This window comes from Rattus norvegicus, chromosome 14 (genome assembly GCF_036323735.1).
Source record: "Rattus norvegicus strain BN/NHsdMcwi chromosome 14, GRCr8, whole genome shotgun sequence".
In the NCBI taxonomy this organism is placed as follows: domain Eukaryota; kingdom Metazoa; phylum Chordata; class Mammalia; order Rodentia; family Muridae; genus Rattus; species Rattus norvegicus.
Window position 1 is genome coordinate 26,041,202 of NC_086032.1, and position 72,089 is coordinate 26,113,290.

At 36.4% G+C, this 72,089-nt stretch overlaps 1 protein-coding gene and 1 pseudogene across 1 annotated transcript; both read right to left on the minus strand.

Moving 5' to 3' along the window:
- Positions 1 to 13,146: 13,146 nt before the first annotated feature.
- Positions 13,147 to 30,137, minus strand: Zfp936l1 (zinc finger protein 936 like 1). Its single transcript, XM_017599437.3, has 3 exons — positions 30,042 to 30,137; positions 15,501 to 15,639; positions 13,147 to 14,543 (listed from the first exon to the last, which is right to left on the minus strand). Exons 1-3 carry the CDS (start codon positions 30,135 to 30,137, stop codon positions 13,321 to 13,323), a joined length of 1,458 nt encoding a protein of 485 aa, XP_017454926.2. The 3' UTR covers positions 13,147 to 13,320.
- Positions 30,138 to 42,502: 12,365 nt separating this feature from the next.
- On the minus strand, positions 42,503 to 43,182 carry Acer3-ps1 (alkaline ceramidase 3, pseudogene 1; annotated as a pseudogene).
- Positions 43,183 to 72,089: the final 28,907 nt, after the last annotated feature.

The following is a 72,089-nucleotide window of genomic DNA, read 5'->3' on the forward strand; positions in this document are numbered from 1 at the left end:
TATTGAGTCTTAATATGGTTAGAAAGGGTAGTAATGATAATTGTCATTCAAATTAAAGGGAAAGAAAAGCCAGTCTCTCAGTTTCTCCACTTTTGATGACATAAAGAGGTGACATCTTCAGCAGTAGAGCCTTACCATCCAGTAGCATAGATTAACCAATGCCATTGACAATAGTCTGTAATTTCAAAGGGCCTGTGGAACCCCATTGATGGTACTGGGGGTTCGTATTGATTGACTATCATCTCAGTTGTGGGCATTGTCTCTCCCATTATATGCTAATTCCACTAAAATTACATTTACACGTGATTGCATCAGGAAGCTTCTGAGGTAGTGGATGTCTATATAGCTTTTCCAAAGGCCCTTACTACTAGTAGTCTTACCCATATTCCCTTCTCTACCTTTATTTCTTGTTGCCTGTCCATGTAATATTCCTATTCTGATTCATCCTTATCCTATCAGTACATGCTACTCTGATTCCCCTTGTAGGAAGATACCCCCTTCCTAGTTCCCTGCTAGCTACATAAACTCAGTGGATATTCTAAACTAAACACACAATGACATAAACATGGAAATTTTGTCTTTAAGTGTTATGTCACCCAGGTGTTTTCTTTTCAACCAATTACATGAAATTTTCATAAGTCTCTCTAAATTATGGGTCTTTTTTGGATCTAGGAATGGTTTCTACTAGATTCTCCACCTTTTTAAATTTCTCATCTACATAGATCTTCTAAGCTCAGCAGGTGGGAATTAGACTCAGATGTGACCAATAATAAGATTTCGTCTTTGCAATATACTTAGATTATTGATGTCATTTTGCTTCTATGGGAACAGTCACTATTTTCCCCATACTCCTGCTACTAAAAAAAAAATACAATGATATAAAGTCTATTCTTTTGTTGTTGCTGTTGTTATTGTTGTTGTTGTTGTTCTCATTAATTTAAAAACAGTTGCTACCTAAGGCTTAGGTGTAGAGTTATCATTGTGTCTATTGTCTGACAGCACCTTCTGCACATGAAAGGGATGTGGTTCCCATGAAATCTCAGCAGTATGGTTGGCTAAGCCAGCCCTGAATAGTGAGACCACCAGTTGACATGTAGGCCTTGGAAATAGTAATTTCACAAATATCCATCCCTTGTGAAGACATAAAGTCAATTGATGGCAGCTGTGAGAGGAAAATTGAGTCTTCTCTAGTAACAAGCTCTTCATATCTCCATAGATAGGTTATATTATCCAAAGTACTCATCTGTAAACGAATGGACAAAAAAAGCAATACTAGATATACTCAATATTATTGATGACGGTGATGGTGATGTTGGTGGTGATGATGATGATGATGGTGACAAAATGATGCTGATTGCGTATGTAGTGATAATAATTATGGAAGAAGGAAGAAAAGGAAGTTATAAATTTGACAGCATGGGAGAAAACAAGGATGGGATTGGAAAGGAGAAGTAGAAATGATTCACCCATGTATTCATAAATATTTTCATGTATATATTTACGTATAAAATTTGTAAAGCGATCCTAATATTTTAGATGGTAAAGAAAAATATTTTCATCATACTTACATATTGTACTAAGGATGGAAGCCAGCCTACATATGATAGCCAAGTCATCAGTTACATGAGGAATGGTGAAAGAGAAGCATTTACTCATCCTAGTATGAAATGAACAAGCCCTAATTGAAAGAGGACTCTTTGAAATCCACAAATACATTTTGAACTACATCCATGTGTGGTATTAGTTTGTATACTTTCTCAAAAAAGCACGAGTTTATAAATCATTCTCTTAGCTGACAGTTATAAGAGGCAGGATTGTAAGGATTGTAATTTAGGAGTGATATGATATTGGAAACATTTTAGAAAAAGTATATGAGATTTTTATTTATTTTGAATACTTGTCATGTTTTGCAACAGCTGATCCACATTGGCTATGATCCAATATATAAATGAAAATAATCACATTTCATATTGCTGTGCTAAAACTCTACTACTAGGAGAGGAAGAAATAATACATATTTCTGAGAAAAAAATCACTTAATGAATACATATTTTTATGTTATATTATTTTTTAAGGAAATGTTTGAGCTTTTGTTTTAAAATCAATGCCATATGAAACCTAAGTTCTGTCATTCTAATGTACTCTTTGATTCCTTGCCATTAGTAATATCCAACGCATTTCTACACACCAAAAATGAGGGGAAAATGCTTAGTTTCTTCTGTATCTGCCCCTCTTCACTTTTGTGAAGAAAGCAGTCTTCTTCAAATTCAGTCATCACAGACACAATATGAAACCACAGAGTGTGACTTCCCATTTTCAAGAAAGCAGTTCAGGAGTGGAGGTACAATCACTGACAGCCTGAAACACCGAGTGTAGTTAACTTCTTAACACAGAAGATTAGTTTAAGAGTTAAGGTATTCACTACCATCTACTAATTGTGTGGAGGTGGAAATTTATGGCTATGTTAATAAATAAAGAAACCCATCTTATGTAACTTGAGGTGGTTTTATGTTCAGGCAAACTCTCGCAGATGCATGCAGCTGGAGTGTATTCTATGCAGAATATTTCACATGTTTTTTGAAACAATTGCATGAATGCTACCTGCATTATATTTACAAACATACAGGTTAGAATTTGGAAAATGAACACTTGATACGAAGCTTATGTGAAGAATTAATATCAAAATCTACCATTCCAAATTATTCTCACAGGAAAGGAAGGAAATCATGAGTTTTGTGTTATAAGCAGAGAGCAGGATGCTAAATCATTATTAAACAAGCCCACCTAACTGTGTATGCCAAATAATTTTCTCTGGCTATTTATTTTCTTCTAGGCTCGAATGATCCTATTAGTTCTTTTTAATTATTTTCACTATATCATACATCTCAAAGTATTAATTACAGGGGTTTGGCTTTGAATTTGAAAGTACTAATTTTACTTAGTAGCCAGTGTTTTCAAGGCTTTATCCATTATTTCTTTCGAAAGTATTGCTACTTCATTTGTTAAACTGAGAATATTTTAAATCTAACACATTCGGTCTTGCCTAGAATATTCACTGATATATTTTCTTTTTCCAATGAATTTTCCTAACAGAAGATATTAATCCTGTTGCATCTTTGTCTCAATCTTTTAGTCGAAATCCCAGCAGGGGAGAGTCTTTGTATTGAGTATAATGTTTCCTTTTTTATGCTGTTAAACTTCCTTGAGATCAGTGTCTTTACCTCTGATATGAATGTGGCTGAATCATTTTATACTGAATTCTATTTAAGCCACAAATGAATAAATCATTCATGATGAATACAATTTTCCATGATGAATAAAATCGTTAATGAAAGAAGGTATTATTCCCCGCCTTCAGTTCCTGATTATTCTTATTTAATTAAAAATTGGCTTCAATCTGTGCCGCTCTTGTGCATGCTGCCACATTCTCTGTGAGTTCTATTAGCATATGTCCTGTTATATCTGAAAGGAACTGTTTCATTGGAATCATGTATCACCTATGGCTATTACAATATTTCCAACTCTTTCACATTAACCCCAGAGGCTTGAGGTGGGGCTTAGATGAAGTCATCTCATTTAAAGCTAAGATTATTTGCCATTAATACTTGCAGTACAGGGAGAATCCACTTTCTCCAATGGAATATCTATGAGTATATCAATGCCATTCCAGCAAAGGCCCATGCCCAAGGGAAGTTGATCAACGCAAAATGAACTCCACAATGAGCTTGGTTTTATTTTTTTGGTTTGTTTGTATGTTTGTTTGTTTGTCTTGTTTATTTGCTTGTTTGTTTTGTTATTTTGTTTTTTTGTGGACCTTGTGTTTGGTCGAGTATTGGTTTATTGGTTCTGTCTTTTTGTTCTATTACATGTTTATTTTTTATTTTTATTTTATATTTGTACTTTGTTTTTCTCTTTTATTTTATGAAAGGAAGAGAGAAAGAGCATGAAGTTGGATGAGAGCATGTGGGGAACAATCTGGGAGGAGTTGAGGGAAAACTATGGTCAAATTATACCAAATAAAACAAATTTAATTAAAAAATAAAAAATCGAATATGCCAATATGAGGATTAGTTATTACTGAATTAATAGTCCTTGCTCTTGAAATTAAATTTTTTACAGTTCTACTTATTTTGTCCAGGATACATAAACATTAAAGGTTTCCACATACATTGCCTGCAGTAATGTTCTGAGGCTGTATTTAAAGCAGGCTAATTGTTCCAAAGTGCTAATAATTCAAAGCGGGATATGAGGATAAGGAACAGTGTATCAGAACTACAGAGTGGCTTGATCATTTGAGCACATACATTTAAGCATCAAATAAAATTATTCTTGTACATTACCTTGCTCCAGGTTCTTTCTTACACAATTAAATGTTTCCCTTCTTCTCTACGATCTTTTATAAGGTCTTAGTGTCTAATTTTACATAACTGCTGTGACACACGGAGAATATAATCTTTTAGGTGATATGGCTAAAGCCACTAAAAGCAGACATCTGCACAGAATGTCCACTTATGACTCATGTCTATGAATAACCTGAATGAAAAGTAGCAGGGACAGTTGATTGCTGACCTAAATGGGTTGGAATTATTTGCATATTGGCACTTTTGATTGTGTAGGTAATATGTCATTGATTCAGCTGCCAAGTGACTACATTTTACTTAGTTATAATTTAACTGTTATCAGAATTGAGTAAAATGCTATGATTCAGTGCACAGAGAAATTAAAATCATATGATAAAACAACCTGTACAAGTGAATCAGAAATAAACACTTAAAAAATAATTTCAACTCATTTTAAAAAGGCGTCTTGAATATTTTTCTTTTGTAACACTCATCTTGTTATAGGAAGACAAGTGAAAGTAATTGAGGAAATAATCTAGTATTGTTGCTGATAATTATGTTGTATGATAATTAGGTTTTTACACAGTAACTGTTTCTATTAAAATAAACCATTTAGTAGCTCAAAATAAAAAGGAATATAAAAATGTGTTAACAACCTATCTGTATGCTTTGTGTAATTGGAACATAACTAAGATATTTATTGCCTTTGGATTGGTATTAGATTTTGATATCATTACCTATAAAATTTATGGAATCATTTAGTAATATCTTGGGGACTTTTGTTCATTATAGTGCATATTTACCGAATGCATATTTACTGTACTGACATTTTATCAATACAGAGAAATACGAATATATTCTACATTCTTTCTTGCTAACCAATCTACATGTGCAATCTCTGGAATTTTCTTTTCCTCCCATTCATGTAAGTAATTTCTGACCTTCATCACATCATTATGTATTAGGTGAAATACATCACCTAATCTTAACTGTGTGACAACAAACATATTGAAAACTCATTTTACACATAAGAATATTCAGGCTAAGAGAAACAAACAAACAAGCAAAAAGCCAGATAAATTCAGGTGTGAACCCGAGACCTATGTTCTTGATCAGTAAATCCTTGTGTCTTTTTCATAGCATTTCTTATAAACGCTTATAAATAAACCTCTGTGGGTTTCCTCTACTTTATGGTATAAGATCATGTATCTATTAATTTCTAGTTATTTGATATTTTCAGAGATGGCAAAATGGTAAATGAGGAAAGGAAAAAGATGAGAAATCTACACCCCAGTTACACACCTTATTGAATACACCCACTTCTGAGCTGTTAGTCCCATAGAATAGATGAACTAGGCTTGTATATTTCCCATAATGTATTTGGAGAAAAAAGTTATATGTTTAGTTGGTTTATACTATTCATTTTCTTTCTGTTGTCAAGAAAAATTATGGTGTGTTCATAGATATACTGTTCATTGATTCTAGAGTCTAATATAGTCAATCATCATTATTGTCATCATTATTGTTTATTCTAGACACTCCATAGCACAGTCCAATCATTCATCTCTTTATTTCCACATGCATCTCAATAATATTTTACACCATTTATTCAATATCAAAGCAATATTTCCTTGGTAAAATAGTAATTAGAATTTAGGTCAGTCTAAGTATGTATTTATTGACTCAAATAATAATACAATAATAAATACAAACAAAACACATATTTGCACATACGTGTATATTCAGTAGTCACAGGGAATTTTTTCCAAGACTCATTTGTCCGTCAAAAGCTGAGGATGCTCAAGTTTTCCATAGTAAATACCTTTAGGTTTGAGTCACAGTCATTCCATCTACAGAAATGTTTTTTTGCAGAAGATAAAGAATAAAAATAGCTTCATAAATTTCCTAAGACTAACCAGATTCACTGGGAGGCTCCCTGTCTGAGAAAGGAGGCTGAGCTGCAAACAGAGTCCATTGAGAAATGCTACAAAGAAAACCAGAATAGGTGCCTGAAAGAACTAGAAACCAACCAAGCCACTCGTAAGAGATTTAGATGACCTAAGGCACCTGTAAGGGACACTCTCCAACTAGTGGACCTGCTTGAAGGCTTTTAAGTTTCTTCCAGGTTCTTTGCTTGTGAGCTGTCTGTCACCTATATTTCTGCAGGGGTGGCCTTTGGTGATGCAGCTGTCTTTGAATTATTTTCTCTCTTTGATGTAACCCTTTACCTAGATTCTTGTGAGTAACCCTAATAAAACTCATTGGTTCACCCAAACGAACGAACTTTGGTGGTAACTACTTTGGTGCATCATGAGTTCCTCATCGGGGGTAAGTAGACATGTATATTACCTTTTCAAGGAAACATTTCATTGCACAACTCCATGTATAAGATAAATCATGATTAGATTTTTTCAAATACACAATTCAATGTAGATGCAATTTAAATAATATTATGTCATATCTTCTACAACAATAATGGAATTAATTTGGAATGTGTCGAGGAATAATGAAATGAAAATAGTTACCATAATATATTTAAAACAAGCACTTAAGGTTTAAAATTATTTTCAATATGTACCTAGTTAAATTTATAGTTCAGCAATTACAGAAGTGGAGTGCCTTGTTTCCACATGTAATATCATACTCAGGAATATTTGTTGTCTAAATTCTAGATAGTAACTCAACTAGCAATAGTTCTTTACAGTGTCTACTCAGGTGTTCAGAACATTTCTGTTTAGCATGACAATAAGCTAAGGTTTTTTCTTACTAAGGCAATGTAAATAAAACGTTTATTTCAGCATTGTTATGTATGCATGTTAAATATTATTCACTGTTTTTATTAATCTATACATTCAAATGTTTTAAAAATAGCAACTTGATGCCACAGCACATATTTTATAATACTGATGCATACTATGAATACATTTTTATCTTATGTGCCCACTTTTACAACTTACATCAAAGGCATTATCACATCAAATATTGGGGAGATATAATTAAAGATGAAAAATATTAAAATATTACTTCAAATGATATATTTGAGGTGATGGCCAAGAAAAGAGATGATAATATTTCAGACTCTCTTTATATTCAAAATTTTGAACTACCACCACCATGCTTCTTATTAAATCATAAACTCAATTCTGCAGAATGTTGACTTAGGTATTCCAAAGTGTTGACACTGCTCATAATGAATTTCAAAATCCTAGAGAGAGGAAGATAGTGCTTCATCGACTTTTGGAAATCTGGCTGTTTTGTCCCCCCCCACCAGCCCCCCTCCAAGAAAAGTGAAAGTAACAGGTGTGGACTGATTGTTTCAAGCTGATATCACATTTGCTCTCCCACCTTTTAGCCTGAGAATTCTCTCATCATTAGAACTCAACCCAGAATACTGTAAGCCCAGCAGACTTTCTAATTAACTGCCCATGGGAATAGTTATATAAATTCCCATATATTTATGCTGAGTTTGAATAAGCCCAAGGCATTTACCCTTATTTTCTTGAGCTAGACACAATGTTAGTTACATTCCTTTTCTAGAATCTACTACCAACAAGCATTTGCTGAGATAACATCCTACACAATTACTGATAATGAAATCTTTATCTCAATTTGTGTTTTTACAGAGATTTAAGACAGTATAACAAATTCAGATGTAAACTAGCTAATAGGTTAATAGACTTATTTATTTCACTTTGAGAACACCATACCTGAATACTGCATTTAAACCCCTCCTGCACCTTCAACCCCAACATGTCTCATGCCCCTCCTAATTGTGTGATCACTTCTTTAATTATCATTGTTTTAAATACACATGTATGCATATCCACATGCACACAAATAAATTGCAGTTCAAGCCAACTTTGTACATGTGTCAGGAGTTGGACATTTTAGCTTAGAAAACTTGTTGCTCCTTATTCCTGGAGGACACTGCATTTAACTGATGCAAAGTGTCATTGGTTACCTGTGGGTCTTCATCTTGCCTGGAAATTCCTTTGATGGAAGTTTGCATTGTCATTGCACTAGTCTTGCTTAGGCAACCATATTCTTGAGATCTATGAATATATTTTCCCTCCTGAGTTGACACATCTACAATGCAAGCCATGTATTGCAGGCTCTAGAAAAATCATGCAAAAGGGCAAGACAACTGGAAGAACCAGATCATGGCACCTACAGAGTTGCTGTTGATACTCAGTACTCTTTCTATTTTCAAATGGAGGACCTTAGTGAATAAACAGAATTATATATGGAATCAGCAATCTAATATATTATTTTTCTTTCATTCTTTCTGCCTTTCTCTTAACTTTTTCTTCTTTTCATTCTTTCTTTTCATTACTTTGATGGGATGACTTTTACTTATTGACATTTATTGTAATGTGCAGTCCTAAAAATTATGGGTCTCCAGACATTCTAATTATCTCAAATATATTAAATTGTACAGGAAGAACCATCATAATAATTGGAGGGACAATCTCTGGAAAGGGCATCCTGGATAATATAAGATGAGGAGAGCACATTGTGCACTAGAGAGCTTGCAGGCATCATTGTTTCTTGAGTGTGGGGACTGTAGAACCAACTACTTCAAGGTTCCACCCTGTGCTACATTGTTGGCCAGGATGTTATTGGGAAATATAAAGAATGTGTAGTTTTGGTTCTTTCTCTTTATTTTCTTTTCTTTTCTTTTTTTTATGATTTTCATTTGTAAATACAATTTATAATTTAAGTTGGCCTGATTTTCTCCCTCTTTAGATTCCAATGTGTTTATGATCTAAAGACAATAATTTACTGATATAATATTTCAACTTATATGAGCATCAGTGAGATGGCTAAGCAGGAAACATCCATGGAGTGCAAAACTGACAGCCTGATTGTGATTATCATATAATGATGAACAAAAGTAGACATCACAAAGCTGTCTTCCAGTCTACGCAAACACAAACACACACACACACACACACACACACACACACACACACACACAGAAAGAGAGAACAAAATTTTAAAGACATATTGTTCCTGTTACATAGTCTAGCACTTCTAAGTAATTCTCTTAAAATGCAGTAGTTCATGATGGAGTGTTCAATGATAACTAATGGGGACATGAAGAAGCATGGAAGGCCAAATAATATATGCTTATCTATAGCATATCAAGCTATGATGTGAGATACACATTGGATTATGGATTATTCTAGTTTATTACAACTCTACTAGATAAGTGAAAATACTACTTTGGATACACACATTATGACATTATGTATTTCTCTTATTCTCTAACACTACGTATTTTAACTTTAAACTGTTAGTAAGGTTGGTAAGGCTAGTAAGGCTAGTTAGCAGGCTAGTAAGAAAAAGAGGCATAGCAGTAATTTTTCTGGTAATTGAATGTGATGTCACAATCTTTACCAAATTCTTTGCAGGAATGGGATTTTTCTCATGAATGAATGTTTTTCTTATTACCTCATGTCAATATGATAGATAAATGCTTTCAAATATTTAAAGGACTAGAGGCATGACCAAACATTTAAGTTTATGTCTAGGACCTCGGGTCACATTGTCATTCTCTAATTCCTACTCCAAAACTACCCAAGGGCTTCTTCAGAGCCAGCATGTGTGTACACAAAGCCATATAAAAATACAATGACAGCACATACTTAAAAATAAACAAATTATTAAACAAATAAATTTGTACTCATGTTTTTCTTGTATAAGCATTCACTCCTATAACAACTGTGTTGAGGCATCTACAGGCTTCCTTATTGTGGTTTGATTCATATAAAAGAAAACAAGAATGTGTGTTTGTAGTCAGAGAAATCCATCCTTCTAAGTTGATTGTATCATTTGGGAAGATTTAAGTAACGCTGCCCTAGTAGAGGAAATACGTCACTTGAGAGTTTACATCCACATGCCATTTCTAGTTCCCACTCCCTGCTCCATGCTGCAGGTTGAAGTTGTGAGCTCTGAGCATCCTCCTGTAGCTGCCATGTCTCAGAACTAATGTAATGATAATTTGATGGTGTGGAACCATAAGGCAAATTAAAAGGTTTTACAGGTTGCCTTAGACATTACGTTTTATAACAGCAAACAGAAAAGACAGCAATACACACTCAAAAAGATATATACCTAGATGAGTTATTTGTGTAATTAAAGAGAAGAGTAAAATCTAAGAGGCTTATTTCCTTTTCATTTAAATCCAGTGGTTTTGTGCAGATGAGTTCGCAGGTGCATTTAAAATAAAAAGGAACATTGTGCTTGAATAAGCGTTTGACACTTATCTATTTTTCTCCAGAACATTCTTGTGTAGCTGAACATGGAAGTGATCTTACCAAATCCTTTATAGTTGATTCCCTTCATTAATAGTTCGTTCATATCCTCAAATACTGTGATATGCAAGAGTTTTAAGAGATTGGTCACACTCCAAAGGCTGTACTCTTGTGAAGATGACAGTGAAATGTAAAAGATTAACATATGTAACTACATTTATATATTCTGAGACACATATATTTTATGTTTATATATTTGACACACACACACAAATTACATTTTATTACATTGATTACATTCAGGGGTTCTATCAAGAATGTGTTCTTTTTAGGGGTTGGGGATTTAGCTCAGTGGTAGGGCGCTTGCCTAGCAAGCGCAAGGCCCTGGGTTCGGTCCCCACCCCGAAAAAAAGAAAAAGAAAGAATGTGTTCTTTTATGTACAGTACTGTGATGAGTAAAGTCTTTAGTACTGTGAGTCCATTCATAAGGTTTCTCTACAGTATGTGTACTTATGTGCATTCGGTGATAAAAGGATTTGCCATTTGCTTGCATTCCCTAGGCTTCTGTCTAGTATGAATACTGTCATGATAATTATGGAAATGTGCAAATTCTTCACAATATTAGGTATATTCCTAAGGTTTCTCCCCAGAATGATTTTTTTTCATGCCTTTGAAGATGACTGTGATGTGAAATGGCTTTATCACATTGCTTACAGTAATATGGATTCTCTCCAGTATGTGTTCTTGTACACACTTGGGGATGACTCTGATAGGCAAAGGCTTTACCATATTGAGTCCATTTACAAGGTTTCTTTCCAATATGTTTTCTGCATTTGGTGGTAACTGTGATGTTCAAAGTGTTTACCATATTGCTTGCATTCACGGGGCTTCTCTCCAGTATGAATACTGTCATGATGATGATTACAGAAATGTCCAAAGGCTTTACAATATTAAATACATTTTAAGTTTTCTCTCTAGGATGATTCTTTGATTCTTTGTATGTTTTTGAAGATGACTGAGATTTTAAAAAAAACCAACCATAGTACAATCTGTGTGATAAGTTCCATAGACTGAAGTGAAATCTTCAAAAGAAGGAGGCCTCCTGGAACTCGTTGTGTACTCTTGTACAGAACAACATATTGAGCCGAGGTTCTCTTGGCAATTTGTCTGTTGTATCGTCTTCTTCTTCTTCTTTTTTTTTTCTTATTTAAAAGATGTTCCTGATAGCCTAGACTGGGACTTTATAACCTTACCTCTGGGGAAGTAGGTGCTTTACTTCACAAATCATTTACAAAATAACATAATAGTGGTAAGACAGACAAAAACCCTTTTCAACAATAAATGATAATATAGCCATGCGTGTGTCATCAGAAGTGGGTCCTGGCATATTGTTAAAGAAAACATTACATTAAGAGAAGAACTGAGGGGTTGGGGATTTAGCTCAGTGGTAGAGCACTTGCCTAGGAAGCGCAAGGCCCTGGGTTTGGTCCCCAGCTCCAAAAAAAAAAAAGAATCAAAAAAAAAAAAAGAAGAGAGAGAAATAGTTACAAATTATACTTTGCAGATTTATAAAAAGATAGGAACTCAACGTTTGATAATTATTGCCCATAAATATTGATTAACTTATATAGGAATTAGATATTACTAATACGTGCCCATAAAAAATTTATGAACCTGGTCTAGGAAGGATGCTCTTACCTTTTAATGATTTTCGTGCTTTTTTGTGTCAAATGATAATGATGTTACCTTTTCCATCCATGATTGCTTCACTGAACACACTTCATAGAAGATAAAAAACATGTATGATTTTGTATTTTCTTGTGCCAAATGAGTATGATGACATTTCTTCTATTTGACTGCTCAACTGACAGATCTTTTCAGAATTATAGTAATTGTTTCTTTGTGCATAAAAACCCGTGCCTCACACTGCCTCTTTGTTTTTTCTGTTTGACATCACTGAATACTTACCATGCTGGCTGGGGTGGTCTGTGACAAGCCTTTATCACACTGATTGCAGTTGGACAGGTTTGCACCAGTATATATTCTTTTACATATTTGACATTAACTTTAACATGAAAAGTCTTCACCATGTTGCTTACACTCACAGGGTTTCTCTTTCATACATGTTGATTTGTTTTAAGATAACTGTATTGTGAAAATGGTTTATCATACCAATCATATTTCTAGGGTTTGTCTCCAGCAATATTTTTTTTTCTATCTGGAGACTACAGTGACATGCAAGGACTTCACCATGCTGAATCACTTCATAGTGTTTCTCTCCAGTATGAATGGTTTCAAGTCTTTACCACACGGCTGACATTCATAGTTTCTTTCTAGGATGTGTTCTTTTATTCCAAGAAGACCATACTACTTGATGGGTTTACCACATTGATTACATTCTCAGCAATGTATTTTCTTTAATGTATTCAGAGAAAACTGTGTTGTAAAAAGGCTTTGTCACTTCTATTATACTTGTGGCATTTCTCTTATATCTGTTCTTTTCTACGTTAAGAGATAACTGTGCATTGCAAAAAGCACATTTCTTGTGTTTATATGGTTTCTCTTTAGTATAAATTCTTTCATGATGGTGAAGACTACACACATGTCCAAAGACGTGACTATGTCAAATACCTTTATGAGTTCGTCTCCCTATAATGATGATTCTGCTTATGTTTTTAGAAACTATTGTATGTTTTTAAAGACTTCAACCACAGTGAATACATTCATACGGTTTCTTCAGTATGATTCCTTTTATGGTATCGGAGAGCACTGCTATATGCAAAAACTTTACCACATTGTGTACATTCATAGGGTTTCTCTCCAGTGTGTGTTCTTAGATGAATTTGGAGAGTACTACTTTGTGAAAAACCTTTATCACATTGATTGCATTTGTAGGGTCTCTCTCCAGTATGTACTCTTTTATGCGCTTGGAGACTAGGGTGTTGTGAAAAGGTTTTATCACATTGATTACACTTGTAAGGTTTCTCTCCAGTATGTGTTCTTTCATGAGTCTGAAGATGACTGAGACATACAAATGATTTACTGCACTGATTGCATTTATAAGGTTTCTCTCCAGTATGTGTTCTTTCATGTATTCGGAGATGACTTTGTTGTGTAAAGGCTTTATCACACTGATTACATTTGTAGGGCTTCTCTCCAGTATGTACTACTCTATGTGTTCGGAGATGACTTCTTTGTGCAAAGGCTTTACCACATTGATTACATTCATAAGGTTTCTCTCCAGCATGTGTTCTTTTATACACCACCAAAGTAAGCTGATGTGCAAAGCTTTTGCCACATTGATTACATTCATAAGGTTTCTCTCCAGTATGTGTTCTTTTATGCAACACCAAAGTATTCTGATGTGCAAAGGTTCTGCCACATTGATTACATTCATAAGGTTTCTCTCCAGTATGTGTTCTTCTATGCAAAATCAAAGTATTCTTATGTGCAAAGGCTTTATCACACTGATTACATTCATAGGGTTTCTCTCCAGTATGTGTTCTTTCATGTATTCGAACACAGCTCTGTCGTGAAAAGGCTTTTTCACATTGATTACATTTGTAGAGTCTGTCAACAGTATCTGTTCTTTTACGTTTTTGTAGACTACTACGTCCTTCAGAGGATTTCTCTCCAGTTTGAATTCGTTTGCGCTTTTGAAGATGACTGTGACATGTGAAGGCTTTATCACATTGTGTATATTCATATGATTTCTCTCCAGCATGACTTCTTACATGCCTTCCATGTCTTCTGTCACTTTGAAAATGTTCTTCAATATTATGGTCTTCCCAATTGTATCCTATAGCAGTGAGGTTCCTGTAGGTCTCCACCATCACATCTTTGTAAAGTCTCTTCTGAGATGAATCCAGCAAGGACCACTCTTCCCAAGTGAAGTTTATGTGTAAATCATCACAGGTCAGTGCATCCTCCAAGGGGTCTTCGGAGTCTGGGGTGGTCGCGCAGATCCCGGACGAGCCGCCATTATGAAAGATCCCACGCAGAGAGACCCTTACTCAAGTCTTGGGAAATTGTGGACCCCAGACACAGAGAGACCATTTTGGATGTAATAAGCAAAGGCGAGGTTATTACGGAGACCTATTACAGAGATCTCCGGGCCGACACGTATCCCGCGCAGGAGACACAGGTGTCGACCACGAAACTCAAAAGTCAGAGGGTTATATAGAGAAGGCTAGGGGGTTTGGTGTGGTTACATATAATTGGCTCATTCAAACATAGCAGTGAGAACAAAGCAGAAAGAGTACGTGTTAGAAGTCAGGGGCTTATCAGGGTCTGGAGGATGGCCCTGAGTGAGCTGGGGGGAGATGTCTTCCTGCCAGACGTCCCATAAATCAGTCCCATTAACTCAGGCTTCTCTTTATTTTCTTATCAAGATTTATTTTCTGTCAGTGGATGTCCTTTACTCTACTTCTGATATTTATTTATGTATTTATTTATTTATGTATTTATTTATTTATTTATTTATTTATTTATTTATTATTTATTTATTTACTTTACATCCCGATAGCAGTTTCTGCTTCCTCCTCTCCTTCCAGTTCCTCCCTATTACCTTCCCTCCCTCTTCATCTACTCCTTCTTCCTTCTCGGCATGAAAGGAGAGGCTTCTCATGCATATCATGTTGCAGTGAACCTATGTACATCTTCTATTGAAGGTAGACAAGATGGTCAAGTTAGGAGGAAGGTATCCAAAGACAGACAATGTAGTCAGATAGCCCCTGATGCCACTTTAAGAGTCCCAGATGAAGACCTAGCTGCACAACTGTTACACATGTGGAGAGGACCTAGATTCATCCCATTCATGCCTTCTGGTTGTCAGTTCAGGCTCTGTAAACCCCGATGGGCCTAGGTTAGTTGATTTTATATTTTCTTGTGGTTTACTTGATACCTCTGGCTCTATTAATCTTTCCTCTCATCTTCCACTGGCTTCCCCAAACTCCACTTAATCTTTGGCTTCTGATCTTTGTGTCAGTTTTCGTCCATTGCTGGATGAAGCCTCTCTGATGACGGTTATGCAAGGCTGCTGTCTGCACATTTGGAAGAGTATCATTAATGGTGTCATGGGTGGGATTTCTCTCAGGACATGGATCTCAAATTGGATCAGTTTAATAAGATTTATTAATGAGAGTCACAAGGAAGAGAAACTCTACGCAAAATTAATGATTAAGGGGAAAGTTTAATGCAAAAGTGATATTTCTCAAAAGTGGTTGTAGTAAAGGAAATAGAGAAATGGGAATGGATGTGTACATGGACGAGAAAGGACAGGAAAGTCTGACTTGCCAACCTGATCACAGAGTCAGAGAATTTAAGGCATTGCTGATTAAGTCCACTTTGTTCATGAAGTCAATATGTGTTCTTTTTCTTTCTGTTTGTTGGTTTTCACTTTTTGCTTTTATTTTTATGGATATTCTTATTTATGTTTAAAATGTTATTACCTTTGTTATTTTCCAGTTTCCTGTCCATAAACCCCCTCTCCCCTCCCCCTCCTTCTTCTATGAGGGTATTCCCCCTTCCCAACTACCCACCCTTTCACATTTCCCTGCCCTGACATTCCCCTACACTGGGGGGTCCAGCCACAGCAGGACCAAGGGCTTCTCCTTCCATTGGTGCCCAACCAGTCCATCTTCTACTACATATGCAGCTGGAGCCATGGGTCTGTCAGGAATGGTGATTCAGAGTCTGCCGTATCTGGGGAATGTGTATATATATATATATATATATATATATATATATATATATATGTATGTATCTCCACCAAACATAGACAATATTGATGAAGCCAAGAAGTACAAGTTGACAGGGGCCTGATTTTTGCTTTTTTGTTTGTTTGTTTTTTGTTTTGTTTTGTTTTTTGTCTTGCTATATAGCCATGCTTGACTAGACCTCATTCTGATAGACTAGGGTGGCCTTTAACTCACAGATTTTCTACTTGCCTTTATCTCTTGAGTACTGGAATTAAAGCACAAGCCACCATACCTGACTTGACAATATGTGTTTTTCAACACACCCTGTTCAGGATATTAACTGACCTATGCCTAAGACCAAAGTGATATAAGTCTAGAATTTTTAACACTTTTCTGTATACCTAAACCTATGCCCTAGCCCTCATGAATTCCCTTAACATATTTGTCTACAGAAGAAAATCTTTACTACTTTCTAACCTTTTTAAACTTCTAAACAATGTTAAAGAAGAAAGGGGTTGCTTAGCTATCATGAAGTTATCACGATTGTCACCATCACCTGTCATAAGGGTCAAGAAAGTCCTTTGCATATTGACTCTAAGGAAATTTAATCATTGCTTTCCCTTAAGAAGCCAGACATGGATGTCAGGTAGGCTTCTACTTCCCCCACCCTCTCTCTCCCTTTGTAAAATGTCTTGTGCTTAAATCTCTGTTAATATATTTCCAACTTGGCTTCACAGTAGATCAACTTGGAATTTTGTTTTTCTAGTTTTGATTGCATGTATGTCCCTAAGGAATAGCACTCCAGTACAGAATGAAGCCATGTCTGTCCCCCTGTTTCTTGTAAGAATTATAGAATCATTAAAGAGCATATATTGTTATTACCGCTGGAAATGCTACATAGGGGAACATGGCCATATGTTGATGCAGACAGCATGACATCTTAAGACAAAAGAACATTTATAGCTCTGGTTAGTCAAACTAATACACTAGAATAGCTTAAGACAAAAGGAATGGAAGACATAATCATTTATCCATCAATTCTGTGACCAGTCACCCACGTCTTGAGTTACATTAACTAAGTACAGAAAAATTTTAAGTTGTTCTTGGTAAGGTCCATATAGTTAGTGCTGATGATAGGGTAACAAAGTAAATGGGAAATAACTCCACAAGGGTAAATCCAAGAATTTTAATGCACAAGAAAGGGCCACAGTTTTCACCACTGCAGAATTTAGCACACACCGTATAGTATTACATTAGGTAACCTCATTAAACTAACGGCAATAAAAGCAACTGCTCCTACTTGTAAAGTTCATTCATAAAAACGAAGGGGCACTATGTATACAAAAGTGAATAACTGTATATGTTCACATGAGAAAGTATGGTATTTTTATACTATGAAATTTGTAATTTTCAGATTTAAGAGAAAAGGACATGTTTGGAACACTGTCACTGGTGCTCCGGTTGCTCTTAAGCTTGTAATGTTGTGCCTTAAGCTACTACGTATTTACAAAACCGAACAAAACTGACTAAGGTGAAATTATGGATTTTCCTACATTAGAAACATTTGCTATTCCTAAAAAATAGCAAACAAACAAACAAATAAATAAACTTAAATGTGACAAGACCCTGAGGACAGATTTAAGAGAACCCTCAGATCTCTCTGCTTTCCAGTGTAACACATTTAATAAATCTCCTTTCTCTGCTTTTAAATAAATAAATGAATAAATAAATAAATAAATAATAAATAAAGCTGCACAACAAATCCATAACCAAAGTCCAAATTCAAATCTGTTTTTCTTAATACTTTGACAATTGTTTTCATTTATCTATTGCTATATAGTGAATAATCCAAAATTGTAGCATTTTTACTATTTTTTAACAATAGCACATAATTACTTTGTCATGTGTCAAGTGTCTGAGTATAGAACCCAAAATAGCTGATACACAAAAAGTCACACATAAATTGTAATAAATATGAATATAAATTTGTTGCATTTTAATTAAAAGATAAAATAAGGAGTAGTCAGAAAATTGCTTCTTTTTGTTGCATATAATTTACTCACTTTGAATAGCAATGAGAAATAGCTACTTTATAGTATTCACTAACATTCATTGATATAAATTAATACAAAAATACAAACATAAAATACACATATCATTTACCAAATGTATACATGCATATATACATATATATTAGTAAATTTAAAAGCTTAAGGGTTTTAAAATAAAGTTTATACTCTTCAAGGGTATATGTAATGAATACGACGAATCAATATATGAATGAAATCAAACAGTTTATAGTTTCAATATAAAAATTTAGCCAAATAAATTGGTTTTACATTGTTAACTAGAAAAGAAAAACAATTCTCAAACAAAAATTGCAGATATTAATATATTTTCACATTCATTACAAATAAAGAGAACAGAAAAGCAGCATATAAAAGCCATACCTATAAAAGATTCTTACGGAAAATATTTTATTCCTGAGTATTTTTTTACATTAAAGCACTGTTTCTCTTTTTTTGAACACTACAAAAACTTTTGCCTAACATTAGAAAGATACACTAACAACCCACAGGAAATTTTAAAAATACATCAAATTCCATAGTATGAAAAGCCTGAAAAGACTTACTGTAGCATATGGCTATAATTCATAATGTATTACATGGTTCAAAATTCTTGAGAATTAATTCCAAATATTTCCCCAAAATACATACTAAATACACAAAGTAAAGTTTTTTTTATTCAGCTTTATTTAATTATTCCATGTGTGGACATTTTTAAAAATGTCGATTAAAAAGGAATCTTCTCATTCACATTTTATATATCCTCCTTTAAATATTAATGCATCTTTTTTAAAAATTTCTTTGTGTCTTTTTCCATTCTGTTTTTCAGGTAACTTTCATCTCTCTTCTACATGTACTTAAGGTTCTCATCTTTCTTACCTATCATCTTAACTCCCTCTTGCCCTGGTTCTCAGGTCATAGCCTGAGGTCCCTGACCATACCAACCACACCATATATACCATATAATTCCATAACGTGTTTTATCTAGGTCCAATTTTTCTGACATAAATTATATTTCTTTGCCAAGTCATTCCAAGTCACACTTTTCCTCTCAGAAAAATATTTTTAAAATTATGTTTATGAAAAGTTTAATACTCTAAGTGACTCATCTTTCAATTCTGTGTCTGATATTACCCATACTCTGTACTATTTGATATTCCAAGGAAAAGATTTGCAAAAGAATTTTGATTATTGTTTGTCAAAAATGTAGTAAAATTAACTAGAGAATCTCATGAAGTTAAAAAATACTCATGAGATTTTTCTAAATATTGAATTCTAATACCATTTTTATGACTATATGATAAAAGTAATTTTAAAAATAGATTGCTTGAAAATAGCATTATTGAATTTATATTTTATTCATGTTAATCCTACATTAAAAAAACAAATAGCCACAGAATACTGAACAGACAGTATTGTTAAAATTCTGCTTGACAGGTTCCTTCTGGCTATGGTTGGCTAGGATAGCCTTATTTAGGTAAGAGTGTGTCCCTTTAGAACTTAAAATATGTAAATAAAGAATGGCAGTATCTGGCAATGGTACTACAGATCAGCTCTGAGGTTCAAATCAAAATTTCCGTTCAACCAAGTACATGTCAAGTTCTTAAGTATAGCTGCAAGCAGTAAACCCCACTGCCACAGATTTGAAGGCTGCCAGAACAGCTGAGAGCAGATCTGTCCACTCAGTGTTGTGATGACCAATTACCACTTCTTGTGGTTTGTGTGGTCTGAGGCTACCACTGCTGCCTCTCTGAGCATATATGTTGAATTTAGCATAAAGAAATGGAAACACAAAAGTACAGGAGACATCAATCAGTGAGTAAGAGAGATTTTTCCTTCCATCATATTTTTATTTATTTTTATAACCCTTCTGAGAAAACCTCTTACAGTTCCATTTTCTTTCTTTCCACACCCATTCTAGAATACTTTTTATGTTTTCAGTTTACAATTTTCCATTATTTTATTTCCCCTCCTCCCCTTAAATTGCCATGTGCCATTGGACAGATGCTGCTAGAACTGTCAGGATCCAAAGGTAGTCTGTATAGATGGGAGAAGCGAAAGATAGCCTTTAAAAGGACTTTAGGTCTTCAAAAAAAATATCATTTGCTCAGGGGAATCACAGAATTCATACTTTATACATAACAAAACAAATGTGTTGGTAGCATGTGGTGGTTTGAATGAAAGTGACACCAATAGGCCCACATATTTAGATTTGACTCCCAGTTAGGAGAAAGTTTATAAAGGATTAGGAGGTGGATCTTTGTTGGAGGAGTTGTAATATTTGGGGTGTGGGCTTTGAGGTTTCAAAATCCCACAGCTAGACTAATACCATCCTCTCTCTGCTCCTGCCAATAGATCAGAAAGAAAGAAAGCTCTCAGCTACTGCTCCAGCACCATGTACCCTGCCTTGATGACCATGCACTAACCCTCTTGAACTTTAAGCAAGCTCCTAATTAAATGCTTCATTCTTTAAGTTGTCTTGATCATGGTGTTTCACCGCAGGACTACAAAAGTAACTAAGACATAACTCACTTAAGATAGCTTGAAAGTGTTAATAACATAACATAATTAATTTGAGATTATGAGCCACAACCATAATAGTGCATGCCCAATTATGGAATGCAGTAAGTGTGATTAGGAGAGTCATTTTCTCACTATGATGCACTCACATGGGAACAGCAAACATCCATGAGCAACTTACATGTGAACTCAAGCTGTTATTGAGTGGTAGAAAGCATGGCTCTTGTCTTGCAATATGCCTGAATTCATACAGATAGGCTATGATTCAGACACCCACCCTACATGAAGAATGTGTCTCAGTAACAGATTATGCTCTATTTAAATAAACATAATCATTTTATTTTACATGCTTTGTTTTTGTCTTCATGGCAAAATGTGTATCGCATTCATGACTGTATGAGTATCACAAGCATGACTCCTGCCTCAAGGAGAACGTGACAGATTTCAAATACATGAAGTTACAGATGGTCACAAGCACATGTGGGTAAGGGATACAAAACCCAGGCCCTGGTTAAGGGGATCAAGTGCTCTTAATCAAAGAGCCTTCTCTCCAGCTTCCACAATTTTTGAGACAGGGTCTCTCTATGCAGTCCTTATCGTCCTAGAGGTCTTTATATGCATCATGTTGACCTCAAACTTATAGAGACCCTACATCTTCTTTAAGGGTTGAGCTTAAAGAAATTTGCCACACTATTCAGTCTATGTCCTTGTCTTCTGGGATTAGGTGCTAATTATCAGCGATATTTTTTATCTGAAACGCATTAAGTGAATTGTTTTTCTTTCTCTATACTTAGGAACTCATTTACCAAGACTCTAAGACCCTCTTAGTTTATCATATCAATGATTAGATCAATGTCACCTCTTTAATAGTCCATTATAAACTGGGTGAAGATAATTTATTTCTAACTCTCAGGACAATTGCTGTACTTTCTGGGAGACGTCTGTAACAGGATTCGCCCACTTTGCTTTGGGAATTGCCATGTCAGAAAATGTGATGCACTCACAAAAAGTCTGTGTTTCAGTTTTCTGCAATGCTGTCCTTGGCATCAGATGAAAATATAGCGTAGGAGATATATACGAATGTTATATGAAGATGACTGGTGTCTTCCTAGATCTGGAAGCACCTCAGACAGACGGACAGTCCTAGCCTGTCTTCTCATACAGTTCTGACAAATTGCTCTTTTAAGAAATGGATTTTGGAGGGGTGTATTTGATGTATTATGGAATCACACATTAAATTGGTTTTCTGTTTATTGTGCAAAAATTTCTGATGAAAGCAACTTTCACAGAGAAGCAATTATTTTAGATGATAACTCCAAGAAATGCATGGTGCAGGAGCAAGAGGCGTCTGACCACATTGCTCCCACTCCGAGAAATAGTGATAGGTGCTTGGGAATATCTCACTTTCTCCTTTGTAGACATCTCAGACCCCTGGTTGGTTATTATGTACCAACTTCTATTTTGTGAAATATTTTACATTGAATAGACATGCTTTAAAAATCAAGAAGGTGGCAGGCGTTGGGAGCTGGCTCTGCACCAAGTCCCACAAAACCCAGAAGAAACCCGATTCCCAGGACTCCCAGGTGCTCTGAAACCAGGACCATAGGATCACAGGATCACAGTGGAAGCTCGACTCCCAGGAGACACACAGGAGCAATAGAGCGCTGACACACTCAAGATCTAGGCCACAACATCTTTCCCAACACTTAGCATAACTTGGACCCCCACAGGAACCAGGGAAAACTAAACCCTGGCAGCCGGAGGCACCGGTTCCTTACATCTTATACCTGTGCCCGGAGCAAACTCAGGGCTCCAGCTCCCTACCCACGCCTGCAAAACCCAGAGAAGCTTGACTTCCAGCAGCTCTGACAAAGCAGGATCTTGGGCGCTTGGTCACACCAGGATTTCAGGATCCCAGAGGCAGCTTGACACCCAGGAGCTCTGACACACACAGGATCTCAGGATCATAGGATCATAGGATCATAGAATCACAGAATCACAGAGACAGCTGGACTCTGTGGAGTTCTGACACAACAAGGATCACAGGAGGGACTGACTCCAGTCAGAGACAGCAAGAGCAGGTAGCACTAGAGATAACTAGATGGCGAGAGGAAGTTCAAAAACATAAGCAATGGAAACCAAGGCTACTTGTCAGCATCAGAATCCAGTTCTCCCACTACAGCTAGTCCTGGATACCACATCACAGTGGAAAAGCAAGATTGGGATATAAAATCTTATCTCAAGATGATGATAGAGGACTTTAGGAAGGACATAATAACTCCCTTAAAGAAATACAGGAGAACATAGATAAACAGGTGGAAGTACTTAAAGAGGAAACAAAAAATCCCTGTAAGAATTACAGGAAAACACAACAGGTAAAGGAATTGAACAAAACTATCCAGAATCTAAAGATAGAAATAGAAACAATAAGGAAATCACAAAGGGAGACAACTGTGGAGATAGAATACCTAAGGAAGAGACAAGGAGTCATAGACACAAGCATCACCAACAGATAGAAGAGAGAATCTCAGGGACAGAATATACCATAGAAAACTTTGACACAACAGTCAAAAAAATGTAAAGCGCTAAAAGCTCCTAACCCAAAACATCCAGGAATTTCAGAAGACAATGAGAAGACCAAACCTGAGGATAACAGGTATAGAAGAGGGCAAAGATTCCCAATGTAAAGAGCCAGGAAATAGCTTCAACAAAATTATAGAAGAAAACTTCCCTAACCTAAAGAAAGAGATGCCCAAGAACATACAAGAAGCCTACAGTACTCCAAATAGACTGGACCAGAAAAGAAACTCCTTCCAGCACATAATAATCAAAACATCAAATGCACAAAACCAAGAAAGAACAGTAAAACTATAAGGGAAAATATAAAGTAACATATAAAGGCAGACTTATAAGAATTACATCAGACTTCTCACCAGAGATTCTAAAAGCCAGAAGATCTTGGACAGATGTCATACAGACTCTAAGACAACACAAATGACAACCCAAGCTACTTTACCCAACAAAACTCTCAATTAACATAGATGAAGAAACCAAGACATTCCATGACAAAACAAAATTTACACAATATCTTTCCACAAATCCAGCCCTACAAAGGATAAAAGTCCAACACAAGGAGGGAAACTACACCCTAGCAAAAACAAGAAGTATTTTTCTTTCAACAAACCCAAAAGAAGAGAGCCACACAAACATAATTCCACCTCTAACAGCAAAAATAACAGGAAGCATCAATCACTTTTCCTTAATATCTCTTAACATCAATGGACTCAATTCCCCAATAAAAAAAAGACATAGACTAACAGACTGGATATGTAAAGAGGACCCAGCATTTGCTGCATACAGGAAATGCAACTCAGTGACAAAGAGCAAGGAATTATGACAAAGACATATATTACCAGTGACAAAGACAGATACTACCTAAGAGTAAAAGGTTGAAAAAAATTTTTCCAAGCAAAAGGTCCCAAAAAACAAGATGGAGTAGACACTCTAATATTGAATAAAATCTACATTCAACCAAAAGTTATCAAAAAGATAAAGAAGGACACTTCATATGCATCAAAGAAAAAAATCTACCAAGATGAACTCTCAATTCTGAACATCTGTGCGCCACATGCAAGGGCACCCACATTCATAGAAGAAACTTTACTAAAGCTCAAAACACACAATGCACTTCACACAATTAATAGTGGGAGACTTCAATATCGCTGTCTCAACAAGGACAGATCATGGAAACAGAAACTAAAGAGAGACACAGTGAAACTAAAGAAGTTGTGAACCAAATGGATTTAAAAACTATCTATAGAACATTTCATCCTAAAACAAAGAGGTATAACTTCTTCTCTGTACCTCACGATACCTTCTCCTAAATTGACCATATAACTGATCACAAAACAGGCCTCAAGAGATACAAGAAGATTTAAAAAAAAATGCATCCTATCAGATCACCACGGACTAAGACTGGTCCTTGATAACAACAAAAATGACAGAAAGCGGGGTTGGGGATTTAGCTCAGTGGTAGAGCGTTTGCCTAGCAAGCGCAAGGCCCTGGGTTCAGTCCCCATCTCCGAAAAAAAAAATGACAGAAAGCCCACATAAACATGGAAGCTGAAAAATGCTCTACCCAATGATAACTTGTTCAAGGAAGAAATAACGGAAAAATTAAAGACTCTTTGGAATTTAATGAAAATGAAGGGAAAATATACTAAAACTTATGGGACATATTGAAAGCAGCGCTAGGACGAAAACTCATAGCTCTGACTGTCTCCAAAAGGAACTGGAGAGAGCATATATTAGCAGCTTGACAGCACATCTAGAAGCTCTAGAACAAAAAGAAGCAAATCCACCCAAGGAAAGTAGAAGGAAGGAAATGATCAAACCATTTTACTGAGAACATGGTCACCAATGGAGGAACTGGAGGAAGAACTGAGGGAGCTGAGGTCATTTGCAACCCCACAGGAAGAACAACCATATCAACCAACCAGACACCCCAGAGCTCCCAGGGACTAAACCACCAACCAAAGAGCAAACCATGGCTCCAGCTGCCTATGTAGCAAAGGATGACCTTTTAGGGCATCAATGGGTTGAGAGTTCCTTGGTTGTGTGAAGGCTTGATGCCCCAGTGTAGGGGAATGCCAGGGTTGGGAGGTGGGAGGGAATGGGTGAATAGATGGGAGAGCACCCTCATGGAGGCTGGTGGAGGGGGCATTGGGATAGGGGTTTTCCAGAGGGGAAATGAGAAAGAAGGATAACATTTGAAATGTAAATAAAGAAAACACTCAATAAAAAACATGAAAAAAATTACACCACTCTGGGAGATTACTGTCAATAAATTGAAATTATCAATGAATTGAAAGTTCTCATTTGTAAACGTTGTATAAATCTCAATAATAAATAAAATTTCCATACTTTCTCAAAAAAACTCAGAAAGACATGTTAAGACTCAGAGAATTAAAAAAATTAAAACATAAACAGTAACAAAAAAGTCACATATTTCACAAAGTTCCTTAATTGACCAGATATGCATGGCCAAGCCCTTCCACACATTATTTTAGAAATAAGCACTGCTGACATCCCACCGAGATGACTCAGAAGACGAGAGTCTACCTTTCCAGCAGCCTGCAAATGCTAGAGAGCTTCAGGATTCTAGCTTTTCTGAGTAGTCACTCATGAGAATGCTTTGGATTCGTGAGATGCAGGCTGACCTTAAGTTATCAATATTTCTGTAATTGTCCCCTCCTCAAGAATCCTATAATTAACCCATAAAATCTCATTGGTTCAACAGTTTGGACTTTATTATTACTTTGGTCTATTATCAAGTTTTCTGTCTGAAATAAGTAATGTTTATCCACATGTACTTAGAAGAAACAGTGGCAGTCAATCAATGTCAACACCTATTTTCTACACATGTTTTCTGATCTCAATTAACCTAATCTATTTGTCACTAGCAGACATACCAATTTGTTTACGTGATGGCTCGAAATTTTGTCACATTTCCAGTCAAGATAGACCACATGCATGCACCTTTGTGGTTTGAATATTTGTTTATTTTCATATGTTAAACTTTCACTCCATGGCAATCTACGTGAAAGTCTGGCCTTTTAGTAGTTGGTACCTAGGCCAAGAATACAAATCTGTCAATGCTAGAATTAGCATTCTAAGACTATCAATCGAAATTTCTTGTCTTCATGTCACATGATTTCACAGAAAAAAAAATCGAGCATCCTAGAGTAACAGGTGCACCTAGCCAGACACAGAATTCATCAGGGTATTGATATTGTGTGTTTCCAGAAGAACTGTGGGAAGTAAATCCCTGTGGTTAATCTATCAAATGGTTTATGAAATTTTAGTATCCCAAGAGAATTCACACACAAACACACACACACACACACACACACACACACACACACACACACACACACCTCATACATATAAAAAGATTTGGAAATACCCTGTATCTCCAATAACAATGTCAATGTTAAGGTGTTTGGGAAGTTAATTTCTCATTAACAGCGATCATCTGCAGTGTGTAGGAAGGAGCAAGAGTTTCGTATTCATCTACAGCTATAAAACGCATTCTCCATGAGACTTACTATTTTATATTTCATTAAAAATCAAAATCAAATTACACCCCCTTCTGCTAGACTATTTGAAAAGACTAAGTTTAGAAAATATTTTGTTGCCTGGGTTGAGTCTAGAGATTAGAAGAATGCCATTCCACAAGTGTTAAGTGCTAGTGTGTTTATGATCTTCTCTCCTCCCTGATCGTCCCCATCTGCCCTTGTGCTGGTCGGTTTAACTTTATAGACTATCCTGGAAACTAATGATTCCTAAAGGTTAAGGTTTTTCAATGAATATAAAGTAATGAATATTAGTTTTCTCCTTTATAGTTTCATGGGCTAGAATATATTCCAGTTAAGCATTTTTCCCTACTAAATAACAAGGAAGGTTAAAGAGTATCCATATATCTATATCTTGTCAAGGCCTTGTCAATAAAATCATAGTGAATAATTGAGATGTATCTAAGGTTAGAAATATACCGATAATGACCACATGAGGGCATTTTCTGTTGAAACTTTATATAAAGTATCAAAAGTCCACTTACAAAGGATCACAGTTGTGAAATGGTGTCATATATGTGTTCTATCATTCCTATAGCACAAGATTGGATTACTGGGCATACAGTAAGCATCTGCTAACTAAGTTGCTCTTTTAATTGGATAGTTTTATTGCATGCGTTCATATAATTAAATGGATTTTGAACATCTATATTTGCAAAGTAAAAAATATTATGGATGGATGTTCTTTTCTTGTTGACTCTTAATATCTGTGTATAATAGTAGCAGGTAGATTTCACTTGACCTTTATTAAGGAAAATTAATTATACCTAGGTATTTTGAAGTGATGATGAAATTAATTGGGAATTAATAATGGTATATAATGTTATAATGTATCTCTTTAATCCATATATAATAATATATTGTAAAACTAGGTGCATTTCTATAATTAGTTTTGATACCTAAATCTGTGAATATTTTATACTGATGCAGAGTTAATTATTAAACTATGTATTTCAGATTTTCAGATCTCAATGAAGCTATTATGAGAAATTGATTAAAAAGTGTAATATCTAAAAATGGCTAGATATCTTCAAAGACATCTCACATCCTGCATTCCCTCTTTAGAATTAATATAAAGGAAATCAGTAAGAATTGAAATTAACCATTATTTCAGTTGATTCCTAGTTATATGTACTAAAGCAAGTCATTTAACTTCTCTACTAGTTGTATCTGCTGTTTGGGAATTCAGAAGATACAAGTTTCAGGATTCCTATTACTGTTTGGTAAATGGCTGCTTATTATTGCTTTATGCTGTGAGCATATTGGCTTATTTCATAGCACATTACATCAAGCTCAGGTGGAGATCTCCAGTATAATGTTTGAAGCTAACTAAAACTTGGTAAATAAGTTTCTTCTGAAGATCTCATTTTCCCAAACTTTTCTGTGTCTCTTACTTAAGAAATTTAGCTATTTCAAATATAGAAGACTCAATGCACCTGCCTCAGTAACAATAACAGGACTGTTCTAAGCTTGGGGACGCATATTAAGACATTAATATTTAGCACTGAAAACATGTGCTACAAATCACAGTTGATGTTAGACGTAACACACAGTCAACCCGGGTGTTTAATACACTTGAAAACTAATGAGAATGTCAGCTTGGTCATTAGTCTTCCTACTGTCTATGTCCTATTGACAGATAGGTCCTCTCTCTGGCACTATTACCACAATTTAAACAACCCCTCAAATAAACGATTGAAGCTCCCATCTCTATTTTCATCAAAATAATATCTATCCTTTTGTCTCATACTGCTTGCATTTTGGGAAATATTGCTTACTGGACATTGAAGTCCTGCCTTCTCTTGTGGTCATCTCAACTTTACATATCTTATTCTATGCTTTACGTTTTAATTAAGATTGATGCTTGACGTTTTGACCTTGACTTTAGTTATATGATGGTCATATTTTAAACCATCTCTTCTCAAAATCCTAGTCTCCCATTATTGTTGAAGAAAATACTTTTCCATCGTAAGAAATACTGTGAATATGGCCATCATGAAAGCACAGTGGAGAAGGGTGTTTGCTTCCAAGCCTGATGTCTGGGTTAAATCTCTGTGAAGTACATAGATGAAGGAGTAAATCAATTTCTATAAGTTGACCTTAGATTTCTACAAATGTGCCATAGCCAAATCATGCTCATGCCGACAATAAGTAAACAAATAAATGTTTTTTAAAAACATGAAGTTTCAAAATTTTAAGGCAGACCATAAGAATATACCTAATGATTATGGAAATTAAAACATATGATTATCTCTTCCAGAGAAATGTATTTCCATGACCAGAAAAAATGTACAAAAATTGCACAGGATATTTAAGTCCTATACAATTTATATATTTTAAGGATGATACAATATAGGCTTAAGTATATAAATATGAAATATTTTAAATGGGCATTGTATTTTAAAAATTTCAAAACAAGGTAAATATGCTTTCTTTCAATTAATACAGAAACAAAAAATACAATAAAAGATCAATTAAACAGAATGCTGGCAATTGAACTTGGAAGGATAAGAGTCGCTCAGCATCACGTATAGCCTTGGCTGCCTGTAGAACAAAACGTCTCTGGGCTAACATTCAGGAAGCACTTTTCAGATTTCACCTCCATTTTTCTGGTTTCTTAACCACCACCAATCTTTCAGCTCTAGCTAATCACATTAGTTGTCCCGGTAAATCAACAATTTTACTTCAGTTGCGCCCACCTTTGGACAATCACAGCTTCACTTGACTGCGCTGAGCTCAACGTTCCTATCCTCCATGCTTGGATAGAATAGCCCATTGAGTTCTCAATATTCAACGGCTACTGTAGCCCCAAATCCTGCCACAATCCTCTCTAAAACGTGGTCATGTCTCTCACAGCCATGCCCCTCCATCCGTTCCAACTTGTTTTAGTGGGGATAACTATCCCTGTGAGGAAACACAATGGTACAGCTGATTTAAGCTCCATCACTGAGGGAAGTCCGAGCATCAATTTAAGTTGGGCTGGAACCTAGAGGGAGGAGTTGATGCAAGGGCTGTGGAGAAGTACCGCTAACTGGGATCTTCTCTGTGGCTTGTTCAGCCCGCTCACTTCACGCAGGACCACTAGTGCAGGCATGGCACAATGAGCTGGGTCTTCCTCCATTATTCACTAAACAAGGAAATGCCCTACAGACTGATCATACAAAGGTATTTTTTCAATTGACTTTCCTTGCCAATATACAACTCTAGCTTGTGTTAAATTGGCAAAAAACCCTCTGAATACATTTAACTTGGGTAGTTTTAGGTACTCCTAACAGTGCGAGTGTATTTTGGGGGCCGGGTACCTCTGTCTACATTTTCTGCTGGTGCAACCCTTTTCCTCCTAATGAGTTGCCTTGCCCAGCTTTGATACAAAAATGTGTGCCTGCTCTTATTGCACTGCTTATGCTGTGTTAATTAATGTGACTTGGGAGCCTGCCCATTTAATTTTCTTTTTTCTTTCATATTTCTTTCTTTTTTTAGTATTCTTTTAAAAATGTATTGTTTACAAGTTTCACACCATGCACCCCAGTCCCACTCATCTCCCTGTCCCTTTATATCTGCCTTTAAAATCCTTCCCCCCAAAAACTCAACGAATAAAAAATAAAACAAACAAAGCAAAATGAAACATAGAAAACATCTTGTCTTGGAAACTGGAGTGTATCACAGTGTGTCCCAGAGTAGACCATTTTGTCCATAACTCTTTTCTTGCAAATGTTCATTACAGGAAGTCATTGGTCTGATTAGAGGCCTGTGGCTTCTGCTTCACCATCAATATTATAACCTCACTGGGGTGTTCTGTTATCCTGTTGTTGCAAGGTGTCATGGAAACCTTGCAGCTTTGAATCAGCATTACCGGCCCCTTCACATGCTCTGACAGTTCATAGATGAGTTATATTTTGGGGTAGGCTAACAGAGAGATAGCCAACTTAAACAGAAAAAAAAATGTAGTTGTATAAAAACTCTGCCAGAATCACAAATCCAAGTTTTTATATAAACATCAATCAATCCTTTTTATTTTAAATCCTCCCAGTGCATAGATACTCATTATTAAAAAAAATTAAATCATGTCAGTAAGCTGAATGGAAAAATGGGTACAAGAAACTAATGACCAGTTTGGTCACCAGTTCACTTTTAGCAAGAGGGAACATCAACCAGGACAAGTAAGGCTACCATTGTTCTTGGCCCACGACATCAAAAATATCTCAACACAATTTTCAAATATGCCTTTCTGAACTTTAAATTGTTCCCCAAGATGTTTTATGCCATAACCACTAAAAAAATGTTAAACTAAGTACACTAACACTCTACATCTCTATATTCTTTCTAAACGTGGTGATTATTACAGACAACCTATATCTCTAAGTTCTTGTGAGGATGGTGGTTGAATCATTAATCTGCTCCAGCAGGAATGCTTGTCAATATCATTATTATTTGAAGAGCCAATAACATTGATCATTATTATTTGAAGAGCCAATTACATTGTCCAGGGGGTGACTGGAGACCCACTTATAGTTTTCATACAACTCATAGATTAGGAGGGACCTGACGACTGTGAGGGCAACAAGCAGACGTAATAGCATGAAGTCCGCAGGGCGCACAGTCCTCAGGCCACTGCATGTCTGAGGCAAACCCATCATGATTGCTAAGAGGTGGGACACGCTCCTGAATGCTAACAGCTGTTTGCTTTTCCTCTTGCATGGTGGTAGCCGAGTTGGTTAGCCCGGCCGTTTTCCCACATGCGCACCATCGGGGCAAGCCCTTCAGCACTTCACCAGCACGCTCACCCAAAGTTTCTCTGGGACATGTATATGTTCTCACGGAGCAGTTCAAACTGCATGGTCTCTAACGGTAATCTGACCCACTTCTGCTGCATGGTCACAGGCTCAGTGGTGGCACAGGGTGTGACTTCATGTGGCGGGGGTTGGCTATTCCTCTTCATCATCGCACCTCCCATTCCATGTCTCTTCATAATGGTCAAACTGTTCGGCTTCTCTTTCCCATCTGCCTACCACACGCTTGGCACAATGTAGGAGCATCTGACGATGGAGGGCCATGTGGCCGGCAGACCTTTAGGTGTCCTCCCCTGCCATCATGGTTGGTGTGGTGGCCAATGGCTTTTTGGTGTCATGGCTAGAGTTGACAGAGAGAGAGAGAGAGAGAGAGGGAGGGAGGGAGAGAGAGAGAGAGAGAGAGAGAGAGAGAGAGAGAGAGAGAGAGGAGAGATTATGCATTTAATTGCCTTTCTCATCACTGAGATTGCTGTGTGAGAATAACGGAAGCATTTGCTTTGTCTCACAGCTCCAGCATAGTGAGAAAGCTTGCCGGCAGCAGAGTTTGATTTGTCACAGTCTTGAGGAAACCAGTGTTCAGTTGACTTTCTCTTTCTTTCCTCTTGAGTAATTCAGTCTGTATACTGGCTAGTTTTATGTCAACTAGACACAAGCTAGGGTCGTCAGAGACGAGGAAGTCCAATGAGAGAATATCTCCATAAGATCCTGGTGTAGGCAAGCCTGTCTGGCATTTTCTTAATTCATAGTTGAAGTAGGAGGGCCAAAGCCGCCGTGTGGGTTTCCATCCATAGGTTGGTAGTCTTTGCTTCTACAAGAAAGCAGGTTGTGCAATCTATGACAGCAAACCAGTAAACAGCTTCATGGCCTCTACCTGTTCGAGTTCTTGTCCTGACTTTCTTTGATGATGAAGAGTGATGTTGAAGAATAAGTTGAATAAGCCCTTTCTTCCTCAAGTTGCTTTCGGTCATTGTATTCATACCAGCAATAGTAACCCTATGACAGGCTGAGACTTTAGCCTTTAGGAAGGTACTGTAAACATTCAAGTTGTGTATTCTCTCCTGTGTTGAAATTCTCTGAAGTTGCCATTATAAACACATTCACTGGAAGTTCCCACCTTTTAAGACTTCTTTCATTCTCTCTGGTGAAACTCTCAAGGAACACCCTTCAGACACATTCAAAGTTCAGCCTCTGCTCTGTGTTGCCTGTCTCAAGATCTTTCTGGAACCTTGATATGAGATTCCTTAGCCCCAAAACTCTCAAACATTTTTGCACTTGGGAAGTTAGTACCATGCATACGATGACTAATTCTGCTGCAGGGCCATCTGTGCCAGTTGTAATAGCCTGTAGGCACAGTAGGAATTGAGCCAGGAAAACACCTGTTTCAACTAGAGGCCACATTAAGAAGCATTAACCATTCAGCTCCTGTCTTTTCAAAGATATCTGTGTTTCAACAAATTGGAGTTTTACTTCATTAGCATCATGCTATCCAACCACCTTTTCTATTGTCCCAGTGGAAAGAGAGAGGTTTCCCTTAATTGTTTTATCTTCTTAACAATATAGATGTTTTGTCTTCACCTACATTGTTCCAAGCTTCAGACTTTGCTCTCACTTCTTTCTTCACAGAGCTGTCTATTTAGTTTCTGTCTGCTCTGCTGATTGATTTCTCTCTCACTGTAAATCTAAATATGAGCAGTCAGAAGTTACTCTGCCTTACCCTATAGCATATGATGTTTCATGACTTCTTCTGCCAAACATGTTTGACAGTTGTTATTCAACTCAGTTTCCTTCAAGTTCTCTGGACATGGGCAAAAGAATGTAGCATAAACCCCTTCATTTCACTTCCCAATAGGGTCTCCCGTCCTATCTGATATCTAGTAACACTGTAACATTGTTGGACTCTACACCCCTCTCCTAACATCTTGGACTTCCACATTTCAATTCTGAGTTCTTTTTGAAGCAGCATGTGGTTTCTCTAACTGTATGGCCACATTCTTGCACATTTCTTCCATAAAACTGTTTCAAAAGATACATACATGTTTTAATCAGAAACATCACTAACTATACAGTATGAAACAATAGTGATCAAATAAAAAAATTGTGTATGGTTATTTAACAAATGGGACATGATTATGATGTTTTACCAGTAAGACTATTACTTCAAGGCAGGTCCACTTACTTTTCTAGTGACATATAGTTAAGAGGAATAGCTTAGTCTTAGATGCAGGTCCCTGTCTCCACTTTACAGCTAATACAGAACTTTCTTATTATGTCACTTTAAATATGTCACTTTAAATATGTCTACATAAATTGGTAATTAATAATAATTATTATAACAGAAGTAGGATATTGTTGACAGAAACTTTAAAACTAATACATACTCAGTGTTTTCACCTGAGAAAGGAAGATTTATGTCGGTTCAAAGCTTGAGGGTATAGTCCATCACGATAAATAAACGTTTACCACAGGAGTTTAAGGTGACTTGTCACATAGCCTTGGCAGTCAGGAAGCAGAGAGAAATGGATGCTGGTTCTCACTATAATGTATGGCTTCCTTTTGGTTTTCATTTAAAATATCTCTATTTAGTTCATCATTCGTGGAATTTTCTGTGTAATTCTGTATAATTACGGAATAGAAATACTTTTAATAGAAAGTATATCTAATACAGTATATTCTGATTATAGTTACCCTGCCTCCAACTCCTCCAAGATCCTCGCTCACTCCCTTTCCAAATCCACATCCTTTCTGCATTTCTTTAGAAAACAAATTGGCATCTAAACAATAGTGATAAAATAAAATAACAAAACAAGCGAACTGGAACAGGACAAAACAAACAGAAAAAAAAATAGCCAAAAATTTCAGTAATCACATATAGAGGCAGAAACACACAGACATTTGTACACATAAGATACCATAAAAGAAGAGACCATAGTGAGTGCACAAAGGAACTGTAATTCTTTTAAGTCCATACAAAGCTTCATGAGACAAAGAACGTCCAGAGAGGCAGTTGTGCTTGTTTTGTGTTGGTGATCCATGGCTGGGAATAAGGCTTGCACTTAAGACTGGTTTGTAGCCTTCCTCCCCCACAGTGAGACTCCATCAAAGAGCACAGATCTTTTATATGAGAATAGTTATCAACTTGAGATACGTTTTGGTTAGGAATGGAGGCTTGTAGCCACTTCTATTTTCAGTGCTGGGACCCCATCTGATACAGACCTATGCAGGTCCCATGCATGCTGCCAGAGTCTCTATGGGTTCATATGTGCATCGGTCCTGCTGGGATTAGAGCGCCTCTTTTCTCTGGTGTCCTCCATCCATTCTGTTTTTTAATTTTTTCTGTCCCATTTCCTTAAAGGTTTCCTGAACCTAAAGAGGAAGAGGTTGGATCAATAAATCCCATGCAGACTAAATGTTCCAAGGCTCCCAAACATTTTTGTCTACACATTGTACTTCTTCAGGTCTCTGTATTTTTCCCAGTTTCTCTGATGATGGCTGAGCAAGGAATTGACCTACAAGTATACCAGACTATCATTAGGAATTATTTTATTTCTATATCCCTTTAGCACAACAGTAGTATTTAGTGTTCCTCTAGGTCATTGGTATATCTAATCCCAGGGTCTTGGTCATGTGAGTAGCATTGAGGATACAGTCTATATTATAAAATGGATATTAAATCCAATCAGACATTATTTAGTAATTCCCACAGGCTTTTGGTCACTATTCTAACAGCATATCGTGTAAACAGGTCATCAATGTAAATTAAGAGTTTGTATCTGGGTTGCTATTTATCTTTCTGCTTTGGTAGTTTAAATGGTGCCTTCCAATACACTCATAGTATTAGGTGTTAGGGGCCAAGGCTCTAGATAGGTACCAACTCAACTTCTCCATGTTCACTTACTTGTACAAGTATCGTCTTTAGTTTATGGACAGCAATGAAAACCCTTGGCAATTGCATGAGTTGTTTGGAGGTTTGCATGAGAACTTGTCTATACGGAACACATTCCTGGTGCTGGAACCTTCATTTGGTGAGCTATTAGATTGGGCTTCTCCCTAATAATTAGCAATTTGTTTAGATCATTTTCACACTTGTATGTATACTTAGCGCATTAGTTACCATGCCATCGCCCCCATATGACTGTTAGTTTTAACTGTCCCTCTTCATATTCCCATCCTCAGTTCTCTCTTCTATCCCTCTCCAAGTTTGAGTCTCCTATTTCAGTTGTCTTGAAAGGTATCCATCCTGAAGGCTAGTCCTTTTGTCCACACTACCCTCTGGGGTTACATGAACTGTAGCTTGAATGACGAAGATTTAACAGCTCACATCTATACAGATGAATACATTCCATATGATTGAATATTTCCAGTTCCATCCATTTACCAGTGGATTTCATGATTTAAATTTCTTAGTGGCTGAGTAATATTCGTGTGTAAATATAATATTTTCTTCATTCATTCATTGAAGGAGATCTGAGATCTTTGCAGTTTCTGGATTTTATGAAGAAGTCAGCAATGTACATGGTTGAACAAGTGTCTCTGAAGTAATGTGGATAGTCCACTGCTATTAGCTGGATTTGCTGGAAAATCTAGTCTTATCTTCCTCAGTGGTTCCTTTACTCTGCATCTTCATCAGAATGAATTATCATTTGTTTTATTGATCTTAGCCATCCGAACTGGTGTAAGATTAAAAACTCAAAGTAGATTTTATTTCCATCCCCATGATAATTTTCCTCTTTTTAAAATTCTCTGTTTAGATATGTACCCCATTTTAATTGGGTTATTTGTAGTCTTAATGTCAATTTTCTGGGTCCTCTATATATATTGTATGTTAGTTCTCTCTCGGATGTGTTGCTGATAAAAATCTTTTCCTCTTCTGTAGCTTGCTGCTTTGTCTGAATTATGGTTTTATTTGCTTTGTAGAAGCATTACAGCTTCATGTGGCCATAGTTATTAGTCATTGCTCTTAGTGCCTGTGTTACTGATGTTCTGCTCAAAAATCCCTTTCTTGTGCCAATGAGTTCAAAATTATTCCCCAACTTTCTCGTCAGTCAGATACAGTGTCTGCTTCTATGTTAAGGTCTTTTATCCATTTGGAGTTGAAAAATGTGAAACTAATTGCATCATTCTACCTACAACCAACTAGTTTAACCATTTGTTGAAAATGTTGTCTTTTTTCCAGTGTGTATTTCTGGCTTCTTTATCAGAAATCAGAGAGCCATAGTTGGATAGATATGGTCTGGGTCTTGGATTCAAGTCATTTATCAATATGTCTGATTTTGTGCTAATAACATGTTGTTTTAAAAACTACTGCACTATAGTAAAATTTCAGACCAGTGATGATGATCCCTCTAGCAGGTCTGAATTATTCAGGGTTGTTTTGCTACCCAGTGGAAGCTGAAAATTGTCCTTATAAGAGAAGTAAATAATTGTGTTGAAATTTTGGTGGAAAATGCATGGAATCCATGCACTACCTTTTGTAAGACAGTCATTTTTACTCTGTTATCCTTGAGCATGGGAGACCTTTCCTCCTTTCATTACATTCTCCAATTTCTTCCTTCAATAACTTGAAGTTTGTACCACACAAACTTTTCACTTGTTGCCTTGAATTACTCAAATGTATTTTATATTATTTAAAGCTACAGTGAAGGATGTTGTTTCCCTGATTTCTTCCTTGGTCCATTTGTCATTTGCATAGATTATATAGAAGAGCTATTGATTTTCACGAATATCAAGTAGCTATTGAATTTTCCATCTAGCTACCTTGCTTAAGAGGTTTATCAGCTATAGGGCTTGCCCAGTGGAATATATAGTGCTACAGACATATAGATATAGATATAGGTATAGATATAGATATAGATATAGATAGATAGATAGATAGATAGATAGATAGATAGATAGATAGATATAGATAGATATAGATAGATATAGGGAGATAGAAATAGATAGAAATAGATAGATAGATGATAGATAGATAGATAGATAGATAGATAGATAGATAGATAGATAGATAGATCATCTGAAAATAAAATACTTTGACTTCTTGCTTTTATTGTATCCTCTTCAGTTGTCTTACTGGTCTAGCTAAGGCTTCACGTACTATACAGAATAGATATGAAGAGAGTCTTGTCCTGCTCCTGATCCTAGTGGCATTGCTTTGACTTCCTCTCCATCTAAGTTGCCTCTGGACTTGGTATAAATTGCATTAATGATGTTGAGGTATGTCCATTCTATCTTTACCTCTAGAAATTGAATGAGTATTAGATTTTATCAAAGGCCTTTTCTACATTTAATGATATGACCATGCTGTTTTTTTGTATTTTAGTTTCTTTATATGGTAATGACATTTCTCAGTGTATAGATTTTGAACCATCCCTGAAACTCCAGAATAAAATCTATTTGAAATGAATACATTTCCAGTTTCTTTCTTTCCTTACCAATTAACAAACAATTTTCATGTATTGGTCAACAATTTTCTATTTTGTTATTTGACTTTCTGCTCTTACCTCTGCATTTCTCTGTTGTTCTTTGTTAGGAGAATCATAAGTAGAGTTTAATCTCTATTTTGTATGCTAATTAACTTCTTTCTAAATTTATATATTCACATAACTGACTCCAAATATTTTCATTGCCTCTAAATTATAATCTTGGCTTACATTAATTCTTGGGTTTTTAGAGAATGCAGAGTGGTCTGTATATGCACAATTTATTTTACCCTTAGTAACTTAAAACTAACATGTCTGAGACTGAGTTTAATCTCTTAAGATCTCTTGTTTATTTTAGGTTCAAATTGTACTCATTCTCTTCCTATTTTGAGAACAGTAACTTTTCATTTATTTTAATTCAAAGAACGCACCAAACAATGTCAATTGTGGCTTAATAACATTCTTGGAATCTATAATTCTTTCTAAATTCCTAATTCAATAGACTGATAATTTTTACTTTTTATTTTAGATAGAGCTTGAAACGCAAGACTGTGTAAAAACAGAAGACAATTGTGCCAGCATTACTACTTAGAGTAAGCTGTTCAGTAAGCATGTGTGGAAGAACTGATAACAAGGACAACCACAATGAGTGATATTTTGTTTTGAATCAGTTTTGTGAATGTGAACTGTGTGCAAAACAAAGAGAAAAAAGTTGGTAGATCACAAAGCAGGGGCAGAAGAAAGAGATCCAAACATTTCCATATCCATGCTCTGAAGAAGTACAATTCTTGATCTGAAGAGATAATGTAGCATACAGTAATTTTGAAAAAGTTGGTTATGAGTATGACATTGCTCCTTTGTTCATCTAAAATATGTCTGACAAAATATTAAAAGTAATAATGAAGCATGTCAGATGCTATTTCGTATAAGAAATTAGAAATTTAAAGTTGATCTCTGAGTGCATATTCAGTGAAGCATCAACATCAAGGAAATTCTTTCTGAAAGACACACAGTAGTAACTCTTGACAAAACAGCAACAGTAGCATCTTATAGAGATGGGTCAAAATTGTCAGCAAATCTATCAAACGATCACAATTTTTTTCTGAACATAGTATTCATATGATTCATGTAGATACTTCTGATTATCAGAGTGGCTAAGCACTAACTCATAGTAGAAGGACGTATTCAAGAACAATCACAAAGTTAAAAAATACTCCCAAGTTCTCTGATGCTTTCATAAATGCCTAATCTTGATATATAAAAACCAGATAATTATCTTATATATACTGGTTGCTTGTTGGACACCCTTGAGAAACTGTTCTCAAAATTTTCTCATTTGTAATTTATCATACTGTTGTGATAAGAAATATAATGACAGGGTCTAAAATAAGCATCTGATGCACCATAGAGACATGATGAACTAGAAGAAAACAATTATAACATTGATGTGTAACAACTATGTTTAAATTTTGTTTTAGTACAGTGGTGAACACTTCAAACCATCTCACTAATTCTTTGATTCAATAACATTATGCCAAATCAGCACGAGATGATTTTTTTCCTATAGCTTATACAGTGCCTCAGACCATGAATATGCAGTTTAGAACATTAGGCCATAACACTAAAATACAACCTAGACATAAGATACTGGTTTAACTAATTTGAAATAGAGATACGGAAGCAAGTGATAAAAAATGTAAGGAATGTTCAAAAGACAAATGACATGTTCTACCACATATGGGAGCAAAAAGGGTAGTAATCTTGGTAACATAGTCAAATGTGTGGGTGGCTAGGATTCAACAATTCAGAAGTAAATATAAATGCAATTTGCCTAGACATCTATGAATCTCTGACACAAACGATATTGTACTTGTCACCATGGTGGAAGATTTAATTGTGGGATGGGATGATGTTATAAACTTATAATAGTGCCTCTCATCAATGACACTAATAAATTCCCATTTATTTCTCCACACTGATTTTTGTGTCCTGTATATATTGTTTGTTGTGAACTTGGGTTCTGAATTCAAATATACATGAAATTGCTTAGATGCAAGCTACTTGATCTTAAAGTATTATAACAGGTATATGAAATTTATGTTCAATATTATTGCTGTGTTAAAATAAACTTTCTATTAAAAAGGATGTTTCAAATGAATGATAGCAGAAGCAGATCTTTATTAAATATCTATATAGTCACCCTGCACTTCTTCAGCATTTGCTAACTTTGCGTTGTCTAAGACCCATCTTTCATGTTTTCCTTGCTATTTTTAAAGTTTTGGTGTTGTCTGCTCTGTATGTCAAGATGGCTAAAGGAAGTTCTCCATGGAGGTGATGAGACGTCAAAGAAGCGAGGCCAAGAGCTAGTATTTAATTGATACAGACAGGGTAATTAAGACTACTATAATGGATAGAAGATCAAAGAGAGTCATCAGGACCCTATGAAGGAGCTTTATTTTCCTTCTCATTCTCTACCTAGAAATACATCTATTGTCTTCCTAATGATCACTGCTTGGTCAATAAAATAGCTGATGTCTCAGTCAGTTATTAAAAACAGAAATATGAACTGAAGTATCAAAATAGCCATAGTTTCCAACATATCTCAGACTTGACCAAACTCAGAAAAATAAAGCCAGTGCCTCTTAAGGAAGTACATGCTCAATTCCCAACATATATGTTGTAACTCTGATCCTTAGCTTTTCCTCAAAGCACCTATAGATGTTTACCTGGGTAATTGTGCTCTAAACCTGGGAAACAACTAGATATTCAGTGATTAGTGTAGGATGTACTGAAATTGCCTTGATTGCAGACATAAAACACATTGATAGTGTCTGATAAAATTAAAAATACTTAAGGAAGCCAAATAATTAATGGAATATAGCCATCCTCCTTCCAGATAGAACTAACATAGTATTGGAATCTGCTCTGGGATTATTTCCATCATTTCTGGAATTCAAAATGAATACACATTCTTGGCAATTTTCAATTCCTAAATTAATTCGCTGGTTCTTTAAATTTGTGCCTATCACTGTAGAAGCAAGCAACTGGAATCTCCTATTGCTGATTCTATCTTTCATGACAATAAGATAAGCCAAAAGCACACAATAAGTATGGAAAAATTAAAGACAATGCTTATAAATTCTTACTTAGCTTAGATACTTAAATGCTATGAGGCAGGATAGTATATTACATTTCAATACTTTTATATCTCAATGAAATTTCTAGCACTGTATTTATTCTGTTTCAAAATATGTATTCACATATCATGCATCTGTCTTCCCCTGCCAGACAGAAAAAAAAAAACCCTAAAGCCTGTTTTGAGTTTGAAGAAACACATTTGTAATTTCAACTTGCTACATTTTTCCAGGAAAGGGGTAAATTGAAAGGCTGCCACTTTTAGATAGAATATATTGGAAAAGAACTTTTAAACAACTAAGATACCTTGACACTTGGTTCAAATAACTGAAATGATTTGGTAGTGATGGATAATGTGTCAGCAACAAAAATGGATGCTTCGTGAAACTTTCAGAATTCCATTGCAAACTTCTACTCTTTTTCCAAAACACTTATTTTTTCCTAAGAAACAGTATGCGCATTAAGTATCTAATAGTATCTAACTATGTGCTGTGGGTGGGAAGTTACTATGAGCTGCCCCTCATGAAGTATGCTACTCTCTGAACTATCAATCCAGAAAGTTTGCTGAACACAGAAGCAGTCCATCATCAGGTAGTAGTGGCAATGCATGCTGTGAAACTGAAAAAGAGATTAATGGGCAGCCATTCAGGTTTTCAGTGTTCTCACTTCTGTGCTTTCTCATTTCTCTGCAACGGGTCTGAAATGCAAAGTAGCTTATACACACACATACACACACACACACACACACACACACACACACGCACACACACACAGAGGAGAGAGAATCTTTTTTTTTACTTTGTTCAATATATAATCAAAAATTAATAAAGGTACAAGTAGCATGCAACTCATGTAAAAAAAAAATTAGGAAAAAGAAAAAAAATTTCCATGAATGACCAAACTTCCCCACCACTCTACAAAATAAATATACACTATTTGTTTTTCTTTAAGCATCTTAGGTCCAGCACAAGTGAGTTAAAGGCAGGAGTTAAACGCTGAATAAAACAATTGCCCATTCTCTGGGGCTGAGTCATCTCTTGTGATGGGCATGGTCTCTTAGAATGTACAAGTCTTTGGGGATTTCTTGACCATCTTGCAAGAACTACATACAGTAGGTACATTTTGTTTTCTGGTAGAATAATTCATTAGTGCTTCCTCTGAGGCTCAAACATGACCACTGGCCAGATTCCAAAGAGTAACTTCACTTTTATGTTCTTTTATATAAACTGAAAAGGATTTAAGACAAGAACCCAGGACAATTAGAATATGCCATCATGCATGAAACTGTGTTGTAACACCTAGAACAGGAACCAATCTCTTTCAAAAGTTCCTTAGTTATCTATATATCTAAAAGTTCCTCAAATATGTTATCTATATTCCACAATAAAAATCCCAATAACAAGATTGTCAAGGATTACCCAGTCCCCTAAGCCATGGATAAACCCATGTAACAATACTAATAGAACAAAGCACTAATGTAAAGACCAACATTCCACACATGACTTGATGGAATATAGGCTCTTACATTTAGGTAATCATGGTTACTATTTAACTGAATAGAACCAGGGCAAAAAGAAGATGGTAGTTTATTGAGCTCTTTGTCTTGAAACACTCAAACAGGCAGTATACAAATATGCAGCAACTGTAAATCATGTGGAGCTCATCTAAGAGCTGCATTTCATATTTCAGAGTCATGCGGAAACACACAATCACAATCATACCACAGTGACTGCTAAGTAAGCATCAGTGTGCCGTTTCTCCAGTCTATCTTCAAAGCCTTGAATTGCACCAAAAATGGAGGTATGATCATAATTAGGTTATTCACTGTATCCCAGAACTCAACAACGAAGAAGGTCACTACATAGCTCTCCTCACACCAGTGCAATGTGGAGGTCGTGGGACCCAAATAGTCTTTGCAGTCCACAGCTGGAGCCTTGCACTGATGCCCCACACACTTCACAGCTGGTCTCTGGCTGCAGGCTCAGACACTGTGCGCTCTCCAGCTCCCTCCTCCCTTATCCCAAAAGGAGAGAGAGAATCTTATAGACAGGCTCCTGTTTCACTAGTTTCTATGCTGAGATTGCCCTTAAGTACAATTAGTAATAAAACAAATCCAGAAAAGAATATAGACTCAAACAAATAAATAGACAAATAAATAAATAATAAACAAACAAAAGAAAACCCTTAACTGGACTATGTTTTGACTAATGCTTGTATAGATAAGATACTTAAAAGACTTCAAAGGAAAACAATTTTCAAACAAATGGTGAGCTTTATGGAAGAAGACATAATGTCATTGACTTCTGTCTTTTGACACTAAGAACATAAAGACCTTAGCAGAACACACTTTCAGTACTCAAATCAACACAATACTCTAATTTATGGGCATTGATAGCCACCACTGTCCTTATTCTACTAAGAAACAGTTGTAACAGTATGCACGACACTGTATGCTGGCTTAACATGATACATAAATCCTCATTTATAATAAAAGCTGACAAGCCTCGGTCCCTTCAAAATGTATTATTCAGAGTCATGACTTGATGCGTGCCATCGTTAAATATATATAACTTAGCATTTATATTCTTCCCAAGGTTACAAGAGAGAAATCATGCTGAATTTTTCTTTGCTTACCCTGAAGCTTGCACTTCACTCCCTTGTGTGAGGAAAAAGGATCAGAACAGAACTCGTCTGTAATTTCCAAAGAAGAGACATTAGGTAGCCTTACAGCCAATCCAAGACAAAGCCTCTGCTGTGAAGCCTGAGAACCTGAAGTTTGTCCCCAGAAAACACATGATGGAATGGGGATCAACTCCAAAAGTTTGTCCTCTTACAAATTGTTAAATGAGAGGGGGTATCTTACACAGATGTATCCCTGACCATGTAAGAAACATGCACACATGCACACACATACACACACACACACACACATATGCACACATACACACACACATCACACATATGCATCATACACACACACACACACACACAGAGAGAGAGAGAGAGAGAGAGAGAGAGAGAGAGAGAGAGAGAGATTTTCAAAAATGCTTTTTAAAAATAAAAGAGAGGAGTTAACCAACTTAAAAACTTTTATTCCTTGGAATCTTTTGTAGTCTGACACATTAAAAAGCATGTGTAGAATTGCTGTACTCTCCTAAAGAATAGTTTCTGCTACCCAATAGCAAGCAATGTTTACATCATATCGGTGAATACACAGATTTAGCATTTTTCCCAAAACAAATTTAATAAACCCTATTTAGTGAACTGCAGTTAGAATAGTGGTTTTATTGAATTTTATGTGGAAAATGATTGCAATAAATATGGTAAAAAAATGAAAACTACATTCCTCTTTGAACAAAGATCAAAGGCCATTGAGACAATTCAAAGGAAAGTCAAAGAAAAAATATGCAAACTCCTAAGTAAAATTAGAAACAGTAATCAATAAAATAAACCAGTGAGACAAAGAGCTAAAAATCCAATAAGACTGAGGGATCACTAAGTAGCTGCAAAAATTAACAGAAATGAGATCAAATGGAGCAGGATGCAACAATTTATCTTACTGTCAATTTAAAAACTAGTGGAGTAACTATTCCAAGTTTATATTTGTGAATTTGACAACTTATAAAAACTGAGTGACTTAAGCTGATCACAGGTCAACATACTTCATGAAGACTAAAAGATGATAGAAGTAATTCTATAATCATTATGTAAATGGAATATATAGATAAAATGTAACTAGGAAGCATGTTTTAAGGTCTAGATGAGTTTACTAATTGATCATATTGAAATAAGTATGTTTTTTTGTGTGAACTTGACACAAGCTGGAGTTATCAGATAGAAAGGAGCTTCAGCTGAGGAAATGCCTCCATGAGATCCAGCTGTAAGGCATTTTCTCAATTAGTGATCAAGGATGGGAGGGCCCATTGTGGGTGGAACCATTTGGGTTCTATAAAAAAAAAACGCTGAGCAAGCCAGGGCAGGCAAGCCAGTAAGTAACATCCCTCCATGGCCTCTACATCAGCTCTTGCTTCCTGACCTGCTTGAGTTCTAGACCTGAATTCCTTTGGTGATCAAAGCAATGTGGAAGTGTAAGGTAAATAAACTTTTTCTCCACAACTTGCTTCTTGATCATGATGTTTGCACAGGAATAGAAACCCTGGCTAAGTCATTGTGTACGTGTATACATGTGTATATGTCCATGTGTGTGCACCTGCACACATACATGTGATCATGACGTGAAGTCAAGGGTCTACAGCACTCTTTACTGCTCTTCATCTGTGTTTCGAAACAATGTCTCTCATTAATCTTGGATCTCACCAATTCATCAAGAGTAACTTCAATTATCTTCAAGGATCTTCCTGTCTTCTTTTACTTCCTCCAGTGCTGAGATGACAAAGTCTTGTAACCATGTCCAGTATCTGCACTGGTTCCGAGAGGCTGAATTTGGGTTCTTGTGTTTCTATGGCAAATGCTTGACTAAATGGACAAACAAATATGTGAAAGGAATAGATTGAAAAATTTGTGTATTTTACCTGTACACCCTTATTCACCTGGATAAAGTGACTTGCACCTTGGCAAACAACTTGGGAGAATGTACCAGGAAGATTGCTGGACATGAAGACAAATATGGGAAATTTAGTGAAAACCCCACCTCAAAGAAATTCAATAGATGGATAAACAATTTCAAAGGAGCTTACAGGACAGTTTTTTAAATGAAATTTGATGTGAAAATCTATAAATACAGTATTAAAATTCGGTAGTGTGTAAAAGTATTAGATTCCAGTGACAATTGATATTTACTTCTGCCTGTAAATTATTTTGTTACTTAAAGTTAATTAGTATAATTTAAAATAGACAAAAATCTACTCAATGCCCCCATGCAGACTTGCCCTCTCAGCTTAGCCATGGAGGCCTAGCACCACCAGCAAAGGCATCGCAGACTCGTTCAGCCGTCAACCTCCTTGGACTGGGAGAGAACAATTGACTCCTAGATGCAGAGACTTTTATCATCCCCGCCAGGCTCAGGATAACACTACAGGTAAGTCCAACCCATTCCTGATGGACGTGAAAGCGAACTAATCTGTTTTAACCTCCCATTTAGGTTCCGGAGTCCCATCACCAACTTCTGTCACAGGGCTTGAAGGAACCCCCTTTAATGAAAGAAATAACTTAACACTCATCCCCACTGATGCACAGAAAATACAGAAGTCTAATTACATTCATGATGAAAATTGTCACTAGGTTACAAATAAAATATAAATAACCTTAATAATAGACATGACAACCCAATATATTACTTAAAATGTTGATAAATAAACAGCCATTTTGTAGTGAAATTCTGAATGTTTTCTCTTAAGACTAGTAGTAGATTAAGAATTCCAGGTTTGACCCTTTTACTTCAAACATATGTGTATTGTCACAGATATTAGAAAAGAATAAAATAAAAATATTTCTTATTTGTAGATGACATAATAGTAAATGTGTGAAACTCTAGGGACAGTATAATAAAAGAGCACATGCTATGTAGTCAACACAATTATATTCAACCATTTGCCAATATTGAGAAGCAATTCAAAGGATAAAGTTCATCCATCTCAAAAAATGGTGATGAATTATACTAAAAATAAATAAAAGAATAAGGACCAAATTATCACATCTATGGAAAAAGTAACTCAGAATTTCAGATGTAGGGACTAACTATCAAACATCAGAAAAATGTATGGAACAAAGATTGTGATTAGATCTCACATAGACCCAGTTCTTGATACCGGAAGCATTATTGAAATAAGGGAAACTTAATAATGTAGATCTGATCATTGGTTTTCAAAAGGTATGGATAAGAAGGTGAAAGAGAGTGCTAGAAAATTTATGTAGATCAATATTTATAAATATCTAATCTAAGAATTCTTCTGATTCATGAGATTATTTTATAAGAGAATTACAAATGCCATCCATGAATATTTTTATCTACAGCATATGTTAAAGTAAAATAATGAAATAGTGAATGTTCCAACATCAGTGACCTTGTTCAAACAGATTCATATCCACAATTTCATATCTGAAAATACCTTCTAGAATAGTTGTGATTTAAAAATAAATGAAGGGGACAATTACACAAAATTTAATCAAAGATGTAAGAAGACAAATCATACATCAAAACAAGGTAATATACCACAGTGGTCACCCAAGAAAACAGGGGCTCCTCATGTCACTAAAATATACTATCGATTTATCTTAGCAACTGTTCTTGTAAGTCGTGATTCTAGAATAAACAATAATTCCTGTTTACATGAATGGAAAATGTGCATCTTCATAGCACTTTTCCTCCAAAATGTGGAGGAAAGCAACACCACCACAGCACAGATGCCTCTATCTAACCCAACTCTACCTGGCCGTGGAAGAACAGTCAATAGATGCGGGTAACCACATATGCAGGTAACCACATACGCAGGTAACCACATATGCAGGTAACCACATAGATAAAACTGAATAAAAATAGTTTGAGTGAAAATCACAATTCCAAAGTGTTACATGCAACAAAATTCTATGTTGTATTCTAACATGAAAAAAAGAAAAAAAAGAAAATATATTGCTTGGTGTGGTGACTCCAAGAACTAATTCCAATTCTTGGGGGGCTGAGCTACAACTGTGAGTTAATGGTCACAGTAGTCTACAAAATCAAGAACAGGCCAGCATAGAGTAAGAGTCACACACTCACACACTCACACACACATACTCACGCACAAGCACACACTCACACAAAATGTGTACTATATTATACATGAGTGAGAAATGGAATGGAATGGAAGGGTGGTTCTTTTGTCCTTTGCTGATGTAGCTGTTGTGTCAGTGAATGTCAGTATCCTTATGTCATTAAATATTGATGTATCCAATTTTTCTATCTATATCTGTTAAAAGGTCAGTTTGGTCACATACTTCATTGTGGTAATAGAAATAAGAGTTAAGGATGCATAGATCCATGTGAATATTACCTTACAACATTTTGTACTGTATTATTTCAAAATAAAGTGTTTCAACAAATGACACACCAGTAGCAGAGAGCAGTCAATCTCTCAAAGTCCTTCTTTATTCTATCTATCTATCTATCTATCTATCTATCTATCTATCTATCTATCTATCTATCCAGATGAATAGAATGTTTGTCCTAAGTTGAAATTGTATGTGAATTTCATTCTTCACATTCTCGGTAGATGTAATCAACTTCTAACTTCCTACTTACACATATCCATTAAAAATTATCTGAGAAAATGCCAAATTGGTTTCAAAGTGGTTGTGCAAGTTTGTACTCTCACCAACAGTAGAAGATTGTTCCCCTAGATATCCTCAGCAACCTGGGCTATCTCTTGAATTTTTTTATCTCGATCATTCTTATGGTTGAGGGGCAGAACCCCACAGTTGTTTTGATTTGCATTTCCCTGATGACTAAGGGCTTTGAACATTTCTTTCAGTGCTTCCCTGTCATTTTAGAATCCTCTGTTGAGAATTTTTTGTTTTGTTCTGTATCCTATTTTTTTAATTGGACTTTTTGGGATGTTGGCATCCAGTTTCTTGAGTTCTTTGCAAATTTTAGATAGTAGCCCTATATCAGATGTAGGATTGTTGAATAAATTTCCCTATCTGTGGTCTGCCATTTTGGCCTATTGTCAGTGTCCTTTGCCTTACAAAGGCTTTGCAGTTTCATGAAGTCCCACTTATCAACTGAGCCATTGGAGTTCTGTTGAGGAACTTGTCTCCTGTGCCAGTGCATACAAAAGCATTCCCCACTTTCTATTCTATAGATTTAGTGTGTTTTGTTTTATGTTGAGACACTTGACCCACCTGGCTGTACCTTGGCCTCCCTGCTCATATGTAGCCGATGTACAGCTTGACCACCATGTGGGACCTTAACAACTGGAGCAGGGGCTATCCCAAAAGCTGTTACCTGTCTTTGGGATATGTTTTTCTAGCTGGGCTGCCTTGTCTGGCCTCAGTGGGAAGGGATGTGCCCAGCTTAGTAGAGACTTGAAGTACCAGGTTGGGAGGGATTCCCAAGGGAAGGTCCCACCTGCCTAGAGGAGTATGGGAGGGGAAGGATTGTGGGAAGGGGTGAGTGGGAGGTGGCAGTGAGCAGTGCAAAGTGAATAAGTAAAAAAATAAAAGTAATTAAAATTTAATTTAAAAAAGGGAATTACCATGCAGTATTTCCTATGCCAGTGTCAGGAACTACCTGTAAACACTACCCTTTTCTTTACTAGTTTGCTTTTTCTTGGTAAAGGCGCCATAAGTTTAGTTGAGATACTGATACTGCACTCTATGTCTCTATGCTTTAGACAGCTGTGTTCCCTATAAAATATGAGCAGTGTCAACTGAGTTTTTGTTTGCTGATGAGTGCTCATTGCAAACATTTTGATCCATTTATAAAAAATAAGATACGAAATTAAAACGACAAAGTAAACCACCAAACTAACAAGATTTAAACGTTATTTAATATAAAATAAAAGGGAAAAATGACAATGACCCTCTTATGTTTATGGCTATAAGATCTTTATAAGGTAAAGTAGATTAACAAATTCAGTCTTTCCTACTATTCAATTACTTTAATTGAAAAAGGTCATTGATTTCAAACATCCTGGGTTTTAGTTGCATAATATATTATAATTATACGTAGGCGGGTGATAAAAGAGCTGCAATACAGACAAACAGCATTTGGAGACATTTTCACTTTCTTTCAATGTATAAATTGATTTAAAAAATTTTTTTCTGGGACTTTCATTGCATTTTTTTTTCCTCTGTGTTTGCTTTAACTGCCCATATGGTAGAACAGACTTTACCCCAAATTGTAGTTATATTTGGAATAGTTATTTAACATACACGCAGGCTTTGTAGTTTCCTGGATAGCTAACTTGAGAAACCTATGGAGAGCCTCAAAGTTCTTCTCAGTTTCCCTCAAGGGCAGAAAGAAGCAGTGAATGTCTCATAAGTACGTGGCTGTGGCAAAGACCAGGCACACTTATGGAAGATTACATTCTGGGTATAAATAACATACACAATAGTTTAATGTATCATTTCTAAATGAATGTTACAAAGATACATGCCACAAATAACAGGTGATGACTCATATCAAGTCTTTCCTCGTAAGAGGAGTTTCAATTGCATACTGCAGGGTCCAGAATGATAGATATATATTTACATTTGTTAGTGATTCCAGTAAGAGACTAATCGGCAATTTAATGAGTTGCTCACAGTGAATTAACTTATAGCCTAGAAGTAGTGTTGCAGCTATCTGTAACAGCCAGTATTCAAAACTGTCAATTCGTCCATTCAAAGTGAATCTGACCTGCTGCATCTCATTGGACATTGTCGTTGGCTAAACATTAATAGGTCTTTAATATTCAGAAACTCTTCTAGCTATGAGTTCTGCTTCAAAACAATTATGATTAGTGTTAGTCAACCAAACACAAATAAAAAATACAAATGCCATGAATGTGGAAAATGGTACGATAGAGTGGGAAGGAATGGAAAGGGGAAATGGAAAAATAGAAACCCAAAATGTAATATGTATTTATCAAATAGTCAAAGAACTAACTTAATTTAAAAGCAAAAAAGAGGGTTCTTGTTTTGTCTTTGTTTTTTGTTTGTTTGTTTGATTATTTTGTTTGGTTTTCATTTTATTTAACATATGTAAAAAGGCAGTATTCTGAACCCTTGTTATTCATAGACTTGTAATGTGTGTTTTGTGTGTCTTACAAACTCAGTTTATCTAAGTCACATTTCTTGCAAATTCCTTATGGTATTTGGAAATTAAAACATCATATTTATTACTTGAGGTACTATAGTAAGAACACTATTGTGAATAGGAGCACAAGTGACTTTTTGCATGCACGAAAATGATAGTTTAACCATGTTCTCTGTGCAGAAAAGAAAAGTGTGAAAGCAGCTGATTTGTGAGACGGTACCGAAGGTAGACTTCATGCTGAAAACACAGCATGAGCTGTACAGTGCTGATAGAGCCCACTGGGACGGGGTAGTCAACCAGAACAATGACAGAACTTAGAGTGGAAAGACCTATTTAGTCCATGTACTGTGCTCCTCTATAAGTGAGAGGGAGTTATAAGAAACTTCATAAATAATAGTGACGAAAATTGAGTAGTTGAAGAAATAGGTACAGTCAGATGGCACCCTTTCCAAAGGAACAGATGCTTTTAACAGGAGGATGGGACAGCAGTGATGCAGAAACTAAACTAGATGGGGGAATTGAACGTGACCATTGCTTGCGGCACTGGCATAGGTGGGCTATCTCTAGCCCACGTGGGATGGTTCTATCATTTCCAGCAAATGGGCAGCATGCAGGTAATGCAGTGAAACAAAGCAAAGAGCTGTGAAAATGGTGAGATGCAGGAGATGGTTCCCCCTGAGAGCTTAGTTGAGATTAGGTATGAGTTTTCATATAGGAGAAGAACAATGAAATGTGGGCATAGAAGAGGTAAATCATGGAAAGAAATACATGATCTCTATTTTGATTTGGCATTACAATAAGAGGAAGAATTGTCAATGCTCTTAGAATTATCCAGATACAGTTTTCCAAAAACCATTTAGTTCCTTCAACATCCTAGAAAATGCTTCTCTAAGCTCTTCCAGAGGGAGGTGGGACCAGAAATATGTCTACATATTGAAGAAAAGTGTGACCTTCCTTATGGGTGACTTATTCAGGTTTATAGACAGTTTTGACATTCTTAAGCATATCAACAGTGATCATAAAATAAACTACTGAAGATTCAAGAGGAATTAGACACTCAAAAGAAACACAGAAATATGACTATTCATGGATAGTTGCAATTTTTCCAATTTCAAAAATTGAAATCAACTAAGATGATCTGTCCAGATGGCTGGATGGTATTGAATACATCCACAATATTACTCAAAACAGCAAGAAAAAAATGAATTATCAAACCAGGAAATGGCTTGTAGGAAATTAAATATATAAGTATGTGAAAGAAGTCTATCTGAAAGGGGGCACATGTCTAATTCAAATAAAATCAACTCTAGTGAAAACACAGAAAAAAGAAAGACAGACATGGTAGAAAAGGAAAACAGTAAGAAAGCAAGGGTTTTGGGAGGTTGTGGCAGGTAAGGTAGAAAAGGGTATCTGTGGTGAGCCCAGAGGAATTTTATGGAAGTGAAAATATTTTCATATGTTACAGTTTTCAGTAAATGGCATTACATATTTCTCAAAAAATATCAAATATGCTCCAGGCCACAAACTCTAAGAATTATGGATTTTAGGTGAGAGTACCCCATCAACTTGGCTCCAGAAATGGTCAAAAATGTACCTTTTAGCAAGAGAATGATGGTATCAATGGGAGAGGTTACTCCACTTGATTTTCCTGAGCCTAAAACTGCTGTAAAAATACCAGAAAAGCATCTTTACTGACTTCACACCACTGTTTCCCCAAAGCTCCATAAGTTCTCACTCTTGAAATATCAGAGAAGCAGATATTGTACATCCTATGAAATACATAAACTGTTTCTTTTCTTGTGTGTGTTACAGATAGTAACCATCCCACAGGACTTCCTCATCCATAGAAAGGATCCAAGGTGAAAAAAGTATTGTAAAATAAAATGTAAGAATTTCAGTGATATATATATATATATATATATATATATATATATATATATATATATTCCTCAGCTATTATTGAATTATTGACAGACGATAAACACCCATTGTCTTCTGGGGTTAGTGCTAGAGTTTGAATAGAAGATAAAAACAGAAGAAAATCTAGGGAGCCTTCGCTGACAAATGTTGCACAAAAGTAAATCAGAGATGCTACAGTGTGAAAATTGCATCGATATGAGAGGAAACCAAGCTCAGGTAATAATTCCCAGGACAACAGGAAGGGAACCGGTGTGCTGCACAGACAAATTTACTTCACATGAATCTCACTGGGAATTGAAATGTATGTTGAGAATTTGGTATTATTTTATAATATCTAGACACATTTTAAGAAGTGTTTTAATGGTACTCGTCCCATGTCTGCTCTGAATACAAGAGAAAAATATTGGAAGGATTTACCATGAACAAAATGATAGTCACTGGCACCAGGATTTGAGATGCTGCTGTTCATGCTCAGTTTATATTGGAGCCTCATAGCATTATTTCTGGAAGACATGGAAACTCAGACCAGATAGAAAAGCAACGGGTATTAAAATGGAGGAGAAACTATTAATCATCAGCATGAGAAAGAAAAAGAGGCAGGGCACATGGAGAAAGAGAGGAGATGGGGGTGAGAAAGAGAGGAAAGAAGGGGGATGGGAAGTGAGCGAGAGACAGAGAGACAGAGACACAAAGAGGTCTTGATGTTTTCTCTTACATCCATACTGTGGAACAAAGTAAATAGCCCAGTTATGCTTCTTATTTATTTGTAATGTTTCTTATTTCAAATACATTAAACAAATAATCAACTCATAAAAAGAAAGCCACTGTCTTTCTTAACTAAGACTTTATTTCTTCTGTGAACTAGGACTATAGTTTGTTTCTAGGGTGTTGATTAGCGCTTCGCTTTGATTTCCTTGATTGGCAAGGTTACATTATTTACACACTTTTTAATGTTTATTCCAAAGGTAGTCCTCACCTAGTCATAGAGAAATGCTAAGATCTGTCTCAAGTGTTATTTTATCCTTATCTGTCTTTGAATGAACCTGACTTAAAGATCAAAACAAATGAGAACTCTATTACAGTGCTGCTGAAGCAATTGTCCTTTAGCAAGATGTCGGGGATGTTGTATACAGTAGGGGCAAACTGCAAGCTTGGTATTTTGTCACTTATACAGGTGTTTACATTTCGTCTTTATTTAGTGCATGTGTCTGTGTGTATGTCCATGCATGCATGAGTATGTGTGTGCTTTTGTGTGTGTGTGCGTATGTGTGTGCATGTGTGTGCGAGAGAGAGTGGGTATGTGATTTTTACAAATTGATATAACACCCACCATAGAACTGTTGATTTAAGTATAAAAGGAGAGAGGGGACAATGAAGAAAGGAACTCTGAATCGATTCTGTTCACAGAGCCACTAGCACTGAATTCTGAGAAAACTGAAAATGTTCGGAAGCTGTTAATATCACAAAGAAAAAGCCCTCAACAAGCACATATTTTCAATGATCAGGTAAGAAACAAGAGAGAAATACAGTTCAATATGGTAAAAATTCAATAATGGATTAGAGATAGAGAAAACAATTTAAAGGAAAGTGATAGATTTAATGCTAGAAAGGATTTAGGAATAGATTTCCTTAACAGTCATTAAGTCCCACAGATTTAGCTAGAATTTAACTAATGGAGTACTGTCTCAAAATAACCCAAAGATAAGTAGTGGTTTGTTATAAATAAGTGAAATTTACAATGCTAGGATGTTAATGTTTGCTCACCAAGAGAGATCTACAATGAGGCTCCATTTCCATAACAAAAGCAGAGAACTTTAGCACCATTCCCTTAGAGAAAAAACAGGGCAGCTTAACAACCATTAAATCTCCATAGTCCATGTCCCCTGTGCTCTGTGAGAAAAGGTATAATTCTACCAGCTGGGCAAGATGACTCTGGGTAACAAGCACTTCAAAGGAACAACATAAATGTACTTCTGAAGTAATTCTGGTAATCAATTTTGCAGATCTCCCATTGGCTCAAGTGGCAAGATTTGCTCTATATTTGTTTTAATTCACCAAAGTTTAACCTGGGACCAGAATGTGAAGAAAATTTGTGAATGACAGAATTTGAAAATATATAAGCCTAAGGTGTATATAAAAACAACAACAAAAATCTCCTATTTATGGCTAACACCTCTTTGAGGAGTAGCCAGAGCCAGAAATATACTACATTAAGGATCTTTTTCTCCCCTTGATTAATCTCTAAGACTGCAGAGGGATTTCTTCCTGGATAGAATATTAATACCTAATGCAGAATATTACAACCACATACAACTCAAAAAACCAAAATTAATATTAGTAGTCAAATGAGAAGCAGGTTTGGAAAGTACAATGGTTAAAATGTTGCAAGGTACTAGGGTAAAGCAACTTTTCCCAATGAGCCTATTGGGAAATACAAACCAATAAACTACATTTTGATAAAACTACTATAAGTATATGATTTTATTAAGTAAAAAGTATAATGAATGCATCTAACTTATTCTAACTCACATTTTAACTAACATTGCCAAATCTCTACTGATCACCTGATGATAAACGGCCAATCACAATGGAGCTGCAGGTCCATTTTGCATGCCTGGAAAAAGATGAAACTTTCCAAGTTCCCCTTTGCTCTATACTAAGTACCTCTTGCTTTACACGATCAAAATTGTGTTAAGTTGAACCACCATAAGTGAAGGATCATCTATAAGTAAAAAAGATACTCTTTTGCCCTTTTTCTTTCAATTCCACTCTGCAAACTCCCTGTCTTGTTTATGGGATTAGAAAGTAGAGGATGATTTAAGAATGAGTTGATTCACAGAAGAAAAATAACAAAGTAGCAGAGAGCTTAAATATCCACCAGAAACTATACCAGTGATATGTATTAATTTAGTGCAACCACATACTGCAAGTGGCCTAGACCAGGATAAAGAATAGACTACACTAATGTTGCTTCAATTTAAATATAAAGAAAAATAACTATGGTGCTCAAACTAGGGAGGTAGACAAAAAAATCAACCCAAAATTATGTCTGTGGCCAGATCAGATTTTTGAGCCAGACAGTTTTTAGAATAAGATAGATAAGGTCAAAAATTAATTAATGAAATAAATATAATTAAAGGCAGTATAAAAGAATTAAAAAGGGAAAGTTAAAATAATACAGAAGCTTGGGTGTCAAAGAGCCCAATAAATATGAAAGCTTGTAACTGTTACCTTACAGAGTGGGTCCTGAAACAAATTTTTTTCAGTGCTTTTTGCCAAATCTCACGATACAGGAGCATTCACCTCATAGGAACACTGCTGTCCTAAGAACAGATCAGACTTCTCATGTCTGCCCAAGACAACCCAAAGTGAGATTGCTACTCAGGCCTACCTCCTGGCCCAGTTCTTCTTCCCTTTGAGCACAGAGGTCATGCCAACAATCCAAATTCAGACTTGGAACCACTGAGCTTCCCAATGGGACAGGATTGATGAAAATATTTTATGATTTTATTTAATTTTTTAACCCATCACCACTTCTAGAATCTTTAATGTCCATATTGAGGAATGTGGCCTAAATCATTGACTGTTACTAGTACTGAATCTGGAGCTTTTGCCTTAAAACTTCAGCAACACAATGGTATTAGAATGATAAATTATAAAAGGCAGAAGACACTGGAAATGTTGAAAAAGTGGGAAATGAAAACAAAGAAAGCAGTTCGCTAGCAAGAAAATTTCTTAGACAATATTTCTATAAATACTGATTAACAGAATTAAACATGTACAACCACAGCCTGAAGTTTTTCTGCTATACCTAAAGCTGATAGAACACTGTACAGATACTTTATGTGTTATGTGTTAAATTTCTCATTTCAGCAGGTATTACCATATATTTTTCACTGTCATAATTATAAGTGAATGGATAATAGTGCGTGTTTTTCCTGAACCATGGTGTTTTCATAATATAGAGTAAAAAAATTCAGGTTTCATTAGCATTAAAATATAAGCAATTCTAGTCAAGACTTCACAATAAAAGAAGTTAGAATAAAAGATTCCAGCCAAATGCCTGTAGTCATTAATCTCTGACAAACTGAAAGGACAGAAATTACCATGCCTCAAAATACCCTTTATTTATCCTAAGATGCCCATCCAGTCTAGTGTACATCAGATAGGCGCAGCAGGGCTACTTTAATCCTCTATTTGAATGCAGATTACTACATGTCAGATTTAGGAAATCTCTGCGATGCTAATTTTCTCTATTTAAATATCATTTTACCTTCTGAAGTCCTCTTATAATTTTACAGCTCCCATGGATGAAAGTCTCCTCATAGTGACTTTGAGAACAGTTCCTTGAAAAAACATCCTAAAAGTGAACATGAAAACTGTGATTTGAAGTTAGCCACTTTGTGTTTCTCTGTATTTGTATGTGGTGTGTGGTGTGTGTGAGTGTGTGAGAGAGAGACTGTGTGTGTGTGTGTGTATGCATGTATTCATGTGTGTATATGTGTATGCATGTGTGTGTTCATGTGTGTGTGTATGCATGTGTGTTCATGTGTGTGTATGTGTGTGTGCGTGTGTGTGCATGTGTGTGTTCATGTGTGTGTATGCATGTGTGTTCATGTGTGTGTGCATGTGTGTATGCATGTGTGTGTCTTCATGTGTGTGTATGTGTATGCATGTGTGTGTGCTGTGTGTGTGCATGTGTGCATGTGTGTGTATGCATGTGTGGTGTGTGTGTGCATGTGTGTGTGCTGTGTGTGTGCGTGTGTGCATGTGTGTGTATGCATGTGTGGTGTGTGTGTGTGCATTTGTGTGTGTGCAGTGTATGTGTAGGCATGTGTGTGTACATGTGTGTGCATATGTGTGTGCATGTGTATGTGTGTGCATGTGTGTCTGTGTACATGCGTGTGTGCGTGTGTGTGTGTGTGTGTGTGTGTGCCTTAAAAAAATTTGAAACATAATGCTTCTTATTTTAAAACACTTGTGTTCTGGGATAAATAAATAATCAACAATAATCAGCCTTAACAACAACAACAACAAAAACCAATAATGTTTTTGCAGTTCTCTTTGACAGCATTCTATTCAAAGACTGTTTGTCCTTCCCCATAATTTGCAAAGCACTACCTGAAATTACATTCTAAAAGAAAGTTGACTTTTAAAGGCACAGTTTTCCTTCTCTATTCTGCCAGAGAACTGCTTGGATAAATGTGGCATACTCAGTCTCAGGAAGGAAGTATTTGGCAAAAGTATGTATATTCCTCAAGTGCCCTGCAGAAATGGTGTGAAGTCCTAGTACCTAAATCCTTAAATTGAGTTGTGTTTGTTTCATATCTGAATCTGAGTCCCAGAACACCTGTCCAAGAGTCAAGGGTCTTGTGTCCTAGGACAGAGTTGGACCAAGGAAACATGGTTAAGAGCAGGTACCTCAAAGGATGGAAATAGACTAATGAACCAGGATAAAGCTAAAGTGTTAAAACTGTGTGACATGTGACAGCTAGCCACTCTCCTCATAGGACTCATTGTTTCTACTTTCATATATGAAGTGGTTCACTTGAGTCTTTTCTGTGTATGAAGACCAATTGCGATCCACCATTGGTCATTCCCTACTGTCTGTCTTGTCTTGATTTCTCTTTCCTGTGTCTGTTCTCCTTAGAATTTCAGATGACTTATATTCATTTTACTATTTCTAAATGGCCTTCTACATCTACTATTACTTTTTCAGTATGAGATATTACAATCAACAAGAAGGTTATGTATTTTGTTAATATCTCTGCTGATAGCATTTAGCAAGGTGATTTTAAGCAGTAAGCACTACATTCAAGCATGAGAAGCCAAAGACCCAAGACACATCTATATCTTTCCTTTTCCCAGAGTTATGGTTTATATAAGCAGTTGTATCGATGTGCATCTTCCTGAAAAAGCTCATTTTTTAATTTTTGTTTTATTTGCTGCTTTGTTTGTTTCCAGCTGGTGGTACTTGACAGGAGGCTGAATAATAGAGTACTAACTTTATTAACAGCTTATTCCACTGAAGAATTCATTCTGAATTGGCTATGAGGAGGCTGGGCTACATATGAAGTAGGTCAATGAGCATGTAGCCTGCTATACCTTCTCTCTCCAGCTAGGTTATAGTTCCTCCTTCCCTTTGAATTTATTGATAGCCTTGCTGTGAGTAATAGCATCCTCTTGATACATGCTTTCCATCATGGTAGTCCAACTTGCTTCATCCCATAAACCACAGAGCCAACTATGGTCTAAGATTTCTGAGACCATGAAGCAAAATAAATCTCTCTTCCCTTAAGTTTTATCTCAAATATTTTGTCAGAGTAACAGAGAGAGAAAGAGAGAGAGAGAGAGAGAGAGAGAGAAACCTAATGGGTGAATCTAATGGGAAACCATCAATTGTATTGAGAAATTAATATTTAATTAAGAACACTCCTTGAGAAATCAGATTATTGGCATTTTCTGTGATGAATTATAATTCCACAAACATCCTGAATTCTCAATCGCAGTACTTCTGTGACTGTGTTAGGAACAGTCCTTGTGGATCTGATCAAGCTGATATGAAGGAATTCATGCTCCACTAAAGTGTGCAATGATTACATAGGACTGAGGCCCTGATGAAAAGAGAGACCACTCAGGAATACGCGGAGCATAATGTCCTGCAAAGACAAAGACCAAAATGTTGCCTCTTCAGAATTCAGGAGAGAGATGAGGAAGAGACGTCTCCAAAACCCACAAAGGAAACTAACCCCATGGACATTTTGTGTTCTGATTTCTATCGCCCAAAACTGTGACAGAGAAACATGTTTGCCACATCCAGTACAAGTTAATTAATCAAAGGAGCTCCAGTAATACAACAGCATTTCTCAACTGCCCCTATTGAGAACCCATAAAGACAACTTCATAGAAAACACCTATAAAATATCAAAAATTCAAGTGATTTTAAAAAAGTGTATTATTTTTATTTAATGAAAGAACATTTGAAAAATCAAGTAGTATAATGAATTTCAAATATAACACAAAAAACATACATATATAAATGTACACATACATAAAAACTTACATACTGCCTAATACATACATGTGTATAAATTGTTCAAATACTTGAAAATGGGTTTCTCATCTGTAAAATGAAAAGGTTTTGACCTTATATTTGGAGTCATTTCTGCATGAGATTACTCTTTATTCTACTTCTGAAATATCTTATTTTATTTTCTGATGTCACAAAGCAAATGAATTTAGTGTGGTTGTTAGGTATTCCTTAAGAAATTATCATGGCTTCTAGAGGAATAGTATCCACTTTACAGAAATATTGAGTTCCTACTTAACATCAATTTCAGAGAGTTAAAAAAGATACTTTAAATTCTACTGAACTACACAAACTGCTAGTCCATACATGTGAAGAGTGATTATTATATTAATTTATGCTATGACCTGGAGATTTTACATTTTTGTTCTCTTAAAATCAATGATGATTGTTCCTAAAAGCACTGTTTAGTAAATTGTCTCTACTTAATTTACAGCATTCCCAGCCCTGTGTTATTCAGTATCTGTCTTCCCACTAACCCTTCCTCCATTCCTGCAATCTAGACATCTCAATTTTTGATTGTAGTCTCCTGGGTTCTTGATTTCTTACTACTCACTTATTAACCATATCTACATTAATATCTCCCTACCTCTCATAATATTGAAATTTAATTCTGTATAATGTTCTTAGATTAAATTTTACTACATGGATGATTCCTTCCCCAAATCCTAATCTGTATGGATATATTTTCAATAAAAGAAAAATGTTTAAAAACGGGCAGAGAACATTTAAGAAAGGACCTTCTGCTCACCAATGTGCATGTATACATATAAACATATTTCACTGTGAACTTTCTCTTTCCCACAAAGACATAGATACAAAAAGCAATATTTAGCTTGCTTTGGATTAACTTTTAACATCAGTGTGATGAGATAATTTACATAAATTTATTGTGAGGATTTTATTATATTTGGTATAAACTATATGTCACAAAACACACTAGGAATAATCGTAGTTACTAATGAATTAAGAAGAAATAACTGAACAAAAATATTCATAGGAGGGGATATGGAGGCAGAGTTTGGAGCAGCGACCAGAGAAACGGCCATTCAGAGCTTACCCCACACGTGGCCCATATACATACAGTCACCAAGACTAGATAAGATTGATGAAGTTAAGAAGTGCATGCTGGCAGGAACCGGATATAGATCTCTCCTGAGAGACACAGCCAGAACATGTCAAAGGGATGAATGCTAGTAGTATACCACTGAACTGAGAATGGGACCCCTGTTGGAGGAATTAGAGAAAGGATTGAAAGAGCTGAAGGGGCTTGCAACCCCATAAGAACAACAATGCCAACCAGCCAGAGCTCCCAGGGACTAAACCACTACCCATGGACTGACCCATGGCTCCAACTGCATATGTAGCAGAGGATGGCCTTGTTGGGCACCAAAAGAAGGAGAAGCCCTTGGTCTTGCCAAGGTTGGACCCCCAGTGTAGGGGAATGTCGGGGCGGTGACAGGAAGGGGGTAAGGAAGAGGAGGATGGGATAGGGGACTTATGTCTGGGAAACCGGGAAAGGGAATAACATTTGAAATGTAAATTTTAAAAAATCCAATAAAAAAGAAATAAATAAAAAGAAAAAAGAAGAAAAAGAAATAACTGAAGTGAGTGATTAACTGTGGATCCACTATGAATATATTTGTTGTTGTTTTTGTTTTCCTTCCCACCTAGAGCTAAGGCATCCAGAAACAATGCAGTCTTATGTAAAGAATTGAATAGATTGTCAATGACATATGAAAATTCTTTTATAAATAACTTTTAAAGAGGGGCAGAGGTTTTCCTGTTTAAAATGCCATTCACTGTATAGTTATTACAGTTTTACTATATTGATTTTAATGTAAGGTATATCAGTAATTTCCCTTCTTCTTCTTCTTCTTCTTCTTCTTCTTCTTCTTCTTCTTCTTCTTCTTCTTCTTCTTCTTCTTCTTCTTCTTCTTCTCCTTCTCCTTCTCCCTCTCCCTCTCCCTCTCCCTCTCCCTCTCCCTCTCCTCCTCCTCCTTCCTCCTCCCTCCTCCTCCTCCTCCTCCTCTTCTTGTTTGTGTGATTTTTGTTTTTGCTTTTTGTTTGTTGAGACAGGTTTTCTCTGTGTAGCCCTTACTGACCTGGAACTCATTCTGTAGAACAGGCTTTCCTGGAACTAAGAGATTATCTTGCCTCTACCTTCCAATTCTGAGAGACTTACCCCAACATGCCAGGATACAAATTTTAGACAATAAAGAAAATTGTGAATCAAAATAAAAATTTTAATGATTATGTATGTTGAAGATAAATAAAAAAAACAATTGTGGTCAATTTAAGACTAACCAGATTGCTTTCTTAGATATTGATATGGAAGAAATATGGAGCACTATCTCATCATAAAAAAGTTGCAGAATACTCACAAAATTTCACATCAAAAGACAAAGCCAAAAATAAATAACCTTAAAATATTTAAGAATTAATGACTTATAATTTCCATGATATGATTTAAAGCCATTTCTCTAGTTAATTATTCTAGATGCTGCTGGGTTAAACAGTAAAAACAGAATATCTAAATGTATCAGTTGGCTCTCCTGAGCCAGTTCTGCAAGTCAACAGTGGGAAGCACAACTTAGTTAAAACATGTACAGAGAATTTTCTGTTTACTGAAAACAGAGCATTGCAAGCTAACGCAATCATCAGGCTTCTCAGATTTCCACCACAGCAGAACAGAGGGACGTATTCGGTAAGAGATGAACTCATAAAGCTCAAGAAAGATACTTAAAATAAATAAAATAATGTTGATTATGTAAAAGAAATAAAAGAGAGTGAAATTTAATTCCTCATGATCTTGAAAATTAATGGAATGCATTTTTATCTATTCTACAAATGATTTTAATTCCTTTAGGGAAGAGATATTATATTTATTATCTTGATTTGCCAAAGAAATAATTATTAATATTTGAGAATTCATTTCCAAGAAAAAATATGTTAAGGTTAGATGAGACAACAAATTAAAACAAGAAAAGCATTTTATATAACCAGAAACATTAAATAGGAAATATTAAAACACGATATCAAATATAATAGAATATCATAGAAATATTATAAACAAGATTATAGCTATAGAGTTGTCTTCTGTGATTCTGATAAAATGTACTAGTGGCTAGAACACAAAATCAATGGGGTTAAAAGATTAAATATAGATTTATATATTATTTTTGATACATAATATATAAATATCATTTATATTATGAATACATTTACTGTGTATATATTTACAGTATAGTTGCAAGATGTTTCTGTCTTCTCTGAGAAATTTTTAAACGATTTTCTCTAAAATTCACTAAATTGAAATAAAATTGAGAGCTCTCTGCTCCCAGACCCCGTGGAAAAGAGACCTCACCGCCTGGTCAGGTGGGCACTCCTGAGGCTGCAGAGCGGAAGAGACCACCAACACTGCCCACCCCTGCCCACATCCCTGGCCCAAGAGGAAACTGTATAAGGCCTCTGGGCTCCCGTGGGGGAGGGCCCAGGAGTGGCAGGACCCCTTCTGAGACACAGCCAGAACCTGAAGGAAACAGACCGGATAAACAGTTCTCTGCACCCAAATCCTGTGGGAGGGAGAGCTAAACCTTCAGAGAGGCAGACAAGCCTGGGAAACCAGAAGAGACTGCTCTCTGCACACACATCTCGGACGCCAGAGGAAAACACCAAAGGCCATCTGGAACCCTGGTGCACTGAAGCTCCCGGAAGGGGCGGCACAAGTCTTCCTGGTTGCTGCCACCTCAAAGAGCCCGTGGGCAGCACCCCGCGAGCGAACTTGAGCCTCGGGACCACAGGTAAGACCAACTTGTATGCTGCAAGTGACCTGCCTGGTGAACTCAAGCCACAGGCCCACAGGAACAGCTGAAGACCTGTACAGAGGAAAAACTACACGCACGAAAGCAGAACACACTGTCCCCATAACTGGCTGAAAGAAAACAGTAAAACAGGTCTACAGCACTCCTGACACACAGGCTTATAGGGACAGTCTAGCCACTGTCAGAAATAGCAGAACAAAGTAACACTAGAGATAATCTGATGGCAAGAGGCAAGCGCAGGAACCCAAGCAACAGAAACCAAGACTACATGGCATCATCGGAGCCCAATTCTCCCACCAAAACAAACATGGAATGTCCAAACACACCAGAAAAGCAAGATCTAGTTTCAAAATCATATTTGATCATGATGCTGGAGGACTTCAAGAAAGACATGAAGAACTCCCTTAGAGAAACACAGGAAAACATTAATAAACAAGTAGAAGCCTACAGAGAGGAATCACAAAAATGCCTGAAAGAATTCCAGGAAAACATAAATAAACAAGTAGAAGCCCATAGAGAGGAGACACAAAAATCCCTGAAAGAATATCAGGAAAACATAAATAAACAAGTAGAAGCCCATAGAGAAGAGACACAAAAATCCCTGAAAGAATATCAGGAAAACATAAATAAACAAGTAGAAGCCCATAGAGAGGAGTCACAAAAATCCCTGAAAGAATTCCAGGAAAACACAATCAAACAGTTGAAGGAATTAAAAATGGAAATAGAAGCAATCAAGAAAGAACACATGGAAACAACCCTGGATATAGAAAACCAAAAGAAGAGACAAGGAGCTGTAGATACAAGCTTCACCAACAGATTACAAGAGATGGAAGAGAGAATCTCAGGAGCAGAAGATTCCATAGAAATCATTGACTCAACTGTCAAAGATAATGTAAAGCGGAAAAAGCTACTGGTCCAAAACATACAGGAAATCCAGGACTCAATGAGGAGATCAAACCTAAGGATAATAGGTATAGAAGAGAGTGAAGACTCCCAGCTCAAAGGACCAGTAAATATCTTCAACAAAATCATAGAAGAAAACTTCCCTAACCTAAAAAAAGAGATACCCATAGGCATACAAGAAGCCTACAGAACTCCGAATAGATTGGACCAGAAAAGAAACACCTCCCGTCACATAATTGTCAAAACACCAAACGCACAAAATAAAGAAAGAATATTAAAAGCAGTAAGGGAAAAAGGTCAAGTAACATATAAAGGCAGACCTATCAGAATCACACCAGACTTCTCGCCAGAAACTACTAAGGCCAGAAGATCCTGGACTGATGTCATACAGACCCTAAGAGAACACAAATGCCAGCCAAGGTTACTGTATCCTGCAAAATTCTCAATTAACATAGATGGAGAAACCAAGATATTCCATGACAAAAACAAATTTACACAATATCTTTCTACAAATCCAGCACTACAAAGGATAATAAATGGTAAAGCCCAACATAAGGAGGCAAGCTATACCCTAGAAGAAGCAAGAAACTAATCGTCTTGGCAACAAAACAAAGAGAATGAAAGCACACAAACATAACCTCACATCCAAATATGAATATAAAGGGAAGCAATAATCACTATTCCTTAATATCTCTCAACATCAATGGCCTCAACTCCCCAATAAAAAGACATAGATTTACAAACTGGATACGCAACGAGGACCCTGCATTCTGCTGCCTACAGGAAACACACCTCAGAGACAAAGACAGACATTACCTCAGAGTGAAAGGTTGGAAAACAATTTTCCAAGCAAATGGTCAGAAGAAGCAAGCTGGAGTAGCCATTCTAATATCAAATAAAATCAATTTTCAACTAAAAGTCATCAAAAAAGATAAGGAAGGACATTTCATATTCATTAAAGGAAAAATCCACCAAGATGAACTCTCAATCCTAAATATCTATGCCCCAAATACAAGGGCACATACATATGTAAAAGAAACCTTACTAAAGCTCAAAACACACATTGCACCTCACACAATAATAGTGGGAGATTTCAACACCCCACTCTCATCAATGGACAGATCATGGAAACAGAAATTAAACAGAGATGTAGACAGACTAAGAGAAGTCATGAGCCAAATGGACTTAACGGATATTTATAGAACATTCTATCCTAAAGCAAAAGGATATACCTTCTTCTCAGCTCCTCATGGTACAGTCTCCAAAATTGACCATATAATTGGTCAAAAAACGGGCCTCAACAGGTACAGAAAGATAGAAATAATCCCATGCGTGCTATCGGACCACCACGGCCTAAAACTGGTCTTCAATAACAATCAAGGAAGAATGCCCACATATACTTGGAAATTGAACAATGCTCTACTCAATGATAACCTGGTCAAGGGAGAAATAAAGGAAGAAATTAAAAACTTTTTAGAATTTAATGAAAATGAAGGTACAACATACCCAAACTTATGGGACACAATGAAAGCTGTGCTAAGAGGAAAACTCATAGCGCTGAGTGCCTGCAGAAAGAAACAGGAAAGAGCATATGTCAGCAGCTTGACAGCACACCTAAAAGCTCTAGAACCAAAAGAAGCAAATGCACCCAGGAGGAGTAGAAGGCAGGAAATAATCAAACTCAGAGCTGAAATCAACCAAGTAGAAACAAAAAGGACCATAGAAAGAATCAACAGAACCAAAAGTTGGTTCTTTGAGAAAATCAACAAGATAGATAAACCCTTAGCCAGACTAACGAGAGGACACAGAGAGTGTGTCCAAATTAACAAAATCAGAAATGAAAAGGGAGACATAACAACAGATTCAGAGGAAATTCAAAAAATCATCAGATCTTACTATAAAAACCTATATTCAACAAAACTTAAAAATCTTCAGGAAATGGACAATTTCCTAGACAGATAAATGGTACTGAAGTTAAATCAGGAACAGATAAACCAGTTAAACAATCCCATAACTCCTAAGGAAATAGAAGCAGTCATTAAAGGTCTCCCAACCAAAAAGAGCCCAGGTCCAGATGGGTTTAGTGCAGAATTCTATCAAACCTTCAGAGAAGACCTCATACCAATATTATCCAAACTATTCCACAAAATTGAAACAGATGGATCACTACCGAATACCTTCTACGGAGCCACAATTACTCTTATACCTAAACCACACAAAGACACAACAAAGAAAGAGAACTTCAGACCAATTTCCCTTATGAATATCGACGCAAAAATACTCAATAAAATTCTGGCAAACCAAATTCAAGAGCACATCAAAACAATCATCCACCATGACCAAGTAGGCTTCATCCCAGGCATGCAGGGATGGTTTAATATATGGAAAACCATCAACGTGATCCATTATATAAACAAACTGAAAGAACAAAACCACATGATCATTTCATTAGACGCTGAGAAAGCATTTGACAAAATTCAACACCCCTTCATGATAAAAGTCCTGGAAAGAATAGGAATTCAAGGCCCATACCTGAACATAGTAAAAGCCATATACAGCAAACCAGTTGCTAACATTAAACTAAATGGAGAGAAACTTGAAGCAATCCCACTAAAATCAGGGACTAGACAAGGCTGCCCACTCTCTCCCTACTTATTCAATATAGTTCTTGAAGTTCTAGCCAGAGCAATCAGACAACAAAAGGAGGTCAAGGGGATACAGATCGGAAAAGAAGAAGTCAAAATATCACTGTTTGCAGATGATATGATAGTATATTTAAGTGATCCCAAAAGTTCCACCAGAGAACTACTAAAGCTGATAAACAACTTCAGCAAAGTGGCTTGGTATAAAATTAACTCAAATAAATCAGTTGCCTTCCTCTATACAAAAGAGAAACAAGCCGAGAAAGAAATTAGGGAAACGACACCCTTCATAATAGACCCAAATAATATAAATACCTCGGTGTGACTTTAACAAAGCAAGTAAAAGATCTGTACAATAAGAACTTCAAGACACTGAAGAAGGAAATTGAAGAAGACCTCAGAAGATGGAAAGATCTCCCATGCTCATGGATTGGCAGGATTAATATAGTAAAAATGGCCATTTTACCAAAAGCAATCTACAGATTCAATGCAATCCCCATCAAAATACCAATCCAATTCTTCAAAGAGTTAGACAGAACAATTTGCAAATTCATCTGGAATAACAAAAAACCCAGGATAGCTAAAGCTATCCTCAACGATAAAAGGACTTCAGGGGGAATCACTATCCCTGAACTCAAGCAGTATTACAGAGCAATAGTGATAAAAACTGCATGGTATTGGTACAGAGACAGACAGATAGACCAATGGAATAGAATTGAAGACCCAGAAATGAACCCACATACCTATGGTCACTTGATTTTTGACAAAGGAGCCAAAACCATCAAATGGAAAAAAGATAGCATTTTCAGCAAATGGTGCTGGTTCAACTGGAGGTCAACATGTAGAAGAATGCAGATCGATCCATGCTTATCACCCTGTACAAAGCTTAAGTACAAGTGGATCAAGGACCTCCACATCAAACCAGACACACTCAAACTAATAGAAGAAAAACTAGGGAAGCATCTGGAACACATGGGCACTGGAAAAAATTTCCTAAACAAAACACCAATGGCTTATGCTCTAAGATCAAGAATCGACAAATGGAATCTCATAAAATTGCAAAGCTTCTGTAAGGCAAAGGACACTGTGGTTAGGACAAAACGGCAACCAACAGATTGGGAAAAGATCTTTACCAATCCTACAACAGATAGAGGCCTTATATCCAAAATATACAAAGAACTCAAGAAGTTAGACCGCAGGGAAACAAATAACCCTATTAAAATATGGTGTTCAGAGCTAAACAAAGAATTCACAGCTGAGGAATGCCGAATGGCTGAGAAACACCTAAAGAAATGTTCAACATCTTTAGTCATAAGGGAAATGCAAATCAAAACAACCCTGAGATTTCACCTCACACCAGTGAGAATGGATAAGATCAAAAACTCAGGGGACAACAGATGCTGGCTAGGATGTGGAGAAAGAGGAACACTCCTCCACTGTTGGTGGTATTGCACACTGGTACAACCATTCTGGAAATCAGTCTGGAGGATCCTCAGAAAATTGGACATTGAACTGCCTGAGGATCCAGCTATACATCTCTTGGGCATATACCCAAAGATGCCCCAACATATAAAAAAGACACGTGCTCCACTATGTTCATTGCAGCCTTATTTATAATAGCCAGAAGCTGGAAAGAACCCAGATGCCCTTCAACAGAGGAATGGATACAGAAAATGTCTTACATCTACACAATGGAATATTACTCAGCTATTAAAAACAACGACTTTATGAAATTCGTAGGCAAATGGTTGGAACTGGAAAATATCATCCTGAGTGAGCTAACCGAATCACAGAAAGACATACATGGTATGCACTCATTGATAAGTGGCTATTAGCCCAAATGCTTGAACTACCCTAGATGCCTAGAACTAATGAAACTCAAGATGGATGATCAAAATGTGAATGCTTCACTCCTTCTCTAAAAGGGGAACAAGAATACCCTTGGCAGGGAAGAGAGAGGCAAAGATTAAAACAGAGACTGAAGGAACACCCATTCAGAGCCTGCCCCACATGTGGCCCATACATATACAGCCACCCAATTAGACAAGGTGGATGAAGCAAAGAAGTGCAGACCGTCAGGAGCCGGATGTAGATCGCTCCTGAGAGACACAGCCAGAATACAGCAAATACAGAGGCGAATGCCAGCAGCAAACTACTGAACTGAGAATAGGACCCCCGTTGAAGGAATCAGAGAAAGAACTGGAAGAGCTTGAAGGGGTTTGAGACCCCATATGTACAACAATGCCAAGCAACCAGAGCTTCCAGGGACTAAGCCATTACCTAAAGACTATACATGGACTGACCCTGGACTCTGACCTCATAGGTAGCAATGAATATCCTAGTAAGAGCACCAGTGGAAGGGGAAGCCCTGGGTCCTGCTAAGACTGAACCCCCAGTGAACTAGACTGGTGGGGGGAGGGCGGCAATGGTGGGAGGGTTGGGAGAGGAACACCCATAAGGAAGGGGAGGGGGAGGGGGAAAAAGAAATAAAATTGAGGATCCTACATATATATATATATATATATATATATATGTATATATATATATATATCTTTAAAATGTACTCAAGAAATCCCTTTATTATTTCATTAGGAGTTTTGTGACAGCCATGTGAAAAATAACTAATAAAGAACTTTGAGTCTGTAAGTCTATGCAAAAATCTTCATTTAGGGGAATCTTAGGTCCCATTTGAAAGGCTACTGCTCCTGTTCTGCTCAATGGATATAATGTGCTTATCAACTTGTCAGTTCAAAACTGTGACTTATGCATGTTGATTTACAAAGCTCTGGGAAGTTCGACATGTATTTATTTTCTAAGTAAACATGTAAGGAATTCTAATAATCATGTGGCAAGAATTATGAGACACTTCTGACTGAACGTAAAGTGCATCTGTTGTAGTCTTTAGTGTGGCCGTCACAGAGAAGCCCAAGGATAAACTCGAAATAAATCATCTACCTACATCCCATTCACTTCTGGGTAAAAGAATGCATGGAGCGATAGAGTACATGCTGACATAAAATCAGAAAAACAAAGGTTAAGCTTATGTAGTTGCTTCCTCTAGGTTGGTTCTTACCATTGCTTCCCTGAGTCAGAGAATCATAGTGTAAGTCCTACTAAAACTATGTATGAAGACAAGCTCGAGGGGTTCCCAGCCTCCTCTAGATCCCTATGAGTTACCTCTTCTTCATGCAGATATAAAAAGAAAATCATTTGTAGAGGAAGGACGTTGGCGGTGTAGGGACACGTTAACCACCCACAAAGGAATTTTCGGCAGTACAGTTTTTGTGAGTTGTCCACGAAGCAGGAGGAACATTTCAGTCATGTAATTGTCCATTAGTGGCACAGAGGACATGCTGGTTAGCAAACTACTGTCATAAATCAACCAATTCATCTCCCTTCCTCTGCAAAGTGGACTAAGAATTCTTCCTTCTGCCAGTTAATGCCTTGCAATCTGTGGTGAATAGACAATGCTTCACACCTTCCCAAGAAAAGTCTACCACACTCTCAAACATGTCAGATAGAATTCTGGAAAAATTACCTTTTCCTCGCATAGGACAAAAATTTTCAATAGTATGCCTAAATAAGCAGAGTATTTTAAGGATCCGATTACAGCAAGCTACATAGAAATGTCAGAGAAGCTATATCCATGAAGTATCATCAACATGATGCCTAAGCAGGATGTGAAGAAAGAAAATGCTGATACACTCCCTAAAGAGGATGAAGGGAGCATCATCTATAGAAAAAGAAGTATAAGCGAGTAAGGAATGGTGATCTGCAAGAAACAGTCTTCTTCATGGAAGGTCTTTCAAATTGTTAAACAATACCAAATAGTCAACCCTGAAATCGTAGACACACAAGTCATGCTAAATTAACACAGAAGGTTACACACACACACACACACACACACACACACACACTGTATGTGTGTGTGTGGTGGGGGGAGGTGAGTGGGTGTGGTACATAGGATGAGTTTAAGGGCACAACGAGAAAGGGGAAATAATATAATTACATTTTATCTTATTAAAAAGTTTTATTGGTTATATTTATTTATTTACATTTCAAATGTTATTCCCTGTCCCAGTTTCCTTTCCACAAGTCCCCTACCCCTACCCTTACCCCATAAGGGTGTTTCCCCCCCTTCCAGTCCCCTTTAATACCCCCCAACATTCCCCTGCACTGGTGGCCAACCTTGGAAGGACCAAGGGCTTGTCCTTCCACTGGTGCCCAACAAGGCTATCCTCTGTACATATGCAGTTGGAGCCATCAGTCAGTCCATGTATAGTCTTTGGGTAGTGGCTTAGTCCCTGGAAGCTCTGGTTGGTTGGCATTGTTGTTCATATGGGGTCTCAAGCCCCTTCAGCTCTTTCAATCCTTTCTCTAATTCCTCCAACAGGGGTCCCATTCTCAGTTCAGTGGTTTGCTACTAGTGTTCGCCTCTGTATTTGACATGCTCTGGTTGTGTCTCTTAGGAGAGATCTATATCCGGTTCCTGTCATCATGCACTTCTTAGCTTCATCAATCTTATCTACTTTTGTTGGCTGTATATATATTGGCCAGATGTGGAGCAGGCTCTGAATGACCGTTCCTTCAGTCTCTGATCTAAATTTTGCCTCCATATCC

Bases quoted from the DNA above. Each gene is read 5' to 3' on its own strand.
- Zfp936l1 (XM_017599437.3), bottom strand. From the start codon at position 30,137: ATGGAGGAAGACCCAGCTCATTGTGCCATGCCTGCACTAGTGGTCCTG. The intron at 15,640-30,041 runs GTACTTCTCCAC...CCAAATGTGCAG, and splicing joins AGAGAAGATCCCAGTTAGCG to ACAGCAGCCTTGCATAACCG. The intron at 14,544-15,500 runs GTATCAAGTAAA...CGACCACCCCAG, and splicing joins AAAGATTAATAGAGCCAGAG to ACTCCGAAGACCCCTTGGAG.